This window comes from Cavia porcellus, unplaced genomic scaffold (genome assembly GCF_034190915.1).
Source record: "Cavia porcellus strain 051 isolate PalLab524CR breed Dunkin Hartley unplaced genomic scaffold, mCavPor4.1 scaffold_37, whole genome shotgun sequence".
Classification (NCBI taxonomy): Eukaryota; Metazoa; Chordata; class Mammalia; order Rodentia; family Caviidae; genus Cavia; species Cavia porcellus.
In genome coordinates, this window is record NW_026947520.1 from 5,586,810 (window position 1) to 5,658,898 (window position 72,089).

The 72,089-nt window shown below is 38.1% G+C and overlaps 1 protein-coding gene across 1 annotated transcript; it reads right to left on the reverse strand.

Moving 5' to 3' along the window:
• Positions 1–27,430: 27,430 nt before the first annotated feature.
• On the reverse strand, positions 27,431–51,413 carry LOC134474727 (zinc finger protein 431-like). The gene is made up of 4 exons (XM_063243250.1): positions 51,297–51,413; positions 39,394–39,520; positions 39,134–39,194; positions 27,431–37,673 (listed from the first exon to the last, which is right to left on the reverse strand). The coding sequence occupies exons 1-4, from the start codon at positions 51,297–51,299 to the stop codon at positions 35,846–35,848; spliced, it is 2,019 nt and encodes a 672-aa protein (XP_063099320.1). The 5' UTR covers positions 51,300–51,413; the 3' UTR covers positions 27,431–35,845.
• Between the last annotated feature and the right edge of the window lie 20,676 nt (positions 51,414–72,089).

The following is a 72,089-nucleotide window of genomic DNA, read 5'->3' on the forward strand; positions in this document are numbered from 1 at the left end:
TATCACTTCTGAAGGCCTTCAACATGCTCTTGGGAGTCATATGGACCCTTCCCAGTCTGTACATGTCTCTTAACATTATCAGTAATCAGATAAGTGAATATTCATCTCACAAGGAAAAACCCTGCTCATATATTGAAGAGTGCTAAGAGCCGCCTTTTTTTAGGTCAAAGTACACTGGTATTGGTGAGGAAGGAGACTCCTTTTGCATTGCTAGTGGTATATTCACTTCAGAAATCATTTTGGTAATTAATTTAACAGTAGCACATCTGACTATCTTAACATTCTGTGCATCCATTCCTATGTCATGAAGAGAATTTCACAAGGTATTCACATTCGTTTTCAATAACTGAAAACTACAATGTGAATATCCAATAACATCTAAATGAATAGAGAAACTACAGCAAGCCATGAATTGAAATTCTAATAAAAATATAAAAACACTGTACAGTAACCTCAGAATGATTGATTGGTGAAAGAAGGCAGAGAGGACAATTTTTGTCCAGTCATTACATACATTTGCAAAATATTAAAAAATACAATGCAGGTCAGTCTGTGCCTATCTGATACACGAGATAATACTGTGTTCTAGTAAGAGTTGCTGTGGATCAGGAATCCAGGAAGCTTTTCTGAGGCTGCTACCATAGTAGTTTGGGGCACAGAGCTACATACTCAGTGAATATGCCACTCGGGCAGAATTTGCTCTCAGGCTTTGTCCTTTGTCTACAGGAAGGACTCAGGACAAAAGGCTAATGTCTCCTCTGTCTTTTTCCCCTTTTCTCGCTCAAGGTTCATCAGCCTCTCCTCAGGGAAGCTGCAGAGATAGCAGTGACTGCTTTGGAGCCAGAGATCCAGAGAGGGACCAAAAAAAAAAAAAAAAAAAAAAAAAAAAAACAAAAACAAAAAAAAAAAAACCATCATACTGGGGAGAACAAAGGAAAAAGAAAAGATCAGGAGATTGGTCACAATTATTTTGTGTGAACCTTAGTAGTACCATCACATAACCTCTGCCATATTCAGTTATTTTAGAGTGAGCCAGGATCTGGGGAGAGAGCTCATGATACAATACTTGCTTACCATGCATGAAGCCCTGGGCTCAATTTCAGCACTGCTAATGCAAAATTAAAATAATAATAATAATAATAATAATAATAAGCCACAAAGTTAGGACCATAGGGCTAGGATTTAGCTCAGTGGCCTAAGCGCCTGCCTTGCAAGCAGGCAGTTGTGAGTTTGATCTCCGGTACCAATAAAAGGAAAAAGACAAGAAAAAAAAAAGTTAGGACCATAATATAGGGAACAGGCTACTCAGGATATGGCCATCACAAGATGAACTTGCAGCTACTGAGTAGGAGCACAGGCCACAGGCTTGGTGGCTCACACAGGTGTGAATATAGGAGCTATGGACTTAGATATGGGGTACATCCCCATATCTAATGGATGGAGCTACATGCTCCATCCATAGTGCTTGCTCAGCCTGTGTGAGGTCCTGATTTGAGTCCACAGCACCAATATATAGAAGAAATTGAGATGCTTAGGGAAAATAGGGATGGATGAATCAATGCATTTCCACACCCTCATGAAGCCACCAGGGAAACATATCCTGGAGATGAGTCTCATTTCTACCACCACACAGCAAGAGCCAGCATTTTGAGCGCTGTGTTCCACCTCCATCCTACCCTTTCCTGGATTTCACTTCTAATTCTTGCTCTATGTATATGCAACACCAGCCCACAGATTTTACAAATGTTATCTCACATCACTGATGATGTTCCCATGTGTCAGATGCCAGGATGACCTCCATAGAGTACACTAACACATTGGGAAGCTCTTGAGAGGCATGGTGTCTTGTCTAGGTTGACATAAGAAACCACAAAAACAGTTTTATCCAAACCCCTGACTTTTGCATCAGAGCTGAGAGCCTGCCTGCACTGCTGTTTTTTCTTAGCCATGGGAAATACTTGCATACTGCCAAGGATCCATCACTTGGGTGAAGAAGGTCTTGTTTATTGTTAAGGACAATGGAGACTCATTCTGTGGGATTCCCTAATATCCAGAGCAGGAATTTCTGTGAGATATCATGGTCCACACAGAAATTATGCAGGAAGCTGGTGGATGCATTTAATTATCAATTTACTAGGCTCTGACAGATGTAATGACCAGATTAAACATAAACACTGTGGTCTTGTGCTTTAATGTTGTGCAGGCCACACAGTCACCCTGGAGAGAACACCATGTAATACCCACATTACTGTGAATGTGCCTAACTTCCTGGCCTCTATACATGCGAACACATAATAGGGTTACGGGAGTTCCTCTAAGGCACACAGAACGAGGTGATGCATCATTATATAAACTGAAGATGGATTAAAGGCAGGCAGAACCCACACTCTCTGTGCACTCATTTTGCTGATATTTATAGTACAGCACCCCTGTAGAGTGACCATGAGTAGAGCAACATAGCAGACACCACTCTTGCTAAGAGACAACAGGGCACAATGGTTGGAAAGGGAGGTGTATGTCAGGCTTCCCTGAAGAAGGGAGGACAGGTGGTCACAGCACAATTAGGGACTTCTATCAGCATGTGAGGACCACCTGGACCAGCATTACCCCATTCAAGGCAAAGAAAAGGCTGGGGCAGGGCTCTGCAACTGCAGCGGGAAGTTGATGTCTAAATCTATAAGATGCCCAGTTGACTTAGGCCAACCTGAGCTCACTGAAAATGAGAACTGAAGTCAGAAGGGTTTGGCCTGGGTGTGTGGGCCTCTGGGGAGTGTATGGGACACTTTAGACAGACAAAGACTCCAAGATTTGGGGCCTCTTGCAACACTGAGACATGCAGAAGTGAGTGGGTCAAAGAAGAATGGCAAGCTTTCCTGGGGTGGATTCATGCACAGAACTGTCTGTGACAGGAACTGGGAAGTTCTAGGGCCTGCAAGGAACAAGGATAATTGGTGATTTTTCTCCTCCTGCTGACACAGGGGAGTACCTAACTGAGCTCAAGTCCCACATGCAGAGTTTATGCTAGATCCATCTCCAGTGACCTCACCAGCTTTAGAATCAAAGTGAAAATTATGGCCAGGCAACCTGTGCTGAGAAATTCTAGAGCTAAGACTTTTACTGGCTCCACAGCAAGCATCCTGAACTCCACTTACGGCCACTCCTGCAAAGCACCTGCCTTTCCTTTCCCCTCTCCTTGTACACCTTGTATTATTTTCAGTTTACATTTCTACAACTAAGTCTGTAATTATTCTGCATTTTAGATTTTAGTACAATTTACCTTTAAAGATAAGATACCATTTGTTTCAACATGTTCAATTCAATAGCATATAAGTACATCATCTATTTGTACAATTTCCACATCTGTTGATTTCTACTTCTCTACTCAGTTTTGGACCCACCCATACCCCTGTCCTCTCCTGTTACACCCCTCCCACCTCTGACCTTTTTCTCACTGCAATTTAGTACTCTAGGTGTTTAATAATCATTTATCAGATTCTGTTCACTCAAATTTTACTGGAAGACACTGGCTGCTGTTGTCCTTTGATAGAAGAGAAAACCCCAGGTAGACAATTCTATCAGGAAAATGTAGAGACCATTGTGTATCTACTCATCTTTTCATTTTGGAAAAGTGTTCCCATGACTTCAGTGATAGAAGGGAGCTAGAAAGGTCTGATTCATTGAATTTAAAAAACAGAAACAAGTATAATGTAGAAACCACAACAAGAAACCTTTCCTTACAAGCCACAGTCAGACAGATAGTTTGTGATACAGGTGTAAAAGAGGTGTCATGAGTTCATTCTGTGAGAGATGAAAAATTCTTATAAATCAAAAGAGAATCACGACAAGTGATTAACAAGGGCAGAAAACGCTGAGCCTCCAAAGCTGATTCATGCAGGGACACATCCCTGAGATGTGCTGCATCTCCCTTTGATGTCAGGTTTTAAGGCAGGTGCTAAACAGCACTGGGGAGAACATGGGGGGCAGAGAAGAGCCCCATCTTGCAGCTCCCATCAGAGTGCTATGACTTACAGAGAGTTGCACAACTTTGCAAGATTTCTTTTCAGGGGTTTGATTCACAGCTGTTTGAATCAGGAAGGAACTGGGACCATCTCTATCTTCCATGTAAAGGGTGTGGGGCATCAGTGTGGGCCTCAGGATACAGGGAAAGCTGGGGCGGATGCTGAGTTTGGTCTCCCTGGGTCCACAGGAAAAGAAGCCAAGGAATCTGATCATGAAATAATACATGGGTGTGAGAATAAGAATCTCAGTTTTCAAAGTGAAATGTCTCTGACATTATGATCCTGGATCCTCGATCTCCCAAATTATTTTATGGCAGAGGTCAAATAAAAAGTGAGAAATTATATGATTTGTAGGTCTCCACTTTGAGAGTAAAGACAAAGAATTCTCTGTGCCAGTCCACTTATATTAGGACCAAGGACAAAGGACAGAGAAACTGAGGAAAGTACAATCAATGAGCAGGACCTTGGGAGTCACTTCAAGGATGTCTCCAAGTAATGAATCAAGTCAACTCAGTAGCACTGTCTTATCATGAAGACATGGTAGAAGTGAGACTGTAGGAGTAATCTTTGCAACTGCAGTTTCTACCTAGTTAATTGGTGTTGGAGCCAGACTGTCCAGAGCTGTAGCCTTATCTTGCCTTTTGAGGTATCTCTGGGCTCACAAGGCACTACAGGCCTCAGTCAGGACCTGTGATTCATAGAGGTTCACTTACTATGAATCAGCTCCCATCTCCTGGCAAGGGGCCTGGGCTTCAGACAGATTGACAGCTAAACATAGAAAGCCAATTAGTAAAATTTAAATCCTGCTCAGAATCACTTCACCTCCTAGTAGTTTCCAACATGATATCAAGGTGCATCCACACATAGACATGTAAGAATCTATGTCCAAGAATGGTGTCTCAGCACTGTAGTTCCTTGTGGTGACCCTGGCTCAAAATAAAAAAGAATTTTAAAACAGAAGTTAGTCTAGTTCAGTGCAAGGTCCTTGTCATAGTTTATGTCTGTGGCCCCCAGGCCTCATGCGTTTATATTACGCATTTTTGACTGGTTCATTGTTTATCCCTTGGACTGGGGGTAGGAGTGCTACACTGACCTAGGGGTGGAGCCAGGATGTGATGTAATGACAGAAAGAAGGCCTGTCTTGCTCTTTTACCTGTTTCCTCCTTGCTGTTTGTAGCAGCCATGAATCTTGGCCCTGCCATGTCAGCCTGCCTTAAAGCCAACTGAGTATGGACTGAAACTTCCAAAAATTGTAAGAAATAAACCTTTCCTTTCCCAAATTTTGGCATCAGGTATTTTGTCTCAGCAAACAGTATAATGTAACTAAGAGCCCTATATTCAATTCCTAGAATTCAGTTAAGGAAAAAACAAACAAACAAAAAAACCAAAAAACTGGGAGTAATGTGAAGGCCTACAGAGTACCACTGCTTGGGCTTTCTGAAAAGCAATGTGCCCCAAGGACCTTGAGCCTTCACACCTTTCTTTGGCACTCTGATTTTTTAAAAAAATGATCAGTTCCATGAGAGCTGGTGAGAGGAGGATGTTCACCAAGAATATAAAATCTCAGTCATGGTGGAGAAGAAATTTTGAATTCTCTACTAAACACCATGGTGACCACAGTTAATAAGAAGGACAGCTTTCAAAACTGCTAAACAATCCTAGTCACTGTGAAGGAATTTGTAGATTAGTAAAGTGGTAAGTAAATTAACTAGATTGATTCTTTCTACAAAGGAGCCATAGATTAAAGGCACAATTTTATCCCATAAACATATATAATTATTGTGAATTTCTTAGTAAGGATAGCCTGTACCTGTACTCCCAGCACTCTGGGAGTTCCACAAGTTTATTTATTTATTTATTTTTAAATTTTATTTAAAAGGAAAAAGAGAAAAAACAAAACAAAACAAAGCGGTATAAGGGTACAAGTAATACAGAACTACAAAAAAAAAAAAAGGAAGAAATCACCAGTTAATAGATTACATATTATCATCTTAGAGATACTTGCTCAAATCACAGTATCAAAGCACAAAAAGTAGACATTCAAATAGTGAGACTGCAAACAGTTGTGTTCAATGATCCAACCAAAAACATTAATATGGTCAGCTATTTAACATCCCTAAACACACTTGCTGTTCTATCCTTTAGAGCTCATTTTTCCCTCTCTTTTTTACAACAAAATTTATACATTTTGGGTTTTGTTACTTCTTAGTTCTTATTACTTTTTGGGGGGGAGAGAATAAAGTCAAATATGGCAAAACAAAGCTGTCAGTCAAAACCAAGGATAGACATAGCACATGATATAAAACAGAGTACAAGGTTATCAACAATGGTTATCAAAAATGTCTCTTGTTTTCTTAAAAAGAATTGTTTATCTCATTAGGTATTATAAAGTTGAACAAAACAGTAGAGAACAAGACCAATAAAACTTAAGCATTGTAAACATTACAGGACTTCCAAAGGAGACAATAGTCAAACCAGAATGGGCATCTTAGTGAATCTTATTGCCTTTAAAATAGTTGCCTATACCCTCAAATTTGATACTATCATACAGAATGGAACAGAGTCTAATCAGTCAAAACAAGATAGTGGGAGTATTACAGGACTTTAAAACAAGTTAATAGGAAAGCAAAAAACTTACTATTGTATATCCTGCTAAATTTTTATATTTTTCCTCTTAATAAAAAACATAAGAAATAACTAAAAAAATTTTAATGAATAAGGGAGAGATTGAGATCAAACAGGACATAACAATATAATGATACAGGTCAAAGCATGACTGTTTCAGCAACCTAGTTCTTCACCACCAAATAACTCAACTTAATAGTAGTTACCATAGTGTCTGTCTTTTTCCTTGAAATATTTGGATAAAACTTCATATACTATAGCTTCAAATATTTCCATATCAAGAAGCCCAGAATAAAGCCTTTCCAATTAATAAGTAAAAACTTTATAAGGCTTCAAGGCCTCATAATGGGGAATCTTGATTACAACATATTTTTATATATTTGAATCTTCACTTACATTAGGGAAACTATTCTGTATTCACACATGCGAGATTGTTTATTTCACTTATGAGTGTGGTCTCAAACTGCACCTGTTTATTGATAAATATCTCAATGTGATCCTTCTTTATAGGTGAATAATACTCCATTGTATAGAAATACCACAAGTTTCTTATCCATTCCTCAGTTGATGGACACTTGGGTTGTATCAAATTTGGCAATTACAAATTTTGCTGCTATAAACATAGGTGCACATATATCACTGTGGTATGATGCTTTCAGTTCTTCTGGGAATACGCCTAGAAGTGGAATAGCTGGAATAAATGGGACTTCCAATCCCAGCATTTTGAGAAATCTCCAGATTGACCTTCACAAAGCCTGCACCAGTCTACACTCCCACCAACAGTGTAGGAGGGTTCCTTTTTCCCCACAGCCTCTCCATCATTTCTTGTTGTTGGTTTTCTTGATCCTGGCCATTCTTTCAGAAGTGTGATGGTATCTCAGGGTGGATTTAGTTTGCATTTCTCTAATGACCAATGATGATGAACATTTTTTCATGTGTATATTTGCCACTTGCATTTCTTCATCTGAGAAGTGCGTATTCATCTCAGATGCCCATTTTTGGATTCAATCTTTGAATTTTTGGGTCTGCGTTTTTTAAATTCTTTTTATGTTTTATTCAAGAATCCATTGTCTGAGAGAGTTCACTAAAATCTTTTCCCAGTTTGTGGGTTTTCTTTTCACTATGTTGGAGATTTCTTTTGACATGCAGAAACTTTTTAATAAGAAGTGGTCCCAGTTATTGATGCTGGGAAGTATTTCCTGTGCGGTTTGAGTCCTGTTCATAAATTCTCTACCTACTCCTATGTCTTAAAGGTTTCTACCCAATTTGACTTCCAATAGATTTAGTGTTTCTGTTTTAATATTCAGATCTTTGACCCATTTAGATTTTAATTTAGTACATGGTGATAGCCAGGGGTCTAGCTTTAGTTTTCAGCAAATGAAGAGCCAGTTTTTCCAGCACCATTCATTAAAGAGGCTGTCGTTCTTCCAATGAACCTGCTTGGCTCCTTTATCAAAGATAAGGTGGTTGAGTGTGTTTGTAGTTGTGGTTGTATCTTCTAATCTATTCCATTGATCTTCAGCTCTGTTTTGATTCCAATACCATGTTGATTTTGCTACTGTTGCTTTGTAGTATAACTTCAAGTCAGGGATTGTGATGCCTCCTGCTTTGTCTTTGCTGCTTAGAATTGCCTTTGCGATTTTAGGTCTCTTCTGGTTCCAGATGAAATTTAGGAGTGATTTCTCTAGATCTATAAGGTATGTTGATGGTATTTTTATTTGGATTGCATTGAATCTGTATAACAGTTTTGGGAGAATGGCCATTTTCACAATGTTTGTTCTTCCTATCCATGAGCAAGGGATGTCTTTCCATTTTCTGAGATCATCTTCAATTTCGCTTTTCAGTGTATTATAATTTTCATTGTATAAGTCTTTCACTTCTTTGGTAAGAGTAATTCCTAAATATTTCATTTTTTGCTTGCTAATGTGAAGAGTGTAGTTTCTCTTATTTCCTCTCTGTGATTTTGTTGTTCGTGTATAGGAATGCTATTGATTTCTGAGTATTGACTTTGTATCCAGCCACATTACTGTATTTATTGTATCTAAGAATATTTCAATGGAGTTTAGGGGTCTTCTATGTAGAGTATCATGTCATCTGCAAACAATGTTAATTTAACTTCTTCTTTTCCTAGCTTTACCCCTTATATTTCTCTCTCTTGCCTAATTGCTCTGGCTAGGACTTTCCGTACTATATTAAATAGGAGTGGTGATAAAGGACATCCTTGTCTTGTGCCTGATTTTAAAGTAAAGGCTTGCAATTTTTGGCCATTTATTACGGTTGTTGGTTTGTCATAAATGGCCTTCATTATATTGAGGTAAAGACCATCTATTCCAATTTTCTGTAAAGTTCTTATCATGAATAAATGTTGGACCTTGTTGAAGGCTTTTTCTGCATCTACAGAAATGAGCATGTGGTTCTTACTTTTGGCTTTATTGATATGGTGGATTACATTTATTGATTCATGTATGTTGAATCATCCTTGCATTCCTGGGATGAATCCCACTTGGTCATGGTGTATAATCTTCTTGATGATTTGCTGCATCCTATTTGCCAATATTTTATTGAGGATTTTTGCATCTGTGTTTATTAGGGAGATCGGTCTATAGTTCTCTTTTTTAGTTGGGTCTTTCTCAGGTATTTGTACTAGAGTAATATTTGCTTCCAGGAATGACTTAGGAAGCATTGCTTCCCTTTCAATTTCATTGAATAGTTTGAGGAGTGTCGGCATTAGGTCTTCTTTGTATTTCTTGTAGAATTCTGCAGTGAATCCATCTGGGCCTGGGCTCTTCTTTGTGGGTAAGGACTTAATTACATTTTCAATTTCATTAACAGACATTGGGTTATTAAACAATTTTACATCTTCTTGATATAGCTTTGGTACTTCATATGTTTCTAAGAATCTGTATATTTATTCTGTGTTATCAAACATTTGAGAGTAGAGGTTTTCAAAATAGGTGTTGATGATCTTCTGTATTTCTATTGGATCTGTAGTGATTTCACCTTTTTCATTCCTTATTGCATGAATTTGAGCTTTTTCTTCCCTTTTTAAAATAAGATTGCTAGGGGCTTATCGATTTTATTTATTCTTTCAAAGAATCAACTTTTTGATTCGTTGATTCTTTGGATTGTTTTCTTAGTCTCTATTGCATTGATTTCTGCTCTGATTTTTATATTTTCCTCTCTTCTTTTGGCTTTGGGCTTGACTTGCTCTTCTTTTTCTAGCTGTTTGAGGTGTAGCATCACGTTATTTATTTGTATTAGTTCTGTTTTCCTGATGTGGGAACTCAGTGCAATAAATTTTCCTCTGAGGACAGCTTTCATTGCATCCCACAAATTCTAGTAAGTTGTATCTGCATTTTCTTTTTCTTTTAGGTATTGTTTACTTTCTTCTTTAATTTCTTCTGTGACCCACTGATTACTCAAGACTGTGTTAATCAGTTTCCATGTGTTTGTGGGATTTTTGTAGTATCTTTTATCATTAATTTCTAATTTCAGAGCGGTATGATCTGATAACATGCAAGGGATGATTTCAACTCTTTTGCATTTGTTTAAACATGGTCTGTGTGCTAATATATGGTCTATTTTAGGGAATGATCCATGTACTGCTGAGAAGAATGTGTATTCTGATGTTGTTGGGTGGAACATTCTGTATATGTCTCTCAAATCCATTTGTTCGCAGGTGTGATTCAGTTCTGTTATTTCTTTGCTCATTTTCTGTCTGGCTGATCTGTCCCTTGGTGTCAATGGTGTATTAAGGTTTCCTTTTACAATTGTGTTACTGATAATTTGAGTTTTCATTTCTGTTAATAATTGTTTTATATAACTGGCTGCTCTGGAGTTTGGTGCGTATATATTTAAGATAGTTATCTCTTCCTCTTGGAGTTTTCCCCTTATGAGTATGTAGTGACCTTCTTTGTCCTTTATGGTTATTGTTGGTTTAAAGTTCACATTGTCTGCAAACAGAATGGCTACTCCTGCCTTTTTTTGGATTCCTGCTGCATGAAGTATTGTTTTCCATCCTTTGACTTTCAGTCTGTGAGTATCCTTCTGGGTTACATGGGTTTCCTGTAAACAGCATATGGCTGGATTTTGTTTCTTGATCCATTCTGCTAGTCTGTTTCTTTTCACTGGTGCATTGAGACTATTTACATCAATGGTTATTACTGTTAAATGCTGGTTTATTGTTGACATGTTATCTTTCTGCTGTTTGCATCTTTATCTTTCTGTTCTGTTTAATTATCTGCTTTGCTTAGTTGTTTTTTTCCGTTGTGTATCTAAACTGACTTTCAATACTTTTTGCAGGGTTGGTTTGGTGTTCATGTAGTTCTTCAGCTGTTCTTTGTCATGGAAGTATCATATTTCACCATCAATTTTGAATGATAGTTTTGCAGGACACATCAGTCTAGGTTGGAAATCATTTTGCTTTAGGATTTGTAATACTTCACTCTATGGTCTTTTTGACTTTATTGTTTGTGCTGAGAAGTCTGCTGTGATTTTGATAGGTTTTCCTTTATAAGTGATCTGTCTTTTCTCTCTGACAGCTTTTAATAATCTATTCTTGTTTTGGATTTCTGGGATGGTAATTATTATATGTCTGGGTGTAGTTTTATTTTGGTTATGACTATTTGGAGTTCTATATGTTTCACTGATCCTGATGTCAGTTTCTGATCTCATGCTTGGGAAATTTTCAGCTTTTACTCCTCTAAATATCCTCTTGACATCGTTTATGTTATCTCCTTCTTTTTCATTAATCCCTATCATTCTTATGTTATTTTTCTTTGCATCATCTTGCAGTTCTTGAATTGTTGTTTCTTGATTCCTTGTTATTTTAAAAATATCTTTCCTTTCCTGTTCACTAGCTGCAATACTCTCTTCAAGGTCTGAAATTCTATCTTCACTTTCATTACGGTGGTTTTTACAACTTTCAGTGGAGTTTTTTTTTTTTTTTTTTTTTTTTTTGGTATATCTCTGTGCATCTGCATTATGTATTCTGTTTGTTTCTTATATTGCTCATCTAGGTATTCTATCTTTTTGTTTAGTTCCTCCAAGTTTTTATCTGTGTTTTCTTTAGATATATTCAGAATCTCTTTCATTTCTTTTATCAGTTCTTCTTTTACTTGGGAGATTAGTTTGAGTTTGAATTTCTTTAAAGTTTCCTGGAGTTGCTTTTTAATTTCAGTAGTTATTGTGTCCGATATTTGAGGTGAATGCCATATATTTCCTTCTATATTCATTGCTCCTAGGGTTTCTTGAGATGAGCTGGAGGCTTGAGGTTGTAATTTGGTCCTTCATTTTGTCATTTTCCTATATTTCTGTGTTTCAAGTGTTATTTGAAAGCTTCCTCAGGGTCTGTTGGAAATCCCCTTATATGTTTGCAGCTCCTGAGACTCTGGCACCACATTTCCCCAAGCCACTTGCCCTGCAGAACCACTGGGCCTCCTCTGCCTGTTCAGAACTCTGCAGTTCCACATAAGCTGGGCCTCAGGGACACTGTGCACCCACCTGCCCGTTGGAAGCTCCACAGCTCTCCAAGCACCACAGGCAGTGGTTCCTCTGGAACCTGCGATCCTCCCCTGCTTGCTGAGATATCATCCACAGTCCTCCAGACACATGGGGAGGCTGATGCACGTGCCCCAGATCCACCCAGCGCCTCCTCTGCACACCAATCGTGAGGTGCGGGAGTCCCAAACAGGCTGGGCTCCAGGGATAGCGTGGGACAGCCCACACTTTGGAAGACCCACAGTTCTCCAAGTGCAGCTGGGATCAGGACCACAAGTTTAAACCCAACCTGTGGAACTGAGTGAATTATTTAGACCCTGTCTATTCCTGTGTGCAATGTGTTCACCTCCGTCCCAGCCTTTCATAGATTTTACCTCTAATTCTGTACACTGTGTACACATGACTCCAGCCCACAAATTTAAAAGTGTTACCTTTCACCTCTGCTGATATCCCTTGGAAGCATATGCCAATATGAACTTTATACCTCAGGGGGACACACAAGAAAGGACCTGAGAGGCATGGTGTCTTTTCCAAGTTGACAAGGGAAGGAGGAATGAGGAGTTGGGTCTAAAACTAGGTCTTCTCAGACCGGGGACCCTGGCTTCATTGCAGTATTTCCTTTCCCGGGGGAAAGCTTTTCCTCCTGCCAAGATCCATCGCTTGGGTGGAGCAGTTGTCTTCACTCTGAAGGACACTTGGCAGTTATTCCATGTGCTTCCATGGTATCCAGAGCAAGAATCTCTGGGGGATGCCAGATGACCCAGTTCCACACAGACATCATGGAGGGAGCTGGTGGGTGCCTTAAATGATCAGTGTACCAGGCATTAAACATGATGCAATGACAGAGCAGATGCAAACACTGGTCTCTTGTGCTTCCATGTTATGAAGGCCACACAGTCACCCTGGAGAGCAGACCATCTACCACCTACATTACAGTGAGTGTCCCTAAGTCTTGGCTTCTGTACACCTGGACATAAAATAGAAGGCACCCAGAATGGGGTGATACATTAGGATATGAACAGAAGGTGGAGGAAAGGCAGGCAGGATGCACTCCCACTGTCCACTCACTTCTCAGATAGTTATAGAGCAGCACCCTGTAGAGCACCCATGATTAGAGTAACACCGCAGACTCCACTTGCTTTCTCACAGAGGCAACATGCCACAAGGTTGGAAAAGGTAGATGCATTTCAGGCTTCCTGCAAAGTGGAGGACAGGTGGTAACAGCACTGTCCAGGGACCTCTGACAGCAAGTGAGGGCTGATTATGTTTAGCACACAGGATACCCTGGGAGGGCCATTTGGGAGAGAGGCCAGACCTGTAGTGCTGCTTACACCTGTCCTCCTCAGGGTCAGAGTTTCTCTTCTTGGCTCCCAGCAGGTGCTGCTAAGCAAGGTGGTACAATCAGCCCAATCTAATTTGATTGAGTTGGGCCAAGCCTAGCTCGCTGGAAATGAGAACTACAGTGCGAAGGAATTGGTATGGGTCTGTTGGTTTCTGAGGAGGACACGGGGCACTTTAGAGGGAAAAAGACTCTCAGACTTGGGGCCTCCTGCAACACAGAGGCATGAGAAGTGAGTGGGGTGAGGGAGAATGGGAAGTTTTCCTGGGGTGCATTTGTGCACAGAGCTGTCCCTCACAGGCCCTGGGAGGTTTTGTGGCCTGCAAGGAGCAAGGACAGTTGGTGATTTTTCTAAAGCAGGGCTAGTACTGGACTGAGCTCAAGGTCTACTTACAAATTTTGTGCCAACTCCACCTCCAATGACCTCACCAGCTCTGGGATCAACCTGAAAATAAAGGTCAGATACCTGGTCTGGTGGAATTCCAAGGCAGGTCTGTCGCTGGCACCATGGCAGGTGTCCTGAGCTCCACTTAGGGCTCAAGTCCTGCAAAGCACCTTTCCTTCACTTCCCCTTCCCTTTACTTCTTCTATTTTTCTCAGTTTTACTTTCTACTCTTAAGTCTACAGTTCTTTGAAACATTAAATTCTAAGATAATTTTAAGTTAAGATTTCATTAGTTTCCACATGTTCAGTTGAGTCACAGGTAAGCACATCGTCAGTTGGTACAATCTTCACATCTGTGGAGTGCCAGCTTTCTGCTCAGTGTTTGACCCATCCATACCCCTGTTCTCTCCTGCTAGTCCCCACCCAGTGCTGACCTTTCCCTCACTGTGATTTACTACCCTGGGTCTTTCTTTTTCTTTTCTTTTTTTTTTTTTTTTATTTTGAAACTATACAACAGAACAAGTCAGAATAAAGCCAACTAAAATTGTACAGTGAAATTGGTACAGAACTTCACAGCAGGTTACCGGAACAACAGTAATAGGTATCACAGTATATTTTGTTATCTTTATAATAGTTGTTCTTTCAATCCCGTATATCAAAATGAAATGAAATATAGAACACTATAGAACTTATCAAAACAGAATATTGAATAGAGCAGTACCATTAATCAGAAAGGAGCAAAACAGTAATAAAAATATTTGCCTTCAAATAAATGGTGGAAGGAAGTGCCCCTTATTTGCTATGGTCTACCTCCCAGGAGATGCTCAGATTTCTGGTTCCCACTTACTAATGGGTGGGGAGGAGGAGGGGAAGGAGGATAGGGGAAGTGGGATATTTGACTCTAGGCCATGTAGCAGTAGGTTCAGTATTGCTAAGCAGGGAGGCAGAAAGGTCATTTGTTTTCACAGCGTTCTAAGTTCCAACATGGCATGGATCTCAGGAGACACTGCTAGGTCTCTCTCTGGAAGGGCTTCAGTGGGCCATACTACCACCACTTACCCAGGAAGGGAGGTGCTGGCTTAGATTCCCAGTGTCCTAAGTTCCAGCATGGCTTGGATCTCAGGAGACACTGCTAGTTCTCCCCCTAGAAGGGCTGCAGTGGGGGACACTACCGCCGCTTACCAGGGAGTACCCTGGGTCTTTCATATCAGTGCATCAGATTCTGCTTGGTCAAACATTCCTGGAGGAGACTGGCTGCTACTGCTCTTTGAAAGAAAAGAAAATCCTAGAGAAAAAAATCTACAGGGAATATGTAGAGACCATTGTGTATGTACTCATCTTTTCATTTCTGAAAATGTTTTCCATGATTTCAGTGGTACAAAGAGAGCTACAAAGGGCTGATTCATTGTATTTGAAAAACAACAATAATGCAAAAACCAAAACAGGAAACCTTTATTTACAACCAATAGTCAGATAGATGGTTTTTATTACAAGTGTGAAAGAGGTTTCATGAGTCCATTTTGTGAGGGATATTGCAAATTCTTCTAACTCAAAGGGAATCACCAGACATGGCCAACAAGCACACAAAACACTGAGCCTCCTAAACCGGTTTCCTGCAGGCACACATCCCTGAAAAGTGCTGTTCCCCCATCCACTGACACATTTTAAGGCAGGTGCTGAAAAACACTGGGAAAGGCAGAGCACAGCCATATCTCGCAGCTCCCATCAGAGCTCTAAACAGCCTTCCCCAGAACTCCTATGACCAAGAATAGAGTTTTCTATATCACAGAATGATGCACAAATTTTCAAGAGTTTGATTCACAATACTCTTTGAAGCAGGAATGAGCTGGGATCCTTGCTAGCCTCCACATAGAGTAAGCACAAGGAGAGCTGTCTGGACGATGCTGTTCACTGCAGCTGGGGGGAACCTTGGCCTGGCCCCAGGGCAACAGAGGTACAGGGCTAAGGATGACAAACTCATGGCATGACAAGGTTTCCCCAGGGCCAGCCAGTACACTGGGCATCTCCACTGCAATCCAGCACCTCCCAAAGCCAGAGACAACACTGGACAAGGGTATTTGTATACCAGGGTGGCCAGTCAGGTGATGGAGAGCCCTGCCTGACACAGCTGTGCAAAATGTGTCCCTCTGGGGCTAAGCCTGCAGCAGATCCCACTCATTGCCTTCCTCATGTCTGGCAGCGAGGACATCACACAGAAGCACAGCAACATACTTGAAGTTTACTCAAACTAAATCATTTAGCTTCCATTCAAGAATGACTGATGACTTCCCTTCAAGAAATTCCCTTGAAGAAATGACTTCCCTTCAAGAAATGCACCAGTCTGGAAAATCAAGGTTGAGAACATCACTCTGCATTTTGTATAAATAAACTGACCCTTTACAAGATATGGTGGTAATGCACGTGGGTGGGTCTGCTATGTCAGAGATGTGGATTTTCATGCATTCAAGTTTCATAACTGCAATAGAAATTTTCAAATAATCGATGCATGTTCATGACTTCCTGTTTTTTTTAAAAATTTTATTTAAGAGGAAAAAGAGAAAAATACAAAACAAAGCAGTGTAAGGGTACACGTAATACAGAACTACAAAAAAAAAAAACCAACATAACAGTAAGAAATCACCTGTTAATAGATTACATATTATCATCTTGAAAATAGTTGCTCAAATCACAGTATCAAAGAATACAAAGTGGACATTCAAACAGGGAGACTGCAAACAGCTGCGTTCAATGATCCAAAAACATTAATATAGTCAGCTATTTAACACCCCTAAACACACTTGCTGTTATATCTGTTAGAGATCTTTTTTCCCCCTCTCTTTTTTACAACAAAATTTACACATTTTGGATTTTATTACTCCTTAGTTCTTATTACTTTTTTGGGGGGGAGAGAATACATTCAAATATGGCAAAACAAAGCTATGACTTCCTGTTTGTATTGCACTGCAGGAAGGGGGATCCAGGCAGCAACCTGGATTTACTGAGCTGTCTCAGAAAACCTAGTGCAAAACCCACCACACAATTCCATCACCCAACACTGAAAGGTCAGCAAAGTGGTTCCTGCTTGTTGCAACTGGTAGTTGACAATTTTGAGGTGTTTCTATCTGTGCCAACCATCTCTGACTCTCTTAGCTTCTGTCGGCCAGGGTGTGGATCAGACTATATGTTTACAAGAAAGTTCTGTCATGATTTCAGGACCAGTGGCAGCCTTTCATGTACTGGAAATAATTTTTGAAGTTTGGCCATAAGAAAGTTATAACATGTGCTTCACAAGTTGAGGGGAAATGAGATTGTTTGAAATACATACATGAAACTCATTTTATCTGTGGCAGACTCACTTGCTGCTGAAGTCCATATTTTTGAGGTAAAAAGCCATGAGTCAGCGGTTGTTGTACGATATGCTAAAATGCACAAAAACTTCCCCAAGTTCAGTTTCTGCTTTACTTCCCTCATTCTACCAAGCTGCAGAATGGATTCTGAGCATTGAAACATAGACGGTTACAATTGCAGTAGAGATCTGTAAAAACTTCAGTTAACTAGAAAGTGAAAAGACAAAGAAAGGTTTTTGGCAAAATGTACCTCTAAATATATGCTTAAAGCAACAAAGAAACCATGAAGAAGACAAAGAAGTCAAAGACAAAGAAGTCCAAGACAAGGACAAAGACAAAGATGAAGAGAAGAAGAAGAAGAAGAAGAAGAAGAAGAAGAAGAAGAAGAAGAAGAAGAAGAAGAAGAAGAGGAAGAGGAAGAGGAAGAGGAAGAGGAAGAGGAAGAGGAGGAAGAGGAAGAGGAAGAAGGGGAAAGAAAAACAAAAAGTAATGCTAATGTGTGGGTTTTGTCTCCAATGCCTCAGCCTCATTTACAAAGGAAAGGATCAAACTTTGCAGAATGGAAGGGTCACTGTGTAAAATGGACTTAGCCCCAAGACACTGATGTTGTGTCTGGCCCACTATGAATGTCCAACCCAGGGCAGGGCCTGGGGCCTGGTGGAGACTGAGGCCAGGACCCAGGAGTTGAGGCCCCTGGGGCTGAGGTGGCAGAGTCTTTGCTGTACCCTGGTGGATCTGCCTTATTGGGCCTTCAGGGCTGCAGCATGGATGCGGTGGTGGAAAAGGGTGTAAGGCAGGAGGTGCTGGCTCCTCTGCATGCTGCACACTCCCTGCTTGGCCTGAGCACAGGAAGATTCAAGTCTTCCATACTGGGAAAAGAGACAGTGAAGAAGATTCTGGGTGTCATCTACCAGACACAGATGAGCACAGTGAATTCTCAGGTAGGGAGGGCAGGACACCCACCAAAGCGGGATCCACATGGCTTTATGTGTTGGGGATGTAAAAGTTAGTCATGAATGATGTGTTGCATTTCTGAATAAAAAGACTCATTTTATATATCTATAAAGAAATGCTTGAATGTTCTTCTATATGGTTATCCTAGATTACAGATAAAAGAAAATTAGGTCATCCATTTCCACTCACCTATTCAAGAAAATACCAACTATTTATTCTTAAGTGAATTGAACAGGAGAGAAGTAATATTGAGTGGAGCACTATAAATAATGCAGTGGAAAACAAAATGGATAAACCACAAAGGCATCCATCCCAGGATGAGACATCTGCCATTGACCAGCTCCTCTCTCCTGTCCTCACCTGTTGTGCAGGCCTGCATCTCTTCACTTCTGGGTGGAGAGAGAGCCAGGACACAAGCTCTCTTCCATCTCAGGAAAGATCAGGGACATGGCCTAGGATATGGTCTTCTTTCAACATTTTCAGTGGCTGTTATTTATAATTAACTCAGCAGCTGTGTTGTGGAACATTCATGGTTTCTAACTGTCCACACCTTAACTGATTAAGAAGAGAATATGGTGTCTATCAATATCATTTTTTATAATGAGCCTTAGAAGTGGAATATCCAGGTTAAATGTATGCAAAATGAATTTGAGGGTCGAAGATATTTCAGCTGAATCCTCAGCATAGAGTTAGAGCCTGGTAGAGGAAGAATGAGTCTGCTCAGATCTCTGTGGAGATCTGAAATCAGAGAGATGGTCCAGGTGGAGGAGCAGGACACCATGGCACCTAGCAGGAACCATGGCTAAAAAAGGCCCAGTCTAGGCTGCCTCATCCATTGGTGAGTTCTAAGGAAAGCATCACACACTTCACACTGGACAGGAGAGAGCTGAAATAGTTCCAGAGCTCCTCCCTACATGCCTGAGGCCCCCTGTCTCACTCAGGGGAGCTCTGTATGAGGTCAGTCTGTTGCAGAGCTCAAATTGACTGAATGTTTCCCACCCAGCTGCAGATCTGAACTGCCACATGTGGACTCACCATAGCTATGGAACAGGAAAGGTGTTTACAGGTTGCAGGCCATCAGATGGAGGCACTGCAGGCAGGTCAGGGTACAAGACCTTAAATAAGAGACCAGGCCCTCACTAGCCCCAGTTTCCTCCAGCAGTAACCAAACACTGCAAGAGTGTGCATTAAAAACTGAGTAACTGAAAGGAGTTACTCACAAAATTATATATTATGGAGATAGTTTGAAGATACAAAAGTAAATGGTAGCATCCGTAAATAAAATGAAATGTGACCCTTAAAGAATATGTGGTGTCCATTGATGTCCCCAAACCACACGCATCAGAAGTAAACAGTGTGATGAACAGAGCAATAAGGAGCACAGGCAATGGGTAAACATCACAGCTGCTTAATAACAACAACAAAGCTAGGATACAATACGTGCACTGGTGGATTTTATCCAGTATGTGATAAAGAATGAATACTGATTGTTTTTCAATTCTTCCATCAAGTTGGAGAAAAAATCACCACCAACTTCTTTTAAGTGACAAGTCATCTTGAGAATGAAGCCAGACAATAATGTGTTAAAAATAAAATAAGTGAAAACACTCTGTTGGCAAATATTCCTAACAAACATACACAAAAGTATTCAGCTAAATGTTTGCCACATTAACTCACCAGCATGTTCAAAAAAAAGTTTTTTTTTTGTTCTTTTTCATTTTTATCGGTACCAGGGATCGAACTCACGACCACCTGCTTGCAAGGCAGGTGCTTATGCCACTGGGCTAAATCCCCAGACCCCAGCATGTTCAAAATTAACCAACATGATCAACACTGGGCTCAGTCTCAGTGGTGCAAGAATGTTCCCTCTCGCACAAACTATTGTGTGTGTCACTTACCACATTCACAACATAAGGCACAGCTAACCCCTGAAGAGATTTGGAAAAACAGCTTTGAGAACCTCAAAAGGTCACCATTTTTTCATGATAAAAATCATTCATAGACTATAAGTAGGAGGAATGGACCTCAGCACAGCATGGCAAGCTCCATCTTTGACATGGTACTAAGAGGCTGACAAGCTGCAAGCTTTGCTTCTAGGGTCAGGAAGAAGACAAGGCTTGCAACTCTTTTCAACATACAGTACTCGAAGTCCTGGCCATAGAAGTTAATCCAGAAATAGAAAGCAAAGCCTTCCAAGTCAGAAAGGAAGAATTAAGTGTTGTCTCAGTTTTCCTGAGGGTGCAGCATTCTATATAAGAAATTTAAACTCCATTGACAACCTTATAGAACACATTCACAAATCTCTTAAAATGCAGGATACATGAGTAACATGCCCTAATCAGTTCATTACTAGTACTACAAACAAATTGTAGCCTCAAATACAAAGAACACAATTCATTTCATAAATAATCAAAAATAACTATTGATTAGAGAAATTGAAGCAAACTCACATCTTCTTGGAATGCAATAAGTAGAAGAGCACTAACAGAAGAAAAGCCACACTGTGATGAGGGATGGGAAGAATTCATGTTATAATGTACATGCTACCCAGAGCAACCAGGTGTCTCAGTGCCATTCCTGTCAAAGTATCAGTGTGATTTTCCTAGAAACATAAAAAAGTATGAAAATTCACAAGGAAGTACAAAGAGTCATCCTATAGCCGTAGAAAGAACATTAAAAGTAGAGGCATCAAAATACTAGTTTCCAGGTACTATAAAGTAACAGTAGTCAAAAGGGTTTTACACTGGAAGAAAAGGACACAGACTAAAACAGCTTGCGCAGATGCACCAAGAGACAAAATCAATAGGAATTTTATTTTACTTCTTCTTTCCTTTCTTTTCCTTTCATTTCCTCCCCTATTTTTTCATTTTCTTTTTATAGGCAGGGTCTCCCTATGTCATTGTAGCCTGAGCTGAACTCAGAATATGTTGCAGGCTTGTCTGGAACTCCCAGGAACCCTGTTGCCTCAGTCACTTGAGTATAGGCATTACAGGCATTTTCATCATTCCTTGCTCAGCCAATAAGTTTTTAACAACACTATGATGAGACCAGGTCAGTGGTGTGGCTTGTAATCCTAGCAGTCTGGAAGGCAGAGTCAGGAGCATCACAAATTCAAGGTGAGCCTCAGCAATTTAGCCATTTATTAAGGACATGGCTCAAAACAAGAAAAGTGTTAAAAGGTGAAGACAAAGAAGCCAATGCAAAGCTCTGTATTCAAACCCGAGAAACTGAACAACAAAAAAACAAAAACAAAACAAAACAAACAAACAAACAAAAAAAACCTTGCAACTGACACCAGGAGGGTAAATAAATTTTTACACTGGCCTGGCCTTCTGGAGGGGAGTGTGCCCCAAGTAGCTTTAACCTTCTCACCTTTCTTGTGATTTGACTTCAAACAATCATCAAATTCCATGAGGGATCAAAGAAAAAGAGAATGTGCTTCAAAGACACCAAGCCTCAATCCTAGTGCTGAAGGCATTTGGAGTAATCTTCTGAAGTGCCGGCTGACCACAGTTAGAAAAGCAGAGAATCTACTAACAGTGTTAATGGGATTTTCAGTCCTACTCACTGTGAAAGAAGCTGCAGGCTAGGAAGGTGCGGACAGCTTAACTAGAGAGACTCCCTCTACAAAGTGTCTGAAGACCAAAGTCAAACATTTTATTGCATGAATACACAACATTGCTACCCATTGCCAACTCAGGATAATATACACCTGTAATCCCAGCACCCTGGGAGGGGGAGGAATGATGAGGAAAGGTTTAAGCCAAGCCTGGCACATTTAGAAAATTAGTGAGACCATGTCTTAAAATTTGTACCAAACAGAAGCTTTTACAAATGTATGAAAATATTGATCTTTAAGAAAACTCAGAAGTCACTGAACAAGGTACATTAATCACTATTGATCTATACTTATTTTATCTCTTTATAGACTTAAAAAGTGTATCTTTATATGATTCTTATTATTATTTCAAAATAAAATAGTAATCCTTTGCTCAAATTCTGGTATTAATATATATTTAGGACAGAAAAAAAAAACAGAATGATCAAAATCTCTTCATACTGAACTACCCAAATCCTAAAAGGATATAGTTAGCAGCATATCTGCAGTCATCTAAGTAAAAAGCATTTAAAAATTGAAAGAGTACAAACACCAGGAAGCACATCAATGTCTCCATGATGACAAACCTTATGCTAGGTGTGCTGACTAAAGTACACATGCAAGAGAACCTCACAAAGATTTCTCACTAGAAAGTCTATTTTTGACTTTTCATTTTTATCATTTTTTTTGGTCCCATTCTTCTTTCCTTTTTCTTCAGACAGGGTTTTTCTATGCAGTTCAGTCTGACCTCGATCTTCCCTTGTAGCCCAGGATGACCTAAAACTCACCACAAACTTTCTGCCTCAGCCTTCGGAGTCCTGGAATAACAGGTGTGCACCAACATCCCTGATTGTGTTTTCCTCTTTAAATTTTCTCCAAAACAAAATTCCTCAAAGATTTGATATTCTCAAAGTTCATCAGGTTGGTTATACAAAACCAAATCAGAAAGTACTGAAAACACCCTGAAGGACTTTCAAAATCCTCACCAACAGATAACATAATATAACATAACAGAGCATAATATAGTATAGCAAAATAACACAAAACAAAATAAAACAGGAACCACATAACTCTGCTTTAAACATCTGCTTCCAAAGATACAGCAAGAAGTTCTAAGTTATTCATACACCAGCAATATGATGCATTTTCTTTGAAATAAATGTCAGTATGCACTCAAATTCTTGTGTAAGAATGAGTGTGGCAGCTTCCTTTTGAAGTCTCACCCAAAAAAATAAAAAATGGCCATCACAAGATGGGTGACAGGTGCATGTGCTTGGTTCAGCCACATAATAGTGGGTGGTTGCAGCACAGAGAGAGCCCAGCATGGAAACACTGCTTCAAGGAGACCAACCAAAGAGTATTACAACTGAAAAGGCTCAGCACCATCACCTCTAGGAAAGGGAAACTACCCATCAGGGGCACAAAGCCCATGGTCTGATTGGGATGGGAGGAAAGGAAGTGACAGCAGCAGCTAGGAGACAAGTTATCCAGGAGTGGTGCACATGTGTCCTTCATCAGTAGGGTGTGATGATGTCACCTCCCCTTGTACTCACCACGTGCTGTCCCCCCTCCCTGGAGGTCAGAGTTTGGAGCACTACAGTATATAGCTGAGTTGAACATCTAAGATTGAATAAATAATCATTCCTAAGCACGTGAGAGTAAAACTGGCTATGAATCCTCCTCCCCTGGATATATGGGGTTTATAACATGAGACCTGCACATTGTTTGGTAAAATTATTATGAGTATTCTGCTTCCTAATGGAACTGAAATGAAACTAATATAAGCCCAAGAAAGGAAGTCTTCTTAACATTTAACAAATCTTTAACAGAAGACAATGTGTCTTTCATCCTCCGAGACAATGGACCCTTTGGATGGGCATTTGTGTTTGGCACCTAGCCTGACACATCTGAAGCATTTACATGTTTGCTGCATTAAAATTTTCAAAGTGCAGCAAAGTCTAAATGTATACACTGTTTTCTAGCATTTTAACTTGTTGTTTTTAAGGAGGACATAGATTTGTTTCACAACAAAAAGAAAGGTGATATCACAGAGGAAGGCCAAACTGTGGACCCCAGTGCATGACCCCACTTCCTTGGCGATAGGTCCAAACAGAACTCTGAAGGCTCAGGTCACCAGGCACCTTGGTCTGGTGACAGTTGGTCTTTACAGACAGTTGGCTCAAGACAGTGAACAGGGAGCAGGTTATGGTGCTTTCCCAGGACACGAGACCCCAGCCTCAGGATCCCGCATAGGTAGACAATGTGGAAATGGCTGAAAAAATGGTTCACTCATCCCAGAGCCTTCAGGATGATTTCGGGCAAATGCCAAATGACAAGGGCATTAAAGGACAGGGCTCAATGTCCCCAGCCTTCTGGCACCCAGAGGCAGGAGAGAGATGAGGACAGGTGTCACTAGACTCAGCCACAAGCCACTCAGACTCACTGAGTCCAGCAGAGTAACATTAAGGCCTGACCATCACTGTGAATCCCCCTACACAATTGTGCCCTAAGTCAAGTGAGACTGGGTCTGACATGCCCTGAGGGCAGATCCTCATGGGCAGGTGCAGGTGCTGGGAGGATGCAAGCCTGGGCCACTGTCAGGTTCCCACCCAAGACCGGGCTGGCGGAGCAGAAGGGCAGCACCCCTGTCTAATCCACAGTCTCCAGATTCCTCTTCTGTCTTCCTGGGTCGAAATATGGGACAGAGCTGTCTGTCTTACAGACATATAATATTATCTGTGTTCACAAAGGAAAACCAATGTTGTCTCAGAGCCTTAGAGCCTCTGGCTTCCTGCCAGAAGCTGTGCTCTGCCTCAGCAGAGTGGCATATAGGACACCAGTCTAGAGGTGGTCACAAAGCTATGTGTTCCATAGCCTTGCAGCAGACTCTGGGACCTACAACAGGTGATGGCTCAGGCACAAAGTGTGTGTACAGACAGGAATATAGAGACTCTCAGATGACAGAGAGTATCTTTGGGTCAGTGCTACACTGTAGTTAACTGTCAGCATTTGCATGAAACTCTAGCCAGGGTTACTGATCCTCTGATTATCCATGGAAATTTTAAAAATGTTTTCTAAGGAAAGTAGAAAAAGAAACAGTTATGTACAGATATGTTTCACTGCAGTACACTGACAGCTCTGAACCCAGCAAACAATGTCATGAGGCTGGTGATATGCACATCACCACCTCAATAAGGCCGAAGTTTCTACAAATGCTGGAGGTAAAATATGGAAATACTTTAACAACAAAAACAGTTGAAATAAAATATCCTGAATATGCACTTAATATACCAAATATAAACTAGGCCTGGTGGCTCTTGTGTGGAGCCCAGCACTTGAGACACTAAGGAAGGAGAATTGTTTGAGACCACTCTGGGTTATAATGTGACCTCAAAGCCAGCCTGAACTTCATAGCAACATGTTTCCTCAAAAAGATAAATATATCAAATCTAATAAATGTAATAGTGTACTAGTGATGGCCTTGTGACATTAGTATGACTATCATATTTATACTGACCTGTAGTCTACTAGGAAAACCTAAGATACAGCCCACTTCACAATAAAATATCACAGTTTATCAAATGGAGTACACTAGTGAGTATTTGTTGTTCATCATTGGTATTTGGTGCTGATGGTGCAGTACTTGCTGCTGCTCTCCACAGAAGAATGACTATTGCTGCAGTAACAGGAATCTGCATGAATCACTGCAATATGTCCTTAACTCTTTGGGGAAGAGACCCACTAAAGGAGGCACTGCACTAATGAGAATTACTAATTTTAGTCTTTTGAATACTTTAAAAACTGACTTCAGTAGTAGTTGAACTACTTCCCTAGATTTTCACCAACAAGATTAAATAGTTCCTTTTCTCCTGTAGTCTCCTGAATGTTCTTTAGATCTTATGGTGATTAGTTCTCTCTGCAATGAAATGATGTCCCTATTTGCATTTCTTTATTGTGCAAAATTGCTCAATAGTTCTTCAGGTATTTCTTGGCAATTTGTACATATTCTGAAAAATGTGCCTTCCTTTCACGTTCCTATTGGTTTTACATGTTAGCTGTCAGGGAGTAACAGGTAAAATGTCTCTCATTCTGTAGTTTATTTCTTCATCCTTTTGGTTTGACTTTTTTGTGGCTTCTATGTTTATGCAGGAGGATTAATATCTTACACAGTCCTTTTTGCTTGTTTTGTTACCCCATCTTATTTTCTACACAAAACAGCAGCAATAGTATTAAAAAAATATTTTTTAATACCTCTACATTCAGAACATGGAATGCCTGGCTCTTTCATGTTTCACTATGTTTTACTCCAATAGAGGCATATTTGAGACTGCTGCACAAATTACCAAAAAAGTACACTTCCTGAATAAAAGAAAAATCACAATTTGCAGTAGTGATTCTTTTACCCTATCATACATTTATATTCTTGACCTCAATGTACTTGTTTCCTTAAACTTCAAGTGCAGGCATAAAAACAACTGTTTCACAATCTGCTAAACCATCTAGCAATTACCTCCCAAAGTCAGCTTTAAAGCCATTATCATCCCATCTCATTCTCTCCTGATGCTTGAACTAAAGAAATCATCTTTAGCCTAATCTTTATAGGTAACTCCTTACCAATGCAATTATTTAAATACAAAATGATCACAAATTGCATACTTTTTGTTAGTTTTTATAAAATAACAAGGAATATAAAAGTGACAATTCTACTGTATTCAATACAAGAATGAATATTTTAAATTGACAACTGCCCAATGATGCTCATGATGGTCACTGCAAAAACAAATGTGTTTCCCAAGTGATTCTCTGGGATAACTGCTACATGGCCAACCGATAAAAGGACAACTACTGATGTGCAATTGTGAGTATTAAAAAATGTTGATGCTGGCGATGAAAAGGAGGAGATCTAAAGCATTAAGCAACATCTGCAGAACTTGAAGATATATTTTGAGACAAGCCACTCTAATTGTGTAGGTTAGACTCAAATTCCTCTTCCACTAATTTAAGCTCACTGAGGTGCTAGGATTACAAGCATGCATCAATAGGACCAGCAAGACTTACTTTCATGGTAAAATGAGAAAGTGCATGTATTCAGGATATATGTCTTATAGATTCAGTATTCTATTATTAGCTGTAATACAAACTCCAAATATTCCCATTAATGCTAAGAAGAAATATGCTGCAGGGAATCTGGCCACATGGTGTAGTGCATAGAGGCCGACAATGTACTTCACAGTGTCTTTTACTTTGTGAAGTGTATCAGGTTCTATAAGTACAAAATAGATATAGTTTTAGTGGTGGTTACATAAGAGGTGAGGAATTTATTTTACCAAGGATAATTGAGACTTGGGCAAGCTCTCTTCACTGGGTTAGGGGTATTTAATGCAATGTTCACTTGTGTCTTCATGACACCACTGTTTTTAACAACATAATTCCTAAGCAGATTTTGTATTCAACAACACTGCATTAAACATGTTACAAATTACATGAATGTTAAAATGGAAGTGAAAACCACAGGCCACAGGAAACCAACTGGGACTCGTGGCCCACTGTATGTGTTTAAATATAATCAGTACACACCACAAACATCATGCACTGGTGCTTATAAATAAAGTGATATGCCATTGTATAAATTCACAATTCAGTAAAAGAGAACACAATCTGAAACTTAATTTAGCAAATTTACTTTTTACTGTGTTGACAGCTCAAAATTTAGGTTTCCCTTCATGCCATTACTTCAGTGTTTTAGGAAAAAAACAGTAATAATTACAAAATATATAATGCATTCACAGCATCAAGGAATAAAATAAAGGCATTTGCATGATACATCCCAATAACAACATTTTCCCCAAAAACAACTCCATAGGAAAGAAAAACTGATTTCAAAGTATGGTTACTCATAAATCATGCCAAATTTTATAATTTCTGGAGATACTGATATATATATTGTGATGTGCTATTGGAGACAAGTTATGATTCTGTCAGTATGGCACAATCAGAAATTCACAGTAGTATGGTTTACATTTGGTACATGTGGGGAAACATTACTAGCAAATAAAGATGTAATATAAATATAACAAGTAAAATTCTGATGGTTAGAAAAACAAAGGTTTACTTAAATGACAAATATTGGCTCCACTGAGAAACAAAATCAGGCAACATAATTTATATGGTATAATATCCAGTGATGTTAGGAAATCAGCAGATGTCTTGTCACAACTTGGAAAACATAACATTCATTAATGTACAAGTTATGTGAAAAGAACACAAGTTTGTCAAAAACACATACTCCAAGCCTCTACAAATGTATACCTTAATGCCAAATATTGCCTCAACTTCAGAAACATCATTTATGAAAGAGAAAATGAAGCATGTGCATCAAAAGATTAAAACAATGCCATGTTAAAATTACAATTCCCAAAAAAACTAGAGACTAGACTAATATAACTCTGAACAATGAATAATAGTATTGCTCAATTTTATATCATAATGCTACAGAATTAGCATTGGGTTTCTTAGTGTCACTTCTTCAGAGTATCTGTTCATTACATTATGCATTATATTATTTGTTTAAATAAATAGGTTAGAAATTCTTCCCATGTGTGAATCTCTATGTGTATATCTATCCTTTCTGTGTTATGGGGGAAAACAGATCAAAATAAGACAACAAAACAAATTCCTAGAAAATCCTGATATGAAAGAGACATATAAGAACACAATATTAGGTGATATACACTACTTGCTATGCTTTCTCTTGTTATTTTCAATTGAATTGTCTACATCATCAGGGACTATACAAGTAAGCATAACATTATATAGCTATTTTTATAAAAATGCAACTTTGAAGATGTTGTAGGATGTGAAAGCATTTAATAATCAAACCTGATGTAGAACCCGTGGTTTCCTGCCAAGACCAGCAAGTCAAGCCAATAATGATCAGAAGGGATGAAGAAGGTCACTACATAGTGCTTAGGGGAAAACTCCAAGAGGAAGAGAAAACTATCTTAAATTTACATGCACCAAACTCCAGAGCACCCAATTATATAAAGCAAGTACTAACAAAAATGAAAAATCAAATTAGTAGTAACACAATTCTAACAGGAGATCTTAACACACCACTGACACCAATGGACAGATCAACCAGACAGAAAATGAGCAAAGAAATAAAAGAACTGAATCACACCTGTGAATAAATGGACTTAATAGACATATACAGAGTATTCTACCCAACAACAACAGAATACACATTCTTCTCAGTATTACATGGGTCATTCTCTAAAATAGCCCATATGTTAATTCACAGAGCATATTTAAATAAATGCTAAAGCGTTGAAAGTATCCCTTGCATGCTACGAGACCATACCACTATGAAATTAGAAATTAATGATAAAAGATACTGCAAAAATCCCACAAACACATGGAAACAGAATAACACTCTTGAGTAATCAGTGAGTCACAGGGGAAATTAAAGAATAAATTAAACAATACCTACAAACAAATGGAAACACAGATACAATGTACCAGAATCTGTGTGATGCAATGAAAGCTGTCCTCTGAGGAAAATTTATTGCACGAGTTCCCACATTAGGAAAACAGAACGAATACAAATAAATAACCTGATGTTATACCCCAAACATCTAGAAAAAGAAGAGCAAGTCAAGCCCAAAGCCAAAAGAAAAGAAGAAATTATAAAAATCAGAGCAGAAATCAATGCAATAGAGACTAAAGAAACAATCCAAAAAACCAATGAATCAAAGACCTGGTTCTTTGAAAGAATAAATAAAATCGAAAAGCCCCTAGCCAACCTTATTTTAAAAATGTAAGAAAAAGTTCAAATACAAGCAATAAGGAATAAAAGAGGTGAAATTACTACAGACCCTATTGAAATACAGAAGACCATCAAACCTATTTCGAAAACTTCTACTCTCAAAGTTTTATAACACAGAGGAAATAGACAGATTCCTAAAGCATATGAAGTACCACAGCTAGGTCATGAAGATGTAAAACTACTGAATAACCCAAATTCTATTAATGAAATTGAAAACATAATAAAATAATTACCTACAAAGAAGAGCCCAGGCCCAGACGGATTCGCTGAAGAATTCTACAAGAAATATAAAGAAGACCTAATGCCAACACTCTGCAAACTCTTCAATGAAATGGAAAGGGAAGCAATCCTTCATAAATCATTCCAAGAAGCAAATATTACTCTAGTACAAAAACCAGAGGAGGACCCAAGTGAGAAAGAGAACTACAGACCAATCTGCCTAATGAAGGAGGATGCAAAAATCCTCAATAAAATTTTGGCAGATAGGATGCAGCAAATCAACAAGATCATATATCATGATGAAGGGGGAGTCATCCCAGGCATGCAGAGATTGTTTAATATATGTAAATCAATAAATGTAATACACCATATCAATAGAGCCAAAAGTTATAATCACATGGTCATTACTATAGATGCAGAAAAGGCTTTTGATAAGGTCCAACATTCATTTATGATAAGAGCCTTGCAGAAAATTGGAATAGATGGTCCTTACCTCAATATAATTAAGGCCGGCAATGACAAAACAACAGCCAGTACCATACTAAATGGTCAAAAATTGAGGGCCTTTACTTTAAAATCAGGCACAAGACAAGAATGTCCCTTATCACAGCTCCTATTTAATATACTACTGGAAATACTGGGCAGAGCAATTAGACAAGAGAGAAATAAAAGGCTTAAATATAGGAAAAGAAGAAGTTAAATTATCATTATTTGCAGATGACATGATTCTTTATATAGAAGATCCCCAAAGCTCTATTGAAAGACTCCTAGATATAATAAATTCAGTAATGTAGCTGGATAGAATCAATACTCAAAAATCAATAGCATTCCTATACACTAACAACAAAGTCACAGAGACAGAAATAAGAGAGGCCACACCCTTCACACTAGCAACCAAAAACATGAAATATTTAGGAATTACTCTCACGAAAGAAGTGAAAGACCTATACCGGGAAAATTATAACACACTGAAAAATGAAATTGAAGATGATCTCAGAAAATGGAAAGACATCCCTTGCTCATGGATACGAAGAATAAATATTGTGAAAATGGCCATTCTCCCAAAACTTTTATACAGATGCAATGCAATCCTGATAAAAATACCATCAACATACCTCATAGAACTTGAGAATTCATCCCTAAAATTCATCTGGGATGAGAAGAAACCCAGAATAGCAAGAACAGTGAGAAGCAGCAAAAGCAAGACAGGAGGTTCCACAATCCCTGACTTGAAGTTATACTACAAAGCAACTGTAGTACAATCAACATGGTACTGGAATTGAAACAGAGCCAAAGATCAGTGTAATTGATGAGAAGATACAACCACCACTACAAACACACTCAAATACCTTATCTTTGATAAATGGGCCAAACATGTTCACTGGAAGAATGACATTCTGTTTAATAAATGGTGGTGAAAAACTGGCTCTCCATATGCCTAAAACTAAAACTAGACCCATGCCTATCACCATGTACTAAAATAAAATCTAAATGGATCAAAGATCTAAATATTAAAACAGAAACACTAAATCTATGGGAAGACAAATTGGTTAAAAACCTTGAAGACATAGGGGTAGGTAGAGAATTGATGAACAGGACTCAAACCGCATGGGAAATGCTTCCCAGAATCAAAAACTGGGATCACCTCTTATAAAAAAGTTTCTGCACATCAAAAGAAATCTCCAGTATAGTGAAAAGAAAACCCACAAACTAGGAAAAAGTCTTAGTTAACTGCTCCTCAGACAGAGGACTTCTGTCTATAACATATAAAGTATTTTAAAAAATGAGACCACCAAAATTCAAAGACCCAATCCAAAAATGAGCATCTGAGATGAATAAACAATTTTGAGATGAAGAAATATAAATGACAAATAAATACATGAAAAAATGTTCACCATAAATGGTCATTAGAGAAATGTAAATTAGAACCACACTGAGATTTTATCTCACTTCTGAAAGAATGGCCAAGATCAAGAAAACTGCCAACAACACATATTAGAGATGCTGTTGGGAAAAAGGAACTCTTCTGCACTGTTTGTGGGAGTGTAGACTGGTGCAACCATTGTGGAGGTCAGTCTGGAGATTTCTCAGAAAGCTGGGCCTGGAAGCACCTTTTGACCCAGCTATTCTACTTCTAGGCATATTCACAGAAGAACTGAAAGCATCATTCCACAGTGATATATGTGCACCCATTTTTATAGCAGCACAGTTTGTAATAGCCAGATCTTGGAAACAACCTAAGTATCCATCAACTGAGTAATGGATAAAAAAGTTATGGTGTTTTTATACAATGGAGTACTACTCAGCTATAAAGAATGATCACATTGACATATAAATAAATAGATGCAGATTGAGACCATACTCATATGTGAAATAAATCAAACTCACATGTATAAATACTGAATATAATCCCTAGTATAAGAAATGATAATACATAGAAGTATGTGGTAATCATGATACCCAATCATATTTGTTTGAATCCATATAATGTTTTCACTCATTATTAAGTGCAATGCAATCCCGATAAAAATACCATCAACATACCTCATAGAACTTGAGAAATCATCCCTAAAATTCATCTGGGATGAGAAGAAACCTAGAATAGCAAGGACAGTTAGAAGCAGCAAAAGCAAGGCAGGAGGTACCACAATCCCTGACTTGAAGTTACACTACAAAGCAACTGTAGTACAATCAACATGGTATTAAGTGCAATGGTTTTACCCTGGGTTTTTCGATTTTAGTATTGGTGATAGTACGAATAGCTATTCTGAAGAAAATAACACATCATAAAAGCTGGTGCTGATTTAATAGCATCTTCTTTGGAACTCCCATCAAGCTGTTATACATGTTACCACTGGTTTTAACATGTTGTAACTTAATATATTTTACTGTATGTGATAGTGTAAATAAAAATTTTCACAGGCAAAGAGATAATATAGAAATTGTTGTCCATTTTCTGTTAACTGGCTCCAAAACTCTGTAATTCTTTCATTCTCTTGAATGGCTTCACACTGTCTTGATATGATTGATTCTATAGTATACGACATTATATTCAAACAATTCAAGGAAAGAGGCACTATGGTGAAAATATTATGTTAGATTATCTGGTGGTGAAACAAAATGCTTTAATTGCACAGTTGTGACCTGTGTTGTTCTATGACAATGTCTCTTTTATCTCGATCTCCACCCTTTTAAAAAAATTATTCTATGTTTTCTTATTTTTTTCAAGTAAAATAAAACCAAATTAAAAAATATCGGGATATATTATAGTAACTTTTTTTGTTTTCCTATTAACCTGATTTTAACCCCAGTATTGCTCTCCCCATCTTGTTCTGCCTGATTTTACTGTATTCTATTTTGTTTGATAGTATCGAGTTTGAGGGTATAGGCAACCACTTTGTAGGCAATAAGATTTACTATGATGCCCATTAGGGTTTGAATATTATCTTCTTTTCAAATCCTGTAAGGTCTCCAGTGTAGTTTTTATTGGTCTTGTTCTGTACTGTTTTGATCAATTCTATTATACCTGATGATATAGCAACTTTTTTAAAAAATAGCAAGAGGCACAATGGTAACCATTTTTGATCACCTGATATTCTATTTTTGCATCAAGTACTATGCCCATCCTTATGTTCTAACCAACTCTGTTTTTTTTAATTCACTTTAGGTTTTATTCTCTTCAAAAAATAGTAATAAAAACTATGGGAGTAAAAAAAAAAAAAAAACCTCAAAAGTGTAAATGTAATTTTGAAGAAGAGAGGAAAGGAAGGTAGTCTAAGAGATATAAGTGCCTGTTTCAGTGTGTAGGAAGGAAAACCATATTACTGAGCTTTGTTGGTTCATTGAATGCAACTGTCTGGACTCTCGCTGTAGAAATGTTCACTTTATATGCTTTAATTTTATAATTTGGACAACTGTTTCTAAGAAGACAATATGTAACCTATTAACTAGTGATTTCTTACTGTATTTTTTCTTGAAATTCTGTATGATTTGTACCCTTTTACTGCTTTGTTTTTTATGTTCTTTTTTTCTCTTTAAATAAAAAAAATAAACCTGGAATTTATATCTTGTATTTATTTTTTGGTACTGGGGATCAAAGTGATGACCTCACACTTGCCAGGCAGGTGCTTAAGCCACTGAGCTAAATCCCCAGCCTCCCAATATATATGTTTCACATCTTATTATCTTCAGAGTAGTGACCTCTACTCTTGGACTTGATACCAGCAAGCATACCAAATGTGAATAAAATCAGTCAAGGCCAAATAACATTCAAACAAACCTGATTCCAATAAGATCAGTTATAGTACGACAATGTAAGTAATACAGGGTTTCAGTTTTAGTTAATTGGAAATTAAGGACAGTTACCATCATGGTATAACCTGCTATTTTGGGTTACCTCTCTGTGCCCTCAAATCTAATATGAGTAGACAGACCAGAACAAAATATAATCAAACTAAACAGCGCAACAGAACTACTGTAGCTTTTAAATCCTGATACACTTTTAACAATGTCCTCTGCCTTCTTTTTTTAGGCAATTCCTCACCTTTTTCCTTCTCAGGATACTATTATTCACTGTTCAGAGTGATATTAGTTTAGTCTCTTATGTTCAGTTTCAGCATACATAAAAATAAAGAGGTCTACTATGAAGAGAATGAGACACATTATGGTAATCATTATCAACTTCCCCAACATCAGTCTTGAACATCAAAAAAGCCATTATCATCCTGTAATTATTTGATTAGTTCTATAATGTTCAGTATATATTCAATGCTTCTGAAGATGGGAACAACTATTTGGAAGAAAACTAGAGACATTAAGATAGAAAATGAACATCTCAGTGGACTTGCTTTGAAACCTGTTTCCTTAACTTGTTTCCTTATGAACTGTTGTGTTTTGTCATGTTTAACTTTACCGTCTTTAAGATAAAAACAATTTGTAGAACAGATAAGCATATTAATAAGTTTTTTTGATCACTGAGGTAAATTGTTCACAGCGTCATTATTTGAATATCACTTTGTATGCTTTAATTTTGTAACTTGAACAATTACCTCTAAGATGACAATATGTAATTAATCAATTAGTGATTTCTTATTGTTTATTTTTCAGAAATTTTGTATTATTTCTACACTTTTTGGTTTTTTTCTTTAAATAAAAATTCACCAAAAATATGAAAATTAAGTTTTAAAAACAAAATGTTAAGTACATAGACACTATCCATACTTGAAAGTGAAAAGCCCATTTCAGTTTACCATGTTTAATTACAAGATGCCATGTCGAAGCACAAAGACACATTAAAAAATCTAAAGAGGTATAAGTGATTAACTGAAACCCATATAAAATGTGTACTTGAGTAGAGCTCCACTTCAGATTTGTCATTTCCGGAAAATTCATGAAGAAATATTGACATCAAACTTCTGTATCAATTATTTCTTCAGGTATACTTGGAATTTTTAAAATAAACTTAGATCTAAACTATCCGAAGAGTGCTGCTTTTTCTATGTATTTAACAACAAACATGGATTGCCATATGTTCCACACTGTTAATACACATAGGATCCAGTGAGCTCTTTCAGATATGTAACAATGATCATGTGTGCTGAGAGTATTCCCATAACACATAGGATTTATCTCTTGTGTGAGTTTCTTCAGGTATTTCACTTACAATTTGGATGCTGAAAGTGTCTCCACTTGCTTATGTAGTGAGTGATTAATCCCAGTGTGAATTGTTTCATCTGTTTTGCAATGACTGTATGTGGTAAAAGTTTTGCCACATTGTTATATGCATAAGGTTTCTCAACCAGTGTGGAGTCATTGATGTATTTTACAAATTCCATGTGTGCTTAAAGCTTTCTCACATTCTTCACATAAACAGGGTTTCTCAACAGTGTAAATCTTTTCATGTATTGGACAATGAGCATTTCTGCTGAAACCTTTCCCACATTCCTTAGATATATAAGTTTTCTGCCCAGTGTGACGTTTTTAATGCAATATGTAATTGTGGTCAAAAAATTCTTAGGATGCTTATATACACTGGTTTTATCTTGAATACGAACTTTTATGTTGCTTACCATGTCGATGTTGGGTTAAAACTTTCCCAAATTGCTTACATACATAGGGTTTCTGGCCAGTGTGAATTCTTTCATGTTCCTTACACTGTCCATGTGTGATAAAAGCTTTCCCACATTGCTTACATACATAGGGTTTCTCTCTAGTGTGAATTCTTTCATGTTTCTTACAATTTCCCCGTGTGTTAAAAGCTTTCCCACATTGCTTACATACATATGGTTTCTCGCCAGTGTGAATTCTTTCATGTTCCTTACACTGTCCATGTGTGTTAAAATCTTTCCCACATTGCTTACATACATAGGGTTTCACTCCAGTGTGAATTCTTTCATGAACCTTACAATATGCACGTGTGTTAAAAGTTTTCCCACATTGCTTACATACATAGGGTTTCTCTCCAGTGTGAATTCTTTCATGTATTTTACAACTTGCCTGTGTGTTAAAAGCTTTGCCACATTGCTTACATACATAGGGTTTCTCTCCAGTGTGAATTCTTTCATGTTTCTTACAATCTCCCCACGTGTTGAAAGCTTTCCCACATTCCTTACATACATAGGGTTTCTCTCCAGTGTGAATTCTTTCATGTTTCTTACAATCTCCCCTTGTGTTAAAAGCTTTCCCACATTGCTTACATACATAGGGTTTCTCTCCAGTGTGAATTATTTCATGTCCCTTACAATGTCCATGTGTGATAAAAGCTTTCCCACATTGCTTACATACATAGGGTTTCTCACCAGTGTGAATTCTTTCATGTTGCTTACAATAGTTATGTTGCGTAAAAGCTTTCCCACATTGCTTACATACATATGGTTTCTCGCCAGTGTGAATTCTTTCATGTTCCTTACACTGTCCATGTGTGATAAAAGCTTTCCCACATTGCTTACATACATAGGGTTTCTCTCCAGTGTGAATTCTTTCATGTATTTTACAACTTGCCTGTGTGTTAAAAGCTTTGCCACATTGCTTACATACATAGGGTTTCTCTCCAGTGTGAATTCTTTCATGCTTCTTACAATTTCCATGTGTGATAAAAGCTTTCCCACATTGCTTACATACATATGGTTTCTCTCCAGTGTGAATTCTTTCATGTTTCTTACAATCTCCCCGTGTGTTAAAAGCTTTGCCACATTGCTTACATACATATTGTTTCTCTCCAGTGTGAATTATTTCATGTGCCTTACAATGTCCTTGTGTGATAAAAGCTTTCCCACATAGCTTACATACATAGGGTTTCTCTCCAGTATGACTTCTTTCATGTTTCTTACAATCTCCCCGTGTGTTAAAAGCTTTCCCACATTGCTTACATATATATGGTTTGACTCCAGTGTGAATTCTTTCATGTTGCTTACAATGGTCATGTCGGGTAAAAGCTTTCCCACATTGCTTACATACATATGGTTTCTCTCCAGTGTGAATTATTTCATGTGCCTTAAAATGTCCATGTGTGATAAAAGCTTTCCCACATTGCTTACATATATATGGTTTCTCACCAGTGTGAATTCTTTCATGTTTCTTAAAATATCCCCATGTGTTAAAAGCCTTCCCACATTTCTTACATACATAGGGTTTCTCTCCAGTGTGAATTATGTCATGTTGCTTACAATGTCCAGATTTGCTGAACCCTTTTCCACATTGCTGACATACATAGGATTTCTCTCCACTGCAATATTTTTCATGATTCTGAATATTGTGGTGTGTTTCTGCTTCTTTCACATTCACATTACCTTCTGCAGTACAAGGGAATACTTCTTTACACTGATTCCAAGATGTACGTCCATAGGATTTCCCTAGCTTGTCATTTCTGTAAAAAAAAAAAGCACATATCAGATTGATAACCATATTACTAAGTTTTTATTGGAGATTTGAACAAAACTGTTTGCAGTCTCGCTCTCTGAATCCCCACTTCATATGTTTCACTTTTGTATTTCATTAACTATTTCTCTGAGTAGCATATGTAATCATTGTCTTTAGATTTCTTACTGTTTATTTTCACTTTGAAAGTGGTATCATTTCTACTTATTTTTTTTTTAGTCTTTTCTTACATTAAATTAAAAAAAAAGAAACACTCACAGTGAAATGGGTCTCAGTTTTATGACTGCATTAATGTCAAGTTCTGTTTTTAATGCCTTCTAAGAAATTCTGACCATGAAGTAACAGAATGGCCTTATAAGACATGTTGAAAACAACCATTCCCAAAAGACTGGCACACATTTGGAAATCTTAAAATTTGGTACCTTTTGAAATGCAGAATCTTTAGGTTCACTTTCGGCATGGGTACATATGTGTATCACATACAGATCAATCTGATTATGTTTCCCCATCACAATCTCCCTTCTGTCCTTAACCTGCAGTTGCCTTTTCCATATGGTCAGTCTTACTTTTCTCTATTAACTCTTTCATTTCATTCCACAATTTATATTTTGGTTTCTCATCTAAAAGGTACCCTGTGAACTTTTAGGTTTTATAGCTGAGCTATTTCACCAAATAGATGGGAGAAAGAACCACCTATTTCTTATGGCAAATGACATTATATTATTTATTTTTTGACATTATATAAGACATTTTTTCTTTTCCATGCTGGGAATGAACAACAGCTATTAGCATAAAATCTATAGCTTTTTAAATGTGTTTTAAGAGATTTTCACTGATCATTAAGCCGTGAAGTTTGAACTTGAATTTGCCATTCTGCAAAATCTGATTCCTAGTGTGCTGGATTTACAAGAATGCACAATCACAGAGAGTTGATTAACATTTTCCTTCTCCACAAATCCAGTGATAGATAGCTAAGCTTCTTCAAGGCCTGATCTATTATAACTTGATTTGCTTTGTAAATGAGTAAGCATGTACCAGTATTTTATGTGCATCTTGAATTTTAAAAAATATATTCAGGACAAGTATGAGGGGATCAATTTATAGAGACAACTGCACACTGATATTCAGAATGAGTGCACTTAACATTCTACCAGCCTTCTAAGAATTTTAGTCAGAATGGCTGATTCTTTAGAGCATGGCTTGGAAACACAAGAACTCCATTTTATTTCAAATTCTATTGCAATCTTAGTAATGTTTAGATGAGGAATGTGTTGTATTCACATGTATATATGGGTAGAAAAACTGAAGGGAGAATGTCATAACTCCTTATACGTCTTCGGAGAATATTACTGACAATAAATTGAATGGTGCCTCATTTCTTTGGCGGTATTTTTCTGCTGACTCACTAATTACTCAGGAACATTCCTTCTCCTTATGAGTGTGAATTACCTTAAGTATCTCCAGTAAATTTTGCATTCTTTTTCAGCTTCCTGGATCTCCCCAAGTCCTCCTGAATTGTAGATATAGAAATACCAGGGCTCATTAGAATAATACATACAAATTAATAGATTTTTTTTAGAGTTATGATATAATGTGTCCAGGTCTGAGGTATTTTTAAAAATATGTTCACATTGTGTTTAATGAAACAGCACTGATGAGTGACATACAACATTCTGACAGCATGAGTGACAAAAGTAATTTGTCCTTACCTGTTGCAGCCATGTTCCTAAAGGTTTCGCCCATCACATCTCTGTAGAGGTTCTTTGGGGATGGACTCAGCAAAGTCCACTCCTCATGGCTGAAGTTCACAACCACATCCTCAAAGGTCACCACCTCCTAAAGGACGACACATATATTTCTCACACAAAGGTTGAGACACCAGGTTTGGGATATCTTAAATTCTCTCCTACAAATCTGAATCAAAAGCAAAGTGTGGTGGTATATATCTGTAATGCCAGCACTCAAAAGGCTGAGGCAGGATGGTTTCAGTGAGTTCAGGGCAATTCTAGGCTCCATAGGGTATTCAAATCCAGCTGATATACATATAGAAAGCTTGTCTCAATAAAACAAAACAAAACTAAACAAATACAACCAAACAAAACAGCTGAATGAAGACTGATGTCTTCAAATTTAAATCCATATGTTTGTCATTAATTTTGTATATATACACACGTTTTTGAAGACAGCAAATTTGATGATAGATTGCAACTCACTGCTATTGTAACAGTGAAATAGGAGCACTGATTCTTATGCTGAGTCACTGCAAGATTCCCTGTGTACTGTCTCTAATGCAGAGCTCACAGTGAGAAGCCTGCAGGACCAGCATCCACAAAGCACAGAGACAGATAAATATCCCATCAATCAACTGAGAAACCAAGCAAGCACCTCCCTTCCCTGGTAAGTGGTGGCAGTGTGGCAGACTGTGGCCCATCCAGGGGGCAAACCAGCAGCAGCTCCTGAGATCCATGCCATGCTGGATTTAGGACACTTGGAAGGCAAGCAACCACCACTTCTCCCCCGTAAGCAGTGGCAGTCTGGCAGAATGTGGCCCTTCCAGGGGGAGAACCAGGAGCAGCTCCTGAGATCCACACCAGCTGTGAAACCAAACAACCAGCCTGTCTCCCTATAAGCAATAGTGAACCTACTGATGCACGGCCTAGAATCAGACATCCCACTTCCCTACCCCTCTTCTCCTGTCACCCCCTGTTAGCAAATGGGGAACAGAAATCTGAGCATCTCCTGGGAAGCAGACCATAACAAATAAGGAGAACTTCCTTCTACTATCTCTTCGAAGGCAAATATTTTTATTACTGTTTTACTCTATTCTGATTAATGGTATTGCTCTATTCAAAATTCTGCTTTGATAAGTACTATAATGTTCTGTATTTCATCTCATTTTGATATATGTGTTTGAAAGAACAACTATTATAAAGATAATAAAATATACTGTGATACCTATTACTGTCATTGCAGTAACCTGTTGTGAAGTTGTATACCAATTTCACTGTATGATCTTAGTTGGCCTTATTCTGCCTTGTTCTGTTTATGTTACCACTTTCAAAATTTGAAAAAAGGAAAAAAAATCTCATCAATCACCTTGATAGGCTGCAGAGAATGTCTCTTCAAATCTCATTTAGGCCAGTGAGTACTTTGTTCTTAATATACTTCAGCAGCATTTTGAAACATGAATTTGGTTTCATAGAACAAAACATAAATAACCTCCAATATGGTACACAAATAATAACTCAAATGTTAGTGGAAAATGCTGTTTTTAAAAAATAAGTATATAAAATGGAACCAGGCCCAAGCTGTAATATATAGCTCACTGTTACCAAGCGATCACTTTCAATTCAGATATAAGGAATATATCTTGTGAGGCTGGTGAAGGACTTCTTCCTTGAATTTGGGACTATCCTAAGTTACAGAGCTGTCTAAAGTAGAGAAACCCTGACTGAGACACCCCACAGACAAAGTGAAACTTGAAAAGAGACTGCATAAGACACCTTTAGTTTGTTTTTAAAAATTATAGCCATACAATATGGAAAAATTCCAACAATACTAAACACTTTATGAGAAACAATGTGGATATCTTCCATACAACAAAGAGAAAGTTGGGTATTTAGCTCAGTGGCATGAACACCTGCCTGGAAAGCATAGGGCATGAGTTTGATCCTTGGTACAAAAAGAATCCAAATTTTACCTGCATGACACTGGGGCATAATTAGAGATAATCCAAGTTAGATTTTAAGTATGGAACACAAAATTCATGGGTTGACAGGCATGTGAAATAGTGATTTTTGCCAGAGCTGGTGTTGATCACCTCAATGAAGCAGTCAGAACCCAACTCTAACTTCACGCTTACTCTAAGATCTACCTGAATTTCAGTGAAGAACCTCTCAGTTGTATGTCCTGCTATAAGCTTCCTGAATCCTGTTAGTCACTTGCACATCCTTTCCACACTCCTCTGTTCCATCCTCAGCAGGAAACCCTTCATGCCTAACTATTGATATCACTGTAAAATTTCTGTTTAAATCTTCTCCTTTACACCACTTACTAAATTTCATTGCAGAGCATTTCCATATTTAAACTGTCTATGAATAAGCAAGCCACTAAATCAGCTCTTAATTCAGAGATGACACACCTATTCCTTTCCATTCAGAACGATATCACGTGTATATGTCCTTGCAAATGCCTAAATTTCAGCATTTTTTGATGAGAATTTAACAGATAGCCCTTTCTGGAATTTGTCCTTCACAAAATTTTACCCTGTCCTTGATAACACTTTCATATTTGCTTTATCTTTCTCAGACTTCAAAACTCTATGGCTGTTCTCACAAACTTAGTCTGTGAGCAAGGGTGCCACCTAAATAATTAAATATGTTCAGAAATTATTTTGCACTGATCTGTATAATACACAGGAGTTCATGTGTTGTTTGGGAAGCCTTTTTCCACTGAGGCACACTACTACATGTCTCTGAATTCTCAGGACCTTTGCCACTACCTGTCATGAGGATGGAAATATGAGAACATACTATAAATTGAGGAGATCACTATGAATACAAAAAAGCCCAAGTTTAAGTTGAGCCATTGTGGCTATGAAGCCCTGCATTACAGACACTAATAAACTCCGGACATTCTAGATCTGCGACTCTGAGGAAAGTAAGATTAGACCTAGCTCATTACTGTTCTACAAGCCACAAATCATCATAGTCAGAGTCATCCCAAACTTCTTCCAATGCCTAAGATGGTGGATTTTCCAGGCCAGCAGTGAATTTTAAAGATGATACTTGAGTCTGCTGCTGTCATAGTGAAGCCATGGTTCTGGGGACCCCAAATCACCCTTGCCAACAGCAAAAGGCAAAAGGGACAGGGAATGACCCATGGCCAATGCTGGAGGACCTCAGGAGCTGAAGCTAACTAAATACCTGAAGCTCCAGACACAGGAATTACTTCTAAATACTTGTAACTGGTTTCACCCAATCCACCCTAGCTCTGGGCTCCCATCCACAACCTCACCATTCCATGGCTCCAGGATCTCTCAGGTTCTTTGCTAATCAGGCCACAGGACATCGAAAGTACTAAATGAGATGCAACAAGCGTTTTGCTACCAGTATTGTACTCAGAAAAGATAAATCATGCTGAGACACCAGAAGAGACAAAAGTCACAGCCAGGAATGGCCTGAAAATTGGACAGTTCATATAGCCTGCCCCTTCATCACTGATTGACTCCTGCTCTACAGCTCTCCTTCTGAGTCAAGAATCAACAGGGAAAGAAACCACTCCCTGCAAGAGAGGATCTCAAATGATAGACTGTAGTGCAGAGACTTCTGGAGCTGCTGTTCTTCTACAGTGGTGATCTCAGCTTGATCAGAGGAGTGTTTGTACTGAAGATCTTTACCTCAGGCTTTTAATTTTCAAATCCATTCTATTTCACTGAAAAAAGAACACTTGTAGATACCATAACCAAAATTACAAATCATTTCAGTTTCAGAAAACAAAAGTAGCACTTAAAGTTAGGGATTAAATTAAATTAAATTAAATTTCAACTAAAATTAAATTTCAAATTAAAATTAAATTTCAAAACATGTCAATCAGGGGGCAACACTGGTATATACACTGAACACTGTAATCCCCAGATCATTCACCCACAGCACAAGACATCTGTAATCAATTATCCAAACAGTACTGTTACAGGCACCTGAGTTATTTAAATAGTATTGGCATAAGGCAGGACTAGGTCCTCCAAGGAGTCCATGCAGGAGACGAGATACTGTGCAACTATGGGGAAGACTGACACCTCATGCTATGGGCCAAGTCTCAAGACAAATGATAAGCAAATTCATCCATATCATAAAGACTGATATTCTAAATAGTCCCATAGCACTCTGAGGAGGTCAGGAATCATTCAAAGAAAAGTATGCTTATCCTAAAAACTGACATTTTAAATATTTCCTATCATCCTGATGAACTCAGGAGTCACCCTACCAAAACCCTAAGGGAAAAGACACTGCTGCCTAAGAATGCCTGCTTTCTTTGTGACTCCCTTTCCCCTTTTTTCCCAAGTTAATCAACTTTACATGAACTTATAATCTTAGGGGCTACCATAGCTCTGTCCCGTCTTATGGCCATCTGGATTGTGAGTTCTGATTTTTCCCCACCTTAAACTCATCTCACCACATGATTTTACTCTATAAATGTCCCTAGAAGGACAGCGTTTGGCATCCCACTCAGGACCCCTTCTCTCTCTCAGGTAGCTTTCTTTCTCTCAATAAGTATATTGTGCTCTTAATTTCTATTGTGCCTAAAATTCATTCTTTGACTTTAGAGAACACAAACTCATACCAGACATATTAGACCAGGAGATTCTTACTCTATAGGAGTATCATTATAAATTTTTCTCTTTCCTGAAGTCAGATAAATCAGTAGTAGTTTGTATTCTACAATGTTGATCTCACATTTCCAGGGATGCTTGCCCTGAAGGGCTTTATCCCTGACTTTAAGTGCTACTTTTGTTTTCTGAAACTGAAATGATTTGTAATTTTGGTTATGGTATCTAAAATGCATTAAGGAAATGACTAACAGTATTTCTTATGAATGGTTTACTACCAGCAATAGAGGAAGACAGGTGGCAAAAATTCATTGTTTTGATTTCTTCCTTGAAACTGAAGGATGTACTTGAAAGAGTTTTGCCCTAGAAACAATTACAGTAGTTCAAGGTGGAAGAAGGCAAAATCAGGGATGCTTACTCGTATGGCCACTTCCTCTTTTTCCTTGATTACAACTTCCTCTTTCTTTCCCAGGGCCCTAACGAAAATTCCCATCAGCTCCTTGCATGACATCAATGTCCCCTCCAAGCACCATGTCCACTCAAAAGTCACATATACCTCTGTCGTACTCTAGAAAAATGCCTTCGTTATTTTTGTATCATAGCAAAACCTGTAACTTGGCCTTACTGTATATGTGTTTTTCCTTCCCCCTCTGGATGACCTAATTAATATGTTAATCAATGCTCTCCTGTGTAAAGAACTGTAAATACCTAATTGATATGTTAACCATTGTTGCCCTCTACAAATCACACATGTGATGCTAAGATAAGCTAACAGAAATTGTTAATCACTGCTAGACTTCTAGGCTCTGCTGAGGAAAACAGGATTTCTTATTATCTAAACTTGCTTGTTTACAGGAAAACTTGCTTGTCACCCAAATCTTGCTCTTCCCATAAAATGTAACGCACCCATGTTTCTGTTTTGTAGTGCACCACACCCCATCCCCCTCCTTGCATTGTGTGACCAGCAGCTGTGTGTTGATGTACAAGATAAAAGCCCTGACTTATTTCTGTCAGGTGTCCAGTCTCCAAATTGGCTCCCAGAGACTCCTTGCCCGGTCTGGCCTAAAATAAAACCTTTACTCCCTAAATTTTAATTTCTTGCTTCCTTGGATTTTATTCCAGGGTCTGAGTTATCACAACCACAAAACCCCATAGTTAGTCCAGGGAGAGGGGAGCCAAACCCTTGGTTGCTGTTGGCTCCTTTCCACATTGTTTAAATAAAAGGCCACTTTTACATTTCTTATATTCTGCTTCTCTATTGTGCTAATTTACCTCCTCAGTAACCTCAGTAATCTAACCCACTTTAAACCTATCTCACTGTTGTAACTTAGTTCTAACTGATCTGCCCCCTTCCTGTTCTATATGCACCATTTCTTTTTTTTTAAATCTTTTTTTTTCTTTTTTTTTTTTTTTTTGTCTTTTTCATTTTTATCGGTACCAGGGATCGAACTCACAACCGCCTGCTTGCAAGGCAGGTGCTTATGCTGCTGAGCTAAATCCCCAGCCCCTCTATATGCACCATTTCAATAGAGATTAAATTTCCATCTCCAGTAAAGACTTAAAGTTTCAGCTCCTTGTAAATCTCCCTCCCCTCCCCATTCTTAGGTTGTCTTCATTTCCCATAAAAGCTTTAAGTTTCAATTTCTTGTATTCCCCCACTTCAGCCTATCTGCAATACAATGTACTGTCCCTAAGAAATGTTTAACTATAAGAAAGTTATCAAACTGGGTCAAAGTTCACAACATTCCTGTGGTTTTCAGCTTTAAAACCCAATCTTTTTAGCTGTAAGGCACACAATCTCCAAATTGGCTCCCTGAGATTGCATCACCTGGCCTGGCCTAAAATAAAGTATTTGCTCCCCAAATTTTAATTTCTTGCTTCCTTGGGAAATATGCTGTGGTCTGAGCTATCACACTCACCACATGATTTTATTGTATAAAATCAGAGTCCTTTGCTACTGGCTCAGAATTCCTCCTGTTTTTCTCAGACAGAAGCTTTCTGATACAATTTTTGGTGTAGTAAAGAAGAGCATATAAAGTCAAAATGGCCTTTATTCTAAGACCATGGAGAGAACCCCATGAACACTGGGGGTCTGGCTTTCTTTTCTGGAAATGTGTGGGCAGCACACATAAAGTTTTTGACTTGGGTGCTGCTTAAATTTGGCATTGCCAATATGCAAGTACCTGATTGAGATGCTTTTCTGGCCACAGGTAGGTTGAATAAGGGAGAGGAAAGTGACTTCAAGGTAAAAGTCCTCGGGTTCCACCTCCCACTTTCAAAATATCCTATTTAGAGCAAAATACTTTCATTTTCTTTCTCTCAATATATATATTCTGCCTTTCTACTCTGTTGTTCCTAAAATTCATTCTTGCATTTTAGAGAACACAAACTCATACCAGACAAAGAAGTTCAGGAATTTCATTCCACTATATCATGGTATGGTTGCCTCTCTTTCTAACTAACTCAGCGGCCTGTAAATTTAAGAATTGTTTATCAATTTGATTTGGAGTAACTGTAGTAAATAAAATGTTCTTAATGAATATAGGGAAATATATCATTAAATTGAAAAAATGATTATCACAGTTTTTCCACCTAGCACCAGCCAACATTTTCAACTTTCAAATATGTGGGAAAACAAAAAATAAAAACAACTCAGAAAATAGCAATCCTATAAGGGACAGTATATCATTCACTGTAATTGTCATGTTATCTGCAGGTATTTCATATACAACAAAAGAAATATTGAGCCTATTAAATACCAAGTATCCATTTCAATAAATGTGCTCACAGCACTGCATCGTTGACAACTGTGATTTTTTTCTGTATCAGGGATTGAACTCATGACCTTGTGCTCTCCAGGCAGCTCCTTGTATACCTCAGCTCAATCCCCAGACCCAACAAATTTAGATACTAAATATGACTATTAACAATGTTTAATTTGTCATTGACATGTTTAGTTATAAATTTTATAAGCCTACATTTTCACAAATGAAATTATTTTCTTTTCCTGTGGTTTAAATTACTTTTTTTTTTAGGTACCAGGGATCAAAGATACAACCTAGCACTTTCCAGGCAGGCGTTTCTGCCTCCTGAGCTAAATCCCTGGCCTGTATTAATGAATATTTCAGTTTATTCATTCAAATAGAACTGTGATTTTAGCAAAGGATGTCAAGGTAGACAGAAATTGATATACAATCAGAGAGGAACTGGAACCTCAAATAGTCAATGCAAAATACTAAATACAACAATCACTGTTACAGGCACAGCTGAAGAAAGCCTGACCTGAAGGTGAAGATGCAGTGACTAGGTCTACATGCTCCTGAAGAGAAAAACAACAGCTTGAAATGTACTACAGTTACCACCACCCCCTCCAGGAAGTCCTGAAAGGCATCAATTAACATACTCAATGACCAGAACAACTGGACTATTGTTCCCACAAAATGCCTTGGCTCTTTCCACATACCTTTTCTGGCTGACTTTTTCCTTGTTGAATAACATTAGTTAAGCAGCTATAAGCTTATAGGTTGATTGTAGTCTGAGACCCACACTGTAATCACATTGTGACTTTCCTGTATAAATGATCCCTGACAATAGGTCTATGGCCAAAACACCAAAGACCACTCCTGATAATTCAGGGCTATAGGTCTCTCTTTTTTTCTAAGAAAATTTTTGAAATTCTTTTGGTTTATGACTTCATTTGTCAATGTTGTGAGCCATTAAACTTGATGTATTTGATATCAAACATGGCAGGATTATATTTCTCTTATCTCAATTTAAATATGAAATGTCTGCAAAAGGCATTGTTCCAAAGCCAGAATTTCAAGCTGCTTGTTTGCCCTGAGTTTAAAATTTCAATGAGCTTTTAGAAGTCCTCAGTCTAATGAACTGCATATGTATTGGAGGAAGGAGGTCACTGTTGTCCTGTAGCACAATAGGTGCCATTCCTAAGTATGTGTTTGTCACTGACTCCTGGATGCCACTACATGGCCTTCTTTCCTCTGCAGCATCAATCAATAATTCCCATTTTACATAAGTCAAATTTCACTCAGCTCTATTATTGTTTGTTTTCAATAGTCTTTCTGTCTAATTGGTTGTTTTTTTTTTTTTTTTTCATTTTAGTTTTTTGATTTAAAGACATGGTCTCACTTTGGAGTTCTGGGCAGCCTTGCACTCACTATGTAGGTTAGCCTGTCTTTGAATACAGGGCCATTCTCCTGTTTCAGCTTCTTCATTGCTGGGGAAAAGAGGTGGGCATTATAGCACATGGCATTTGTCTTTTTCTCCTCTCCTTTTCACTACTATTCTTTCATTTCAGGGGCACTGTCATTTAATCCTGAGGTTTGCTTGTGTCAGTAAGGTTTCTGCAGCTCGAGGTGATTTTGTGAACAATAATATAGGAAGCCAAGCAACCCAATTGAGAAATGTGGAATTTCATTAGCTGGGCTCAGCACCACTTGTATACAGAAACCCTAACCCCATTTCAGGATCTAAACAAGAGGCTCTGAACTGGAATGTTAGAGATGTTTTAAAGATAGAATCACAAAAAGATCCTGTTGGAAATCATTTAGCTAGAATCTTATACTAATTTTTGGATGACAACTGTATTCTGCTTCTTTTGTTGAGCAGGTTAATTTTTTTCTTTGGGTACAGCTCATTTTGCTTTTCTCCTGGGACTAATATCCTCAGTGATTTTCCATTTTTCTGAGTGAAATACAAGGGCACTAGTTAAATGCAAAGCTCAAGATGGCATCTATTAAGCCAACCTACAACACAGCTAAGTTACAAGTCTCAATATTTTTTAGGGTAAAAACACACATATCTATAATCCCACACTCAAGACGCTGAGATAAGAGTGCTGCTTTGAGGTTAGGGCAATTCTGTGCTCCATAAAGCGTTCAAATATAGCTCATATACATAGAGAAAACTTGTCTCAATAAAACAAAACTAAACTAAACAAATAAAACCAAACAAAACAGCTGAATGGAGACTGATTTCTTCAAATCTTAATTCCACATCTTGGGGATTAATTTTTGTATATACACATTTTTTGAGACAGCAAATTTAACGCTATATTGCAACTCACAGCTAATATAACAGCCAAATAGGAGCACTGATTCTTATGCTGTTTCACTGCAAGAGTCCCTGTGCACTGTCTCTAAAACAGAGCTCATAGTGAAAGCCTGCAGGATCAGCATCCATAACACAGAGGTAGACAAATATCTCATCAATCACTTTGATGTACTAAAAATGATATCTCTTCAAATCTCATTTAGGCCACTGAGTCGTTTGTTCTTAATATACTTAAGCAGCATTTTGATATTTAAATTTAGATTCATAGAACAAAACATAAATAACATCAAATACAATACATAAATAATAACTCATGTTTATTGAAAACTGCTGTATGTAAAAAATGTATAAACAATGAAACCAGGTACAAGTTTCAAATTATAGCTCAGTGTCACCAAGTGATCACCAAGTGATCACTCTCCATTCAGATATAAGAAATATATCTTGGGAGGCTGATGCAGCAGGAGACCTTCCTAGAGTTGGGGCTAGCCTAAGTTACAGAGCTGTCTGAAATATAGAAACCCTGACTGAGACACCCCAAATACAATGTGAAACTTGAAAAGTGACTGCATAAGATACCTTTGGTTTGCTTTAAAAATTATATCCATACAATATAGAAAAATTCCATAATATTCAACATTTTCTGAGGAACAATGTTGATATCATACATAGTATACAGAAAAAACTTTCAGGGCTGGGTATTTAACTCAGCAGCATGAACACCTACCTAGCAAGCTTGAGATCATGAGTTCGATCCCTGTTAAAAAAAATTCAAATTTCACCTTCATGACACTGGGTCATAATTAGAGATAATCAAAACTAGATCTCAAGTGAAGAACAAATAATTCATGGGTTGACAAGGATGTGGAATAGTGATTCTCACCAGAGCTGGTGTTATCCCCCTCAAGGAAGGAATCATAAGCCAACTTTAACTTCATGCTTACCCTAAGAACTACCTGACTTTCAGGGAAGACCCTCTCTGTTGTATGTCCTGCTATTGGCACACTGTGTCCTGCTAGTCACTTCCACATCCTTTCCAAGCTTGTCTGATCCACCCTAAGCAGAAAACCATTCATGCCATAACTACTGATATCCCTGCACAATTTCAATTTAGGGAATCTCTTTACATGAATTAGTAAAGTCCATTACAGAGCATTTTCATATTTAAACAATGTATATGATCAACCAAGCTATTAAATCACCTCTTAATTCAGATATGACACCCATATTCCTTTCCATTCAGAAGGATATCACATGTACATATATGTTTATGCAAATGACTAAATTTAGGCATTTTTCAAGAATTTAACAGGCAGCCCTTTCTGGAATTTGTCCTTAGTAAACACACTTTCCCCTGCCCTTGATGACACATTTATATCTGCTTCATTTTCTCAAAATTTAAACCTCTATGGATGTTCTCCCAAACATCGTCTATGAGCACATGTGTCACATCAAGTATGTTCAGAAATTCTTTGCATTGTTCTGTATAATACACAGGAGTTCATCCGGTGTTTGGGGAGCCTTCCTCCACTGAGGCACATCACTACACATCTTTGAATTCTCAGAACCTTTGCCTCCACCTTTAATGAGCATGGAAATATGAGAACATAGTATAAATTTAGGCGATCACAAAATACATAAATGCATAAGTTTAAGGAGAGCAGTTGTGGCTATGAGGTCCTGCAGCACAGACATTTATAAACTTCTGGCTTTCAGATCTGTTGCTGACAGGAATGAGAGCAGAGACCTAGCTTATTACAGCTGCACCCAGCTTGAAACCACTTCGGAATCAGGGTCTCCTCAGACCCTGTCCTGGGTCCAGACTGTTAGAGGAGCAAGGGCAGCAGGCGATTTCAAAAATGGCATTGTGGCCTGGTGGTATCACAGTGGCAATAGCGTTCAAGGGACCCAGAAATATCCTGACCCCAGCTAGAGGTAAAAGGGACACAGGATGACTCCCTTCTAGCACAAGAGGTCCTCAGGGTCTGAGGCTAAGAACACAGGCTCTAGACAGCACGCAGCTTCTCACCACTGTTTTTTTTTTTTTTTTGGGTCTTTTTCCTTTTCATCGGTACTGGGGATCAAACTCATGACTGCCTGCTTTCAAGGCAGGTGCTTATGCGGCTGAGCTAAACCCCCAATCCCTTCTCATCACTTCTAACTGGTCTCATCCAGATTCCACCCCATTTCACTGCTCCCATCCCATAACATCACCATTGCGTAGTTTGGAGGTCTCCCAGGTTCTCTCTAAGCAGTCCACGGAGAACAGAAGCAAAAAACAGTTGTCTAGCAAACATCTAGCGCTCCCTTTTTTGCCCTGGCCTTGCAATTGACGCCATGACACCGGAAGAGACCGCCTACGTTGGCCCTCCTGATTGGAGAGTTCTTGCAGCCCGCCTCTTCATCACTGACTGGCTCCTGCTCAAAATCAACGAACCTATGAATTTGAAGCTTAGCTAAAGGAATGCCCCTACTGTTTAACAAAGAGGAAATAACTTGTTCAAAAAGTTCCCGTTCTGATGATTGGGAGTTACCCATTCCCAATCCCTGCTTATATGCCACTCCCTGCTACTTTCACTTTTCACTTACCTGGGTCATCTGTAGCAGCGGTCTTCTCACAACCCCTGATTCTCCTTCTACTAGAAAAACGCTCCGAATGCTTATATTCCAAGCCCCAAGTTTGGGCGCCAGGTGCCAGGTGCCGCGGCCAGCTGCGGGGAAGGAGTCAGGCGAGAGACTGAAGACACAGGGAGACCAGTTGCTCAGGAGGCAAAAGGCAATTTATTGAAGGACTACAGAGTTTTTATAATGTTTCAAACAAAGAGCAGTACAAGTCACTTCAGGACACATTCTTGTGCACACAGCAAAGGTAAACATGCTCCTGGGCCCATGAGAAACTTCTATGTTGTGCAGCTCAGGAGGTAAACATGTTCTTGGGCCCATGAGAAACTTCTATTTTTTTATGTTATGAAGCTATTCCCAGGTTAATATCAGCGCGATGCTTTGTCTAGAAGGCTGAGGTTACTGCAGGACCCCTGGCTCCCGCTCCCAACAGTGGTCCAGGGATTTAGCTTAAGCACCTGCCTCGCAAGCTAGAGGTCCTACATTCCATCCAAGATCTTGCTACCACAAACTGTGCTGCTATAAACATGGGTGCACATATATCACTGTGGTATGATGATTTTTATTCTTTTGGGTAGATACCCAGAAGAAGAATAGCGGCGTTGAGTGGGTCTGTAGACCTAGTTTATGTGAAACCTCCACACTGATTTCCACAGTGGTTGCTTTACCACCAACAGTGGAGAAGGGTTACTTTTCCCCCCACAACCCCTCCAGCATTCGTTATTGTTTGATTTCTTGACAGTAGGCATGTTTTCTGGGGCAAGGTGACATATCAGTGTTATTTAATTTGCAATTGTAAAGTGATAATTTATGCAGAACAATTTGTCATGAATTTATTTGCTGTTTCTATTTCTTCATCTGAGAACTGTGTATTTCACCTCAGATGCACATTTTTGGATTCGGTCTTTAAATCTGGGAAGACTGAAATTTTTTAGTTTTCCATACTCTATTATAGTAACACTTTGTCTGAGGAACAGTTGGCAAACATTTTCTCCCACGTTGTGGGTTGTCTCTTCAGTCTGTTTGTGATTTCTCTTGCTGTTAAAAAGTTTTTCAGTAGGGTGAATTCTCACTTAATTCTCTTTGATTTTTGCTGTGCAATCCAAGTTTTCTTCATAAAGTCTTTGCTTACATCAATGTCTTCAAGAATTTTACTTACTCTATCTTGCAGCAGATTTAATGTTACTGTTTTAATATAAGATCTTTGATCTATTCTGATCTTAGCTTAATACACTTTGAAAGATAATATTCAGAACATATAGAGCCAGTTTTTCCAGCACCATTTATTAAGGAGGCTGCTTTTCTTCCAATGACTCTGTTTGGCACCTTTGTCAAAGATAAGATGGTTTAGTGGTCTGGGGTTGTTTCTCCATCTTCTAATTTGTTCCTTTGATCTTTGGGTCTGGTTTTGTCTGTTTTGTTTTTTATCAGTACCACACCTTTTTTTAAAATCACAATACCTTTATAGTATAATTTCAAGTCAGGTATTTTGATGAACCCTATCTTTTCTTTGTTGCCCAGGATCACCTTTGATACTGTAGGTCTCTTCTGGTTCCAGATGAATTTTAGGATTTATTTTGTGTAATTCTTTGAGATATGCTACTGGGTTTTGAGTGGGATTGCACTAAATCTGTACAATAGCTTTGGAAGTATGGTCATTTTCACTATATTGAATTTCCCTACCCAAGACTATGGGATAGCTCTTCATTTTAGAATATCATCTTCAATCTCCTTGTTGAGAGTACTGTAGTTTACAGTGTAGAGGTCATTTACATCCTTTGTTAGATTGATTCCTAAGTATTTCATTTTGTTGGATGCTATTGTAAAAGTTATTGTTTCCTTGATTTCTCTTTCCATGAGATTTTTATTCTTGTTTAAGAAGTCTATTGATTGTTGAGTGTTGCCTTTGTATATTACTGAATTTCCTTCTTAAACTAGAAGTCTTTTGGTGGAATTTTTAGGGTCTTCTAAGTAGAGTATCATGTCTTCTGCAAATAATGACAGTTTAAGATTTTCCTTTACTATCTTTATACCTTTTATTTCTTTCTCTTGTCTAATTGCTACAGCTAGTTTCCAGGACTATATTGAGTAAGAGTGGAGACAGTAGACATCCTTGTTTTGTTCCTGATTTTAGACTGAAAGCTTTCAGTTTTTGTCCACTTAGTATGAGGTTGACTGTTGGTTTTTAATAAAAGGGTTTTATCAGATTGAGATATAGATCATCTCTCCCAATTTTTATAGGTTTTTTATTATGAATAAGTGATGGACTTTGGCAAAATGTTTTTCTGCATCTATTGAAAAGATCAAATGATTTTTGCTTTTGGATTTGTCAATACGGTGTATTATATGTATGGATTTATGTATGTTGAACCACCCCTGCATCCCAGGGAATAATTCCACTTAATCGTGTTGTAAAATCTTCTTAATGATATTCTGCAGTCTGTTTGCTCATATCTTATTGAGGATTTTTGCTTCAATGTTCACTAGGCATAATGGTCTGTAATTCTCTTTCTTATTTGGATTGTTCTCTGGTTTTGGTATCAGGGTAATGCCTGCTTCCAGGAATGAATTGAGTAGTACCATTTCCCACTCAATTTCATCAAATTTTGAGAAGTGGTGGTGTTAGGTCTTCTCTAAATTTCTTATTAATCCCTGCCATTTCATGGCTACCCCTGCTTTATTTCAAGGATCAGTGGACTCTTTCCATAATGGGCTGCAAATGTTTTCAGGATTCAGGTTCAATCCTCCAGGAATAAAAAATCCCCTGATGTCAGAAAATATTCTGAGAACAGGCCAGGGCAGGACACAACAGAACAGAGTCAGAAGTCTGTGTTAGAGGCAGCAGACTTTATTTTAATGATTTTCACTGATTTCTATTAATTTTCCACCTAGAAACCCAGTATGTGAACACAAAAGGAGCACAGTTACTGTGTAAAGGGAAGACATTACATTTAAATGATAGTAATGGTCTGCAACAGAGTAAAGATGAAATAAAAGCAAGCCTCAGTTCTCGAAGACAAGCTTGCTACTCATTCAGACTCATAAAAATGCTTAATTCTGAAAGTCATCATATTGCCAAGCATGGGGGTGACAATTATTGCTGAAATGGAACAAAATTCCTAATCCAATTGAACATTTCCTTCTGATGAGACAGGGATACCCGAGGACTTCACACGCTAAGTTCCCTTTGCCATATAGTTCCCTTGTCACTAATCGGCACTCAGCTGTTCAGGATTTTAACATTCCTAGGAGTCATATATTTCCTAAAGCCTGGGGATCCATTTTTAACACCTTTTTGGCTTCAGAAATCTGTAGGATATTACTATGATCGCTTCTATATGTATACACTGCAGCCATGTGTGTTGGGACCCATGTACCAAATCTGGTCCCTGGATCCTTCCTCTCAGGTTCTGAAACTGTTCTCTGGCTCCTTGACCTCAAAAAAAGTTGCCTTTTCGTTTTCAATTTTTTCCAAGATATTTATGCTTTGGAAACAGTCAAAACCAAACTTCTCTCATGGAAACAATGAGATAAAGAATATATTTATTTTAAATTCTGTAAGTCAGGTATTTTGTACCTGTATAAAAGTAAAGAAATAAATATCTAATATAATTCAGCTAGCTGTAGGTTCTGAATAATCTTCCAAATGCATCAACTCATTCTTCAACTAATTATGTAAATGAGTTTTTAATCTATGAAAACCCTAACAGTTTTTTAGCTTTTACCTGTTTCAGTTTGACTCCAGCAATTCTTTGGAGATCAAAACCACATAATTTCCTGTACAATCCATTCTCTTTCAAGCAGGCATAACTGGCATCTGGTGAGGAATTCATGGTTAAAACAAATGAACTGCTAGAAACTCCGAGACTCATGTTACATAGTACTTAGCCAGTTGATGGAGGCCTCCTTTATTATCTACCAATTTCACGTATAAGTACTGACTTAGAAAAGTTATGCAGAATACTCACAATGATGTAAAGAGGTGTATAATCATGATTTCTGAGAAATCACTATAATACCCCTCAATATGTTAATGAGGTAGGATATGTTGATAACTTAGCAATATATTTGTTGATAATAACACTTCCATCTACAGGTAAATAAAATTTACATGCAACAAAATCTTCAGGAAAATGACAGTTATCCTATCTGAAAGTTAATTTTCTGTTGGGGCCTATGCCTAAATATCTAGCCCCCCAAAAAGTGCACAGCAAAGGACCAAAAGAATCAGAAAAATGGCATTGTCTTGAGGGCAACAGGAAGAGTGAAATCTTCTTTAGAACTCATAAATCTGCTAACCAGCCAGCCACCTGTCACTAGGCAGTCCATATTTAATCAGAACAAGCAGTTTGAGTCCTGTTCATGAATTCTCTACCTACTCCTATGTCTCCAAGGTTTCTACCCAATTTGTCTTCCAATAGATTTAGTGTTTCTGTTTTAATATTCAGATCTTTGACCCATTTAGATTTTAATTTAGTACATGGTGATAGACATGGGTCTAGCTTTAGTTTTCGGCAAATGGAGAGCCAGTTTTTCCAGCACCATTTATTAAAGAGACTGTCGTTCTTCCCGTGAACCTGCTTGGCTCCTTTATCAAAGATAATTGGTTGAATGTGTTTGTAGTTGTGGTTGTTTCTTCTAATCTATTCCATTGATCTTCAGCTCTGTTTTGATTTCAATACCATGTTGATTTTACTACTGTTGCTTTGTAGTATAATTTCAAGTCAGGGATTGTGATGCCTCCTGCTTTGTCTTTACTGCTTAGAATTGCCTTTGCGATTCTAGGTCTCTTCTGGTTCCAGATGAAATTTAGGAGTGATTTCTCTAGATCTATAAGGTATGTTGATGAATACCGAATTGTTTCCCTAATGTAAGTAATGATTCAAATGTATAAAAATATGGGGTAATCATGATTCCCCATTATGTGGCCTTGAAGCCTAATAAAATTTTCACTTATTAATTAGAAAGGCTTTATTCTGGGCTTCTTGATATGGAAATATTTGAAGCTATAGTATATGAAGTTTTACCCAAATATTTCAAGGAAAAAGACAGACACTATGGTAACTACTATTCTTTAAAAAAATTATTTAGTTATTTCTTATGTTTATTTTAATTGAGGGAAAAAATTAAAAAAATAGGATATATAATAGTAACTCTTTTTGATTTCCTATTAACTAGTTTTGAAGTCCTGTAATACTCCCACGATCTTGTTTTGACTGATTAGACTCTGTTCCGTTCTGTGAGGGTATAGGCAACTACTTTGAAGGCAATAAAATTCACTAAGATGCCCATTCTGGTTTGATTATTGTCTCCTTTGGGAATCCTGTAATGTTTACAATGCCTAACTTTTATTGGTCTTGTTCTCTACTGTTTCGTCCAACTTTATAATATCTAATGAGATAGACAATTCTTTTTAAGGAAACAAGAGACAACGTTGATAACCATTGTTAATAACCTTGTACTCTGTTCTACACCATGTGCTATGTTTATACTTGGTTTTGACTGACAGCTTTGTTTTGCCATATTTGACTTTATTCTCTCCCCCCCAAAAAATAAGAACTAAGGAGTAATAAATTCCAAAATGTGTAAATTTTGTTGTAAAAAAAGAGAGGGAGGAAAAAAAAAGAGCTCTAACATATATAACAGCAATTGTGTTTAGGGGTGTTAAATAACTGACTATATTAATGTTTTTGGATCATTGAACACAGCTGTTTGCAGTCTCTCAGTTTTAATGTCTACTTTGTATTCTTTGATACTGTGATGTGAGCAACTATTTCCAAGATGATAATATGTAGTCTATTAATAGGTGATTTCTTACTGTTATGTTATTTTTTTGTAGTTCTGTATTATGTGTACCCTTACACTGCTTTGTTTTGTTTTGTGTTTTTCTCTTTTTCCTCTCAAATAAAAAAAAAAAGAACAAGCGAGGAAGTGAGTGGACAATGGTAAAAACCTGAGCAGACCCCTTGTCACAGGTTCAAGAAACCCCAGAGCTACAGATGATTCTAATTAAGAAAAATTACCCAGGAAGTCTCCAGGTGGCCTCAGTTGTAGCCTATCTTGTTCCTTACAGTGTCTCCTCATTATCAATTCAATCATGCCCAGGCCACATCACAGCCCTGCACATGTATTCATCTTCAACCCTTTCCAACATCTCTCTCTTTTTTTGATTTGTTGACTCCCAGGATGGGTAGCCAGCTTAAGGTGGGTAGGCATTGAGGAGAACTCCAATTTAAACTCATCATAGTCCATCAGTTCATATCAGTAGTCATTTACCAGTATAGCCAGCAATTGTTCAGAAGGTGTTAGTGATCCTAGATTATCCCACAGCCAAGCTTTTACATTGCACCATATCTTCAGAGGCCAGGCTTTTCTGAAGGACATCCAAAGCCAAGCTAACATGAGACCTTCATTAACTACTGTCTTAGTTAGTTTTTACTTGTTTCTGAGACAAAATACCTGAAGCCCAAGTTGAGAAAGGAAAGGTTTATTTCTTCAAGTTTTGGAGGTTTCAGTCCACACTCAGATGGCTCCAAGACAGTTGTGCATGGCTAGGCTGAAGTTCATGGCAGCTGCAAACAGCAAGCAGGAACCAGCAAAAAGCAAGACACACTTTCTTCCTGCTATTATATTACACCCTGGCTCCACCCCTATGTGGTTGTAGCACTAACATTATCAATCCATGTACTACACAATGAACCATCACAAATGCACAATGCAAACTCATGAAGCCTGGGGGACACAGGCATAAACGATGACATTCCACCCCTGGCCCCCAGGACTCATGTACATCCATTATACAAAAGACATTTAGTCCACATCCAAGAGCTGCCAACGTCCTATGTTTCAGCATGGCTGAACAGTCCAATTGCCAATCTCCTCCAAGATCTAAGGCAAACTCTTAACTGTAACCCCTGTACAAATGAAACAAGGTTAAACATTTCTCAAATGCAAAGGCACAAGGTAAACATTACCATTCCAAAATTTACAAGAAGGGGAATATAAAGCATTGGAAACAAAAGAAGTCCAGCAGGGTGAACATTAAGTCCTAGAATTCCATGTTCAGCATCAGAAGCAATCTGGTTACAAACTCCAAAAGGCTTGGGTAATTCCACCCCCATGGCACTCCAGCAATTTTAACTCCCGCAGCTTTTCTCTTAAATCTTCTCTTCTCTCTTTTTGCAGCTTCCCTTGAATCATCCACATTCCTGCCTTTTCCAATCTTCTGCAGTCTCCATCACACCTTTGGCTTCACCCTTATTTCTTCACAAATTGCCCTCTCAGGGGCACACTTTTTGGCCTCCCATGCAATTTGCAAGTGAGGTGGATGCTATCTTGCCTCAGAATTTGTGCATTTTACTTGCACCTAAAATCAGCACCTTGTGGATGCTACCAAGGTTTGCTGATGACTGGAGCAGTACCTAGGCTTTTCTGTCTTTTGGCTATAGGGGTCAGTTGCCTGGATTGCAGGACTCTGTTTACCTGTTTTTTCAGGAAAAGCTTCTCTAAGTTGCCACCATTCTGGAACTTCAAGTGGTCTCTCTCGCCTTTCTGGAACATGGCACTCTGCAGCTTTTCCCTCTGAGAAAATTCTTTCACTTTTGCAGTGAGGCTGCACAGGGTGATGACCCCCTTCTTATGATGCCCCAGGGCCATCTTTCTTATCTCGTTTCTCCTCAGGAATCAAAATCTCAACTCTGTCTTTGCAATGCACAGTCGTTCTGGAATTTTCCTTCTGGCCAAACTTCCAGCATTGTACACTATCCTGCTGATCTCTTTGCTTTTGATATGCAACATAAATCTGGCTAACAGCCCCCACCAATAGCCATGCCACAGCCTCAAGGTTTGATTGCTTTTTAATTTCTTTTTCAAGATTAATCAGTCCATTGTCCTTTGTCTCAGCCTCAGCAAAGGCTCTGGGCAGGAGCAAACCTTGAGGTTTGCAGACAAACCTTCTGCCAAGCCATAACACACATCATGTGGAGTCCAACAACAAATGCAGTCCTTCTTCCCAATAAAAACCTCCCAAGCCTGTTCTTTACCATCAGGCCCTCTATCAGCCTTCTGGTCTCCAGAGCTCTGACCAGAATCCCCTCTGCAGAACAGCCTAAGCTGCTCCAACTCTACCCATCCAGGCGACATGTCCAAACTTTTCCAAACTCTGCTCATAAGCCATTTCCAAAGCCTCTCGAAAAACACGGTCAAGTATAGTCACAGCAAATGACCCCACTCCTAGGTACCAAATTCTGTCTTAATTACTTTTTACTTGTTGCTGAGATAAAATACGTGAAACCCAATTTGAGAAAGGAAAGGTTTATTTCTTACAGTTTTTGCAGGTTTCAGTTCACACTCAGTTGGCTCCAAGGCAGGCAGGTATAGCTGGGCCACAGTTAATGGAGGCTGCAAAGAGCAAGCAGGAACCAGCAAAAAGCAAGACACACCTTCTTCCTGCCATTGAGTTACATCCTGGCTCCACCCCAATGTGGGTATAGCACTGACACCATCAATCCAAGTACTAGACAATGAACCATGACAAATGCACAATGCAAATGTATGAGGCCTGTGGGACACAAGCATAAACCATGACAACTGCAGTCAGTTACTTACTTCCTATCAAGGTCACTTGGGTCTTCTCAGGAGTTATCTTAGAACCATGCATAACACCTCATGGCTCTTCTGTCACTGTCAGCCACTTAGAAGAGTCATAATCATTGCTTGACCACATTGCTCTCTGTGAAAGCTTGGGAGATTTTTCTCCTGGTGACTCTTCTTAGGCACAACTTGCATTGAAGGTGACTTTCTACTGTGGTCTCATCATCTTCTTGATGAGACAAACAGGGACTCACTGAATATCTTAGGATGATGCAATCAGAGGTTATTTTATATCCTGGGTCTCCACCACCCTTGAAGACCTGGGGCCAAGATATTGGCTATCCATTTAGCCCATCACTGTCTCTAAGTTTTGGCTTTCGAACCTTAGTTGTCAAACATCCAAAAGAAGTTTTTGGTAACAATAGAGTATATTAGAGGCAGTAAGTTTAACATTACTATTTTATCTAAACATGAAACAACTTAGAACATTAAATGAATCCTATTTTCTTCTATCCATGGACATTTTAGCATTTGAATACCTACAGTATTAACAGTTTCATATTTTACATAATATATCAGAAATCAGAACCATACATAGTATTGCATCATGACAATCATGAGATTCTTTTAATAACTAAATTCCTGTGTTGACATAAAATATCCCTTTTAGTCAATCACCCTTATCTAATACACAAGAAGTTTTTTTTGTATTATTGAACACCGTATTGATCTTTAGTTGAATGTGAATCTCACAAGTCTTTGTTATCAGCAAAGGTGTGCACATGAGACAAAAGTCTGTTACCATAAGTAATCCCCACTTTACAATCATGGGGTCTTATGCATCCAGAATTACCAATATATGCAATACATCATATAGTTGATTACAATCAACTGTCATAACCATGTGAAACCTTTATATAGGCATCATCAAACCAAAAATATGTATTATTTCCCTTGATAATGACCAATGTCAACATTTAGGAATACATTTCATAAATTTGTTTGAGGTGTCTCCTATAATGCTCTGGAGATCATTGAGGTCTCTAATCAATGGACAAAAACTGGTTAAAAATGTTACCAGAGAGTTGCTTTCTTATTTATCAATCAGAGCTTGGTCCCTCAGTCTCACTGCTAAGGAACTTTGTTTATTTATCTTTGTAAATTTATTTTTATTTAAAGAAAGACAAAACAAAACAGAAAGCAGGCATAAATAGTACATACATTCAAAGAAAAGAATAAACAGTAATAAATCACTAGTTTGTGTTTACATATTGTCCTCTTACAAATAATTGTTCAAGATACAAAAGTGGAACATATAAATGGGAATTCAAACAGGGAGACTGCACATAGTTCTGTTCAACTATCTATTAAAAAGTAAGTAATATGGCAATCAATTCTATACACTTAAACATGTATGTATTTATCCATACCTTCATTTCTGTTGAGTTTAAACAAACCAAAGCAGATTAAAATCACTCTAATTGAAGATTAATAGTATTGCTTGATCTCACATCATAACACTATGTAATCAGCACTGGGTACTGTAGTCCCTTTTTTCTCCTTCAAAGTACTTGTTCATTTCATCATGTGTCATAAGTTCTTGTAAATTGTTGATAGGTTTTATGGAAGCATGCATCTTAACATGTGTTACTATCCTTTATATATTAGAGGGAGAAACAGAACAAATAAGGACAGAGCAAAACATAATCCTAGAGATACATAAAACTAAAAAGACATATAAAACTGCTGTACAAGGAAGGTGTGGTTACTGTGTTGTCTCTTGTTATCATCAATAAAAATGGCTATATCATCAGATAAAGTATAATTGAATATATCACTCCATAACAGTATTAACAGATATAGAACTTTGTAGATAGTGTAGAGCTACAAAAACAGATATTAATCAAGTCAGAATTGGTATTATAATGAATAATTGCTATTTTCAGTATAGTTGTCTACACTCTGACAATACTACCAAACTAACAGTTTGGAATAAAATAGGCAATAACAAGAAGCAATCAAACAAATCAGATTTAACTAAAATCAGTAATGATATAACAGTATAAGTTATAGAGGGATCCGGTTTAAGTTAACAGGAAATTAAGGATGATTACTGTACTATATCCTGATATTTTTGGGATAGCTGTCTGTGCCCTCAGATCAAGTACTTGTATAAAAACTGGGATGGAATAAATTCTATCTAAGCAGAGTGGTACAAGTAATATGGGTTTTAATTCCTGATACACTTATAGCAATATCTTCTTCTGTCTTTTTAAAGACTGTTCTTCCCCTTTCACTCCCCTAGGGTGTACTGTGTATTTTTGGGTCTCCCCAACACGCTCGGCTTTATATTGTGGAGGGCAACCTGCTACTTATCTAAGTGTTTCTGAACTTTCTCACTCCTGGACTTGATCTCTCTTTGTATTTTTTTACTTATTAAAGCCTGTCTTTCCAACCTACCCATAAATACTGGTCCAGTTGCCCCTATCACTCTCTCATTCCCTATCACATCGAATTCTATTTTATCATATTCAATTTTGGTCCAAATACCCTTTCTCAGGTCAATTATATTTCCTATAAAGATCATCTCGCTTGGCCCTATTTTTTGATCCACTCTGCCTGTGGTTCTCGCTTTTTTCCCCTTAATTTAGTGTATATAGAACATCTGCATTAGAAATTAAATCTAACTTTCTCTGTCTCATTTCTGCTCTTCTCTTTTTATGTCATCAGTTGTCTATTTGTCTTCTTCACTTTGCTTTTTGCTCCATTCATTGTGGCCTCTCTACCACTGTTCCTGAAATCCTGGTGATTTTCTTTCTCTTTTGAATGTCCTATAGTATTCTCTGTAGGGCTGGATTGGTGGTTGTTAATTTTCCCAGTTCCTCTTTATCTTGGAAGCATCTTGTTTCTCCATTAATTTCTAGGAAAATGTTTCAGGATACATCAATCTGGGCCATAGGTTATTTTCTTTCACAGCTTGGAATGATTCACTCCATTTTCTTCTCGATTTGATGGTTTGTGCCGAGAACTCTGATGTAATTCTGATGGACTTTCCCTTATAAATGATCTATTTCTTTTCTCTGACAGCTTATAATATTCTGTTCTTATATTGGATTTCTGGGATCTTGATTATTATATGCCTATGTGTAGTTCTGTTTGGTTTAGGTGGCTGGAGTTCTGTATGTCTCATACACTTGAGTATCTTTTCCTTTTCCTAAGCTTGGGATGTTTTCCTTATTTTTGTGAATAGCCTTTATAGTTCCTTTGTTTGTACTCCTGCTTCTTAATTAACATTTGTTATTCTTAAGTTATACATCCATTTGTCATCATCCAGCCTTTGTATTGTTACTACTTGTGTCCTTGTTATTTTTAAGAAATTTTTCATTTCATGATCCCTCAGTGCAAACCTGTCCTCTAGTTTGGATAATCTATCCTTAGCTTCTTGCAGTCAATTTTGCCAGGTTTCAAAGGAGTTTTTAAATTCATGGTTGTCTCTTTGAACCAGCTTCTTTCTTCTATCTTTTCTCTATTTTCCTATGAAACATTCTCCCATTTTTTTGTTTTCTTCCCTTTTTCCATGTTTTTTCTTGAGAGGTGCTTAGCATTTCTTAAATTATTCTATTTATAACTTGCATTACTCAGTTCAATACTTCACCTTTCAAATTATCTATGCATTCCTGAAGATACTGCTTTATGTTTACTGGGGCCATGTCTGATATTGCATGTTTGGTGTCTTCATTTCTTATGTATTTACCTTTCCTGGATCCATGTTCTCATGATTGGGGAATGGGAACCCTTTCTTGTTCCTTCCTCTTATTATATTTTGTTCCTTCCATACAGGTGTATATGGGAGGTCCAGGTTCTTTCTTTGTTGGTTACAGTTTGTCTGAAGTGCTGATTGTATGTTCCCACCAAGTGCTGTGTACTATGTAGATACAGACCAGGGAAGCCTATGTTGGGCTAGCCCCTCTGGATTAATCAGACTGCTGAAGGCTTCACTGCATTAAGTTGAACTTTCAGGCATTGGGACTGGTATGGGCTAGCCTATTAGTCTCAGCCTTAGGCATGACATAGGTCAGGTGTTCCCCATCAATCCCACTTGAGAAGGGAAAAGCTGACTGAAGTCACTGCAGCCCCTTGTTCTGGCCAATTTGCCCTATCCCAGAATGTCATGGCTTGGAGCTCTATGGAAAGGGTTTATTCCCGTCACTCACCACAGGTCAATGCAGGGTTCCCTGCTGTTGGGAGCAGGAACCAGGGGTCTGGCAGTGAATGGGTATGGAAAACCACACACTGAAGCTGGACCTCAACCAGTTCCTCATCCTCCAGTAACCTCAGGCTTCTAGGCAAAGCATCACGCTGATATTAACCTGGGAATAACATAAAAAGAAGAAGTTTCTCATGGACCCAGGAACATGTTTACCTCCTGGGTTGCACAACATAGAAGTTTCTCACGGGCCCAAGAACATGTTTACCTTTGATGTATGCACAAGAAAGTCTCCTGAAGTGACTTATACTACTCTTTGCTTGAAACATTATAAAAACTCCTCAGCCCTTCAATAAATCGCCTTTTGCCTCCTGAGCAACTGGTCCCCCTGTGTCTTCAGTCTCTTGCCTGACTCTTTCCCCGTGCTGGCTGCAGCACCTGGCACCGTGCCAGCTCAGCTGTCAGTTAAGAGCACCGACTCCCATCTTCAGTGTGAATGCATCTCCAGTGACATGAAACTGATGAGCTTTTGTGTAGTTCCATAAATCTTGGCTGCATGAAATCAAGTGTAGGAGTGGCAGCAAGTTCAAGTGGCAGCACCGAGACTGTAGTTGCTTCAGTAGTAGCACTGGGACTGTATTTTTAAATGATTTCTCTCAGCTTAATTTGTTCCAGGCTTGGGAGGGTCTGTCTCCTTCTGCCTGGGTCTCACTATGCTGTATTATTTTTGGAATCTAGGTTGACATCTCAGAGAGTCTCTGTAGTGTGCTGTTACCTATCACCATCTTTTCTCCTCCAGGACTTTGTTTATTCATCCTAATAATATAATTTCTAAATAATAAGACTATAAATCACTGATGAATAACAACATATTGCATTCATATACCCAGTCTTTGTGACATTTTGAGCAGCTGGAAACCAATGTGAAACCATGCTTCGTAAATTCACAACCCAATCATATCTTTGATCAAACAATGCAAACTTGGAAAAAGAGAAAAGTTACTGAGCTTAAAATGAAAGGAACAACTGTTCACAGAGTCGACAAATGGACAAACAGACAGATGATCAGTGTGGATTCAAACAAACACAGAAATCAGCACACAACTTTTTGGGTCTGTGAGAATATTTAAGTTCCCCAGAGGCCATTTATGTACTTGTACCATGACTCTTTGTTAAACTAGCTGCCTTCTTAAACCCCATGCTCCCAGTGCTGGAACAACTGTTCACCTCAAGCATTCCATGCCCTCAGCGTGTTTCCCAGATGTTCTGTGCCATTGAGCACGCCTGTATTAGTATTTTTGTTTTCTTCTTTACAGGTGTGAACAATCACTAGCTCAGCAACTCCCAGCAACTGCTTAAAAACGGACTGGGCAAATAGACAACAGATATATGGACAGATTTATAAACATCTTACAAATTCGGAGTGCACTCAAGCATATCCTTAATCAAGCCAAATTACAATACCTTCTTACAAATTTCAAATCTACAACTATGAATCAACCAGTTGGATTTGCTTTAGACCAACTAGCAGAGATCTTATAAAAAGGATCAAAGGCCTGATTCAGGGAGAGTTGAAATGGTGGAATTGCACTTTGTAGCCTGTGATGCCAACTCATTCCATACAGGGCAAACACAATTAGCAGAAATCCACACAAGACCTTAGCAAAAACACAGAGGATGCCCCTTCCCCAGATCAACAGAGGCATCAGCCCTCGGCCACATGGATCTTGGGGAGTTTTGTATCATACAAAAAAGTTTGTAAGAGGTATATATTGGCAAGAATGTATTTGAATCAGGGAAGAAAACAGCCTCATTGGGACAGACACCTGACCTAAAGTAAATAGCACCCTTAAGAGAATAGTAAAACCTGTGCAGGTAGTGCATTTTTCTTTTTTAATTGTTTAAAGAGAAGAGATATTCTTTTATTTTTTATTTAAAATAGACTAAACAAAACAGAAAACAGGAAGAAAAGATATATGCTTTCAAAGACAAATGAAACTATAAGAAATCACTGGTTGTTGTTTACATAATGTCCTCTTACAAATAAGTGTTCAAGATACAAGAGTGGATTATATAAAGTGGGGATTCACATGATTCCCCATTATGTGGCCTTGAAGGCTTACAAAGTTTTCACTTATTAATTGGAATGGCTTTATTCTGTGATGCTTAATATGGAAATATTTGAAGCTATAGGATATGAAATTATACTCAAATATTTCAAAGAAAAAGACACACACTATGGTAACTACTATTAAGTCGGGTTATTTGTGCTGAAGCACTAGGTTGCTGAAACTGTCATGCTTTGACTTGTATTGTTATGTTGTTATGTCCTCTTTTATCTCAATCTCTCTGTTATTCATTAAAAATTATTTAGTTATTTTTATGATTTTTTAATTAAGGGGAAAAATTAAAAGAAATTAGCAAGAAATATTAGAGTAACATTTTTGATTTCCTATTAACTTTATTTGAAGTCTTGTAATACTCCCACTATCTTATTTTGACAGATTAGACTCTGTTCCGTTCTGTATGATAGTATCAAGTTTGAGGGTATAGGCAACTACTTAGAAGGCAATAAGATTCACTAAGATGCCCATTCTGATTTGACTATTATCTCCTTTGGAAGTCCTGTAATGTTTACAACGTTTAGGTTTTATTGGTCTTATTCTCCACTGTTTAGTTCAACTTTATAATACCTAATGAGATAGACAATTCTTTTTAAGGAAGCAAGAGGCATTATGATAACAATTGTTGATAACCTTGTACTCTGTTTTACATCATGTGCTATGTCTATCTTTGGCTTTGACTGACAGCTTTGTTTTGCCATATTTGACATTATTCTCTTCCAAAAAAAGTAATAAGAACTAAAGAGTAATAAAACTCAAAATGTATAAATTGTGTTGTAAAAAAGAGTGGGAAAAAAGTGCTCTAAAGGATACAACTGCAAGTGTGTTTAGCGGTATTAAATAGATGACCATATTAATGTTTTTGGTTGGATCATTGAAGTCAACTGTTTACAGTCTCACTGTTTCAATGTCCACTTTGTATGCTTTGATACTGTGACTTGAACAACTATCTCTAAGATGATAATTTGTAATCTATTAACTGGTGATTACTTACTGTCTTTTTTTTGTAGTCTGTATTGCGTGTACCCTTACACCACTTTGTTTTGTTTTTTCTCTTTTTCCTTTTAACTAAATTTGTTTTTTAAAGTGGGGATTCAAAGAGCAATGGATCACAATCATGACTGCACTTTCAAGGCAGGGATTCATGAAACTGAGCTAATTCTACAGCCCTGTGTTTGCAGAGGAAACAGCAGATGACAGCAAAAAGAAAAGTTAGCCTTGGTAAGCGGCAAGATAGTAGTGATTAAATGAATTCTAAGGACTATAGGGGTTCCAGTACATCTCAAGAGATGAGAGGGAATAGCATTGACAATGGAAATAAAATATCACCAAATTAGTGAAGTAAAAGAGAAACATCAGCTCCAGTAGCAAACATGAAAAGGAAACGTTGTCAATAGTTAAAGAAAGGCTTCGCCATGCATCTCCTATGGGAATAGCAGCAGACACCAAATTGCAGTCAAATCCTTGATTTCCACAAATAACATGGCAAGCTTTAGAGGAGACATAAGATAAGACAGTTGAGCTACATATTCAGAAACATTTATTTGAACTGGTAAGAGAGATCACAATTGAATCAACAATATGCCTGTATAAGCAGAATCAATGACATCAGGAATCACAAAAGTGCCTAGTTTTGATGCACGTGAACAGGAAAGAACCAGGCCAGCTGTCCCAGGAGGTAGGGGATCATGAAAAGTAGTAGGGACCTTATCAAACTTATCAGGGATTTCCAAAGTAGAGTCAGGTTTCATAGAAATGTCTTTCTAAGCATTTTTGTAGTCTGGTTTGCATTTTTGTATGTTAATTGCTTTAACAAGATAGACACTGCTGCTGTGTTGTCCACATCGCATTCACTAGCTTAATTTTTCATTCTATAAAGCTAAGGCAAGGTTCAGTGGCCTCCTGTTTAACAGTGCTAAAGGAACCTTGTGTGTGCACTGCTTCAGGGATTCTTTTTCAAGCCTTTAAAACAATTTAAGCCATTTGAGGGTAATAGTCTGAGGGTGGCAATGAATTTGTTGGCAAATTTCTGAGAAAGCTCTCTCCCCATAATTCAGTAACTCCTATAGCAATGTTGCAATCTAAATTATTTGTAGCTTGCTTGACCACAACATCAGTATATTCTTAGAGCCACACCTGATGTTGGGTTTGAGTGACAATAGCATGCATTAAGACTTTCCACTCCAAAGTGGTCATTTCATAGCCATGACTAATATCCCTCAATAATGCCAATTACAAAAATACTTTTATATCCATATTCCGGACAGCCTTTTAAAAGGTCTTTATCTTTTTTTTTTTTTTCTCTTTTGGAAGACGAGATTCAATTTATAATCTTGAAGTTGCCAGGCAGGTGCTTATGCCGCTGAGCTTAATCCTCAGCCCCCTTTAACTCTTTAAACAGTTACTGAAAATCTTCAAATTGTGGCTTTTGTCACTGATGCAAAACAGGACAAGCAGTTAATTCCCCATGTTGTTTGGCTTCTTGAGCCACCTTTTGCATAGGGGTTAGAAAAGGTAAGGTGTTTCCCAGAGATTTTACAGGGCTTGCATCTTGTGGAGGCAGTGGCGAATGTCACCTCAGCAAAGATACCAGGTGTGCAAGACACAGATCAGAGCTCGAGAGTCCTCAGTGCAGCAGTTTACCTGTTTTTTCCCAATCTCTCACACTGACCACACCCACCTCAAACACAATGATCATGAATTCCCACAAAAGCTGCACCAAAATATCACTGGAAGTAACAGGGCTCACCTTCCTAAAGAAAAGCAGTTCTGTATTATGTTTCTGTTGTATTTCAGATATAGGATTCATCATGACCTCACAGGTGAAGGGATTTTTTTTTCAGAAAATGAGGTGGTTTTCCAAACAAAATGAAATAGACATGCTTTATGGGCAGTTTTCTACCCCAGGAGCACAGCAATGATAAGTCACCATCCACATCAGCCATCTTTACTTCAGAGTACCTGTTTAGGTAGCAAGCTGTTGGTATCCATGCCTAGATCCCCAACCCTCAAACAGATGCATGTTGAAGGCCCAAAAGAATGAAACAAGTAATACAATCTTTAGGGATGCAAGAGGACTGAATCCTTGGCAGAGCTCATAACTCTTCTAGCTGGCTGGCTGACTGATGCTGAGCAGCCCATATGTAATCAGAACAAGCAAAGAGTTGAGTGGACAATGGAGGAAACCTGAGCAGGGTTTTGGGATGGTTTTAAGGAACCTTCAGAGCAACAAATGATGCTAATTAAGGAAAATGATCCAGAAAGTCTCCAGGTGGCTTCAGCTATGACCTATCATGCCCACTGAGTGTCTGCTCATTCTCAGATCAATCATGCTCTGGCTATGCCAGAGCCCTGCATGTGTACTCAGCTTCAATGGCTCCAACAAGTTTCCAAATAACTGCATGAATCACAAGTGCACATCACTCAGGTCTCATTCAAACACTGTTGCCTTCTCTCACTCACAGACATAGCCTTTTTATTGTACCAAAAACTGATATTTGCCCTATCAAATCACATTCATGCTTAGTCACCATGCTCACCAGAAGAGAATATGGCAGTCTGAGCCATGAGATGCTGAGGACAGAGTAACACTTTTCTTTTGGTCAATACTCTTTCTCAGCATGCTTAATATTTTCATACCAAATGAGTATGAAACTCACCATTGTGATAATAATGAAAAATTAAAAGATGCTGTAAGCAAATGAGAAAAGGTGATGTGAAACTCATTAACTTAATTGAAGAAATGACATTTTACCTACAGTTGTGTGAATAACACAAGGAGGTAACCCCTACAATGTTAAAATAGTATTGATGGAAGAAGTAGTAGACATGAGCAAAGACATGAGGCTCTGCTGAGCACAAAGACAGGGCATTGTTATGCACTGTCCAAATGTGAACAAAAAACAAGGATTGAACCTCTGAGAAACTTATCTCTCTTGTGCTTGTAGAAGTCTAGTAAAATGTTGCAGAGCCACTTAGGTTCAAGGCAAATTCTTGATGGAATAAGCCAGCATATAGATGAATTTTCATGAGTTTGGATAAATCTATACTGTTATCATAATTATTTTTGGGAACTCAGGTTGTGCATCCTACATTTTTCTTCACATCAGAACATCAGTAAAAGACCTGAGAGACTTGCAAATTATTTGCCAATATAAAATGAATTCCTCTGTGAGTGCATCCTTTAGTGACAATTTAGGTACACAGAGGCCAGACAGCATAGGCTGCAAAGGCTCATGTTAAGGTGACTGGAAGCACCATGCAGGTTCCTAACACACCTACTTCTTGCCCATGCAACACACAATGTAATGGCTTGGTACAGCTGCAGAAGCTATCAACAGTCCTGAAAAATCAAGCTATTGATATAGGTTTGTTTCTCTCCAAGAGAAAAATTACATATAACATTAGGTAACTAAAGAAATTTCTCCTGTCTCAAAAATGTCACATCTTATCCTTTCCCATCTGTTGTAGTCAGGGTTTGTGAGGAAAGAGACTTAACATGGAACTTATAATTGATAAAATAATTTAACAATATTTATCTCAGAATGTCAGATTTAGAGAGATATAGAGCTTTTCAGATACTAGAGACCAAAAAATCCAACTGAGTACTTGAATGCTATGACAATATCCAGCACAAGTACAGCTGAAGAATTCGAGCCCAGGGCAAGGACAATCAAAAGTTTACCTGGAGACTTAGAGACACTTACAATGTGTCATGAAATTCTCTGTTAAGATAGTACCCTAGGAAGGCTCAAAGTTCAGTGTTGGAAGCTAGAAACTCTGTTCCTTTGGTCAAAGAATCTATGCCACAAAGTTGAGTGATCATTACTGGAGCCAAAGCATGAAGCTCAAGATAAGAGCCAGAAATCGGCAATAGAGAACAGTAGCCATGCACAGCACTAATTAGGACCTGAGCTTCTTTGATGATGATGATGATGATGATGATGATGATGATGATGATAGCTGAGTTCATATCTGGAAAACCAGTGCTACCAGCTTCACCATGAGAATCAACATCCCAGCTCCTTTCCCTCTAGTTCCCCTTAATGCTGTTTTAAACAATCCATCAATGCCATGTTCTGTCCCAAAACCATGATGAGTTCATTCACTGGGTAATCCAAGTTGACCATTACTAAGCAGGCCACAGCACCAGAGCAGTTCTTTAGATACTTAAAATCTAAACAGGCTTTATATCACTTCATATATTAAAGTGATCATCTGGTCTGCTTCACATAAACAACAGTGAGAATACCCGAGGCTCATTCTAATGAAATAATCAGGAACACAAAACTTCACAAAGTAGTCTTCACATTTGCTTTGACAAACCTCTCACTCGAAATATGTGATATGTCTCTATCTGTGTGTCCTACACACTACATAACTGTGGTCATTTGAATGAAACTATAGTCAGGGTAATTGACCCTCTGATTTTCCATGGAAATTTTAAAAATCTTTTCTAAGGAA

What these genes read in the sequence shown, in the direction of transcription:
- LOC134474727 (XM_063243250.1), bottom strand. An exon ending in TAGGAACATGGCTGCAACAG is followed by an intron (nt 39,195 to 39,393) that starts GTAAGGACAAAT and finishes TCTACAATTCAG; the next exon opens with GAGGACTTGGGGAGATCCAG. An exon ending in ATTTACTGGAGATACTTAAG is followed by an intron (nt 37,674 to 39,133) that starts GTAATTCACACT and finishes TTTTTTTTACAG; the next exon opens with AAATGACAAGCTAGGGAAAT.